We start from the raw sequence: 72089 nt of genomic DNA, 5'->3' as shown, positions 1-72089 counted from the left end.
TAGATTTTACATATAGGAAACATTCCGTTATTAATATTTTTTAATATTTTATTGAAGCTAATAATATACGAGACAATAATGCATATTTCAGTTAAAAAATATTATGTTTATAATTGACATGCGATTTTAATTTTCTTATCAAATTGAAATTCTAAGTTCTTATTGAATATAAGTATTAAAATTAACAATTATGTTTAAACAATTTTTCATTAACACCTAATATATGTGTCAAAAAATTAGAAATAAATAAATAAAATATGAGGGAGAGAGTAATTCATAATTTAGTTATTTCAGTTAATATAAAAATATTATCAATGGTTTTCTTCCTCATATTAAAAATAACATTTTTTAAGAGAATAAATAAATTAAATGATACAATCCTACATAAGGCTTGCCTAAATAATAAAAAATAATATTATAGGTTAATTATAGATTAATTTATTCTTAAAGATGTAAAATGAAAAAATAGATGTTGGATCAGGTGTTTCGCAGAAACAACCGGTAATCGGAGGTTGCCTTTCCTAGCGAGGGTAGGAAGTCGGGTCCCGTGGCTCTCAAGCACATAGATATCCCTATATAAACACAACACATTCTATCAACTGAACTTTGTATTTGTTTTACTACACACACCACAATTATATACATAACCTAGGTTTTCTCAACTGTTTTTGCTTTAAGAAGATAATGAATACGATGATGATCGGAGGCAATAACGAAACGCGAATCAGCAATGAACATCCAGGCAATGCAGTATCTCTAAGTATGTTGGCGAACTTGGCAGTGCAATTGGGGAACAACATATTTGATGACGACAAAGTAGAAGAAATCACAAGAATGAAGAAACACAAAGAAAAGAAAGACAAGAAAAAACAACTTTTGATGGATCAGGAGAAACCTACAAACATATTCCTTGTTATTAACATGAAGAAAAGGGGTGTCACTGAAATTCAAAGATCATCACCCTGCGCCTGCAATTGCAACTTGATCATGTTGATCATAGTCTGTCTTCCGAGAAATAGATGATTCTCGATTTCTGCATTACAATCGATAATCTTTTAGCTATAGAATAGTATCTTTTAGAGTTGCTGTGAAGAATTGCTAGGGTTTTTGTCTCCCGAGAAGAGTGTTATGTATGTAAGTTTAGAGCAGAGGATATAATTTTGCGGCAAGTTAATTTGTTATGTAGTTTTTCACTTGTTTATTGATGTAGTTTTGTTGTTTCTTAATCAGAGCAAAGGATAAGTAAGTGGAGTTTAATCATCGTGTGCTTATATTTTGTTCATTGTTGTACTAAATCAGCCTGGGGCATACTCTTCATGTAATCATAACTTGTTCAATGCTGTTCATTAATGATAAAATCGTCTTTCTTTATATTATTAGATACTTCTGATCTGTCTATTGTTGCATTTATTTTTTGATTAAATCATGGATTTAATTTAGTACTACTATTCATGTTATTGACATAGATTCCCAGGATTCTAAAAAATAGTTGGTTCCTGAAATATTTTCTGCTACAACCGTTCGCAGTACTCTGTAGAACCAAATTCTGCCAACATCTCTGACAACTTGAGTCTCCTGATCTAATAACTAAAATGAATCTGGTTTTTAGTACAAGGGGCAGCAAGTTCAAGCCAAATAATAATGCCTAGCACAACAATTATAACCAAAAGCTACATCATTAAACTGATTAAAAGCGGTATACTCAATCTTAGCATTTGCCTTTTGAATTATGAAAGCATTTGGTCTGCCTCCACTGTAATTGACAAGCCTGTATTTCGTTTTCTCTCCGATTCCCATATCTCACTGATCCAATGAAAGCATTTTCATTTTATTTATTGTTGTTTATTACTGTAGTTTGTTATTTTTTGCTCAGAGGAGGGGATACGAGGATAGTACTGTGCTGCACAAATTGGAGCCAAAATCATCCGTTAATTGTTTTGAATGTAAATTGGTGCTTCTTAATAATCATATAAGTTCTGATAACATTGCAAATTACGACTTTCCAAGTTTCTAGTTATTGATTTTAGTTGTCTCGTTGTGGCATTTGTTTATGCTCTTTACTTTCATGTTCTCATGCTTTGCAGGCCTGGCATATCACTATCACTGAACAAAATTTGGATAGTTGGATTGTGGCTTTTTCTGGTTTTTGAAATTTGTTTGCTTATCTATATGAACATAACTGTTTTCTATCTTCTACTAATATACCATCGAGAAGACATATACTATGACGCTGTTGTTATGGTGCTTTTAAACTGGATGTTTGGTGATATTTATTATTCACAAGCGTGCTGGCTAATAGAAAGATCAGAGCCACCACCTGATAAAGAGGTTTAAGTAGAATCAGATATCCATGGTGACATCTGGTGAACTTAAAGTTATGAAGTTCCTGATAATGTTTATAGTCAGAGATGAATGTTACATTCTTAAATACATTTTAGTTTGATTAGAATATTATAGGTGTTCGATAATATAAGTGGACTAATCTTGTGATTCGAATGTAGTAGGCTATATTAGTGTCTAATTTTATAATTACAAATCGCCAGTTAAGACTTGTGCTTTATAAATTGCTCCCAGGCATGAGTAGAAACTATCTTTCCTGACAATTTACATTATTTAATCTTTATGAAGTTCGGAGTTTCAATTGGAATTCACATTTATGATGTTATGGTAATTTATGCAGTTCCACTTTCAATTGCTAACGAAAAATCGATAAACAAATATCTGTGAATAGGGAGGAATTAGCTATATATAAGTGAGCTGGGAGAAAATTTATCATGATTCTCCATATTAGATCGAGAAGACTACAGAACAAATATGATATGAATGGAAGAGGCTTAATTATGCTAGCTTCATCTGCATAAGAAACAGCTGCTAGCAGAGTACTTCATCAAAGTAAATAGCTCCCAAAATTGTCGTCTTCAGCTAGCAAATCAGCTGATAAGGCATCGACTTGTGCTTCCCAGTAATAATAAACTTGTTCTTGGTAGCACCGTATGAAATAAAAAAGAACCTAATTAACTTTTTTGCAGCGTTCAGATAATGAAAAAGTACAGATATGCATCGACAAAAACTCAGGCTATACGATAATGCCAAAGGCACCTATATTACTGATATCTCACATTTATAAGTGACAGGGCGATTGTAATACCTTGAGTGGTGTGGCCTTTCAATTGGGGGGGGAGCTTTTTTATCTGGAGCCGGATATCAGTTTGTTAATATAGCACTGGTGATTCCCTTGCACGTCCTCGTGCAGACTCATCAATTGTTCTGCCACTTGCTTCAGTTGCATAAGTGCATGTGAGATATATTTGTACTAGTAAAGTTTATTAAAACCGCGGGAAAGGATCAAATCATGACAACCAAATGAATGTTTTTCATACGGCAGCAAGGTCACTTCAAACTACTCTTGTAGCTCGCGACTGTAAGTCTGCAACCAGAAACTTCTAGTAGCTTCTTCAAATATTAACTTGCTTCACAAATTAAAGAATACAACAGAAATTCAACAAGGTATGTACGTCTACTCACAAAATGACTCCATTACCCAGACTCGTCAATTTTGACCGTTAAAGCAGATATTGTGATTGTGCAACCGGCTTCAAACACGAAGGTATTTTATGCACATCTTTAGTTTTATGCAATGTAAACATGTTTTTTTAATAACAACAAAAAGGAGGTATCATAATGGAAGATTATCTATAACAGAAAGAAATCAATAGCCATTTTGTAAATTTAAATTTCCTTAGGCTTTTAAGAAAGAATCTAAATTTCAGGTTTTTTACTAAGAATGAATTGAAAGCTCAAACCCTTGTGAAACAAGGAATTCACATTACAAAAAAGTTCAAGCTTTGTTGTCACACAAGCTCAAATTCTTGTGCAAAGGACTTCAAACTAAGCAAGATTCCAGCTTCCGGACTGAAAAAGCTGAAACCCACGAGAGAAATGCAGCTAATACGATCAAATTAATACTGAATAAACTCAATTCTCTGCAAACTTTTGTTCTCCTCAATTATGTCTTATATTAATTTCCCATATTAAAAATGTGAATTAGCATTTAGACAGTTTTACTTATAATTAGAAAAAAATCCAAGTTAAATTTGATTTTTGAAAAATAAATATAAAGAGAATCCTGAAATATTTATAAATCATATTACATTTAATATCTAATTAAATCAAATTAATTTTGATTTATCAAAAATTAATCTGCTGCAACTTATTAGCTAAGTTCTTTCCTTTACGATGAAAAATTTAACATACCAATTTCATCTACAAGTCTAGTGAAAGTTGTTTCATCCAAAGGTTTAGTGAAATATCAGCTAATTATTTTTCTGTTGGAACAAAAATAAGCTCAATAGTACCATTTGCACCATGTTATCTAATAAAATAGTACCTTATATAATGTGGTTAGTTCTAGAATGATTAACTAGATTATCAACAATAGATATAGCACTAGTAGTCTAATATTGTCACACATGATTGAAATCTTATGTAATACTAGGCCATAATCCATTAGTTGGTCTCTAATCCAAAGCACTTGAGCACAACAACTTTCAGTAACTATGTATTCAGCCTCGGCTGTGGAAGTTAACACAAATTTTTGTTTCTTACTGCACCAAGATACAAGTCTTTGACCAAGAAATTGACAGCTTCCACTTGTACTTTTTATGTCTACCCTGCATCCAGCAAAATCTATATCCATGTATCCAACAGCTTCAAAACCAGTTCTCTTAGGATACCACAATCCCAAGTTTGTTGTTCCCTTCAAATATCTGAAAATTCTCTTGGCCATCAAATGTGATTCTCTAGGATTTGCTTGAAATCTAGCACAGAAACATGTTGCAAATGTGACAGCCCCAAATCTGGGGCCATGATTGGGTGTTACTAAACATCATTAAACAATCTAAACCTGTATATTAATATAAATATACAGATGACCCCTCAATCTCTTGATCGATTACAGGTTATGGTATGAAACAAGAATCTGAACATCTCAATTATTAAAACAACTAACTCAATTCCATACCTCTTTAATCAACGTCCTCATCTTATCCATTCTGATATAACCAACTCCCTGAAGCTGGTATCTCTCCATTAAATTGTCTACTGCGAGCTATCTACAGTTATTCTCAGGTAATATTGAAAGAATAAGAAATAACAAAGCAAGAATGACCCAAAAATGTCCAGCAAGTATCATAAGTTGGTTTTCAGATATCAGTATTAAAAGAATCCACTAGAAATAATATTATTTTTTTCAATAGTTTTATAAACATCATTACTTATTTAGATAATTGAGCGAATAAAACATATCGGCCCTTAATAGCCTTCAATCATAGATCAGAATTCTCTGAAAAAGAACAACGAACAATTCACTGATTCATCTCATGAATCAATTTTTTATTCGGTTTTGTAATCATGAAACTTTCAAAGAAGGAATGTCATTAATGGCGATCAACAATAAATTAGACTGGACACTAGAACCAACATATATACTATACTCTGTTGATCAGTCAGAATATAGTACGGATCTATTCCCATCTGTATAGACCCACCATCATATCGGGTACCCAGGCACACTTGGGCCTAATAAATCATAGGGTTCAGTCCATCCCTGGCCCTTTTCGTCACCATCCAGTCCGTAGAGTATTTTGATGATAAACCATTTTGGTTAAAGTATCATGATTCGGGGTTTACAAATAACCCAGAATAAAAGGTATTTGCTCAAAAAATCATAAACGATAATAAAAGAACAAGAATCAGGGATACTTGCATAATCAAGATTTACACCAGCAAAATGTAAAACACTTAACTATTCTGAATTTAGAATAGGAAAGAAATACTTGCCTCAATTAATCACCCTCCGATCTTTAACCATCTTTCATATGACTTAATTCTGGTATATCTGTATTTCCCAGCAACAACCTATCTAACATTTCCTTGCCAATCACCATTCTATGTTTATCTCATCTCCATATCTACCCATCTCATGTATTACATATAAGCAAGCTGAACTTTTGATTTCTCTGTCAAGCCTTGAATGCCTCAAACTATGTGTATTTATCATAAAAGATACTATTTTAGTCAATCGACAATATATAATTGTCTAATTCATACGTCTATCCTTATCGTCTACCCACCCGATGATAACAGATAAGGATCACGTTTAATTATATAAAATTTAAGAGACGCGTGGAATATAATTCACATAGCACGTAAACATATTATTCACGTATCACATAATTCATATAACACATAACTTAATTCATCAAAACATTTGACTCAATATGTTTAAAATTGAAATCGAGTCCAAATACGACTTTTCGATAAATACGCAACTAAAAAATATTGACAAAATCAACGACCTTTTGATACAAAAGATTTCATGTCTCGAAAGTATTTTTAATAGAAGCGGAATAATTATCTGAGTCTGGACACGTTCTTTACGTATTAAACGGATGAACGGTCTATTTATTACGAATTAAATATGAATAAAATATAAATAATTCAATTAATAATAATATTAATTGAATATTCAATACCTTTTTATATTTTTTTAAAAGTTCAAATTAATTTTAAATCATTTTTCGACTCAATTATAAATAATTACATTTCATTTAACTATTTATATATAAAATTAATTGATTGAATTAATTAATTAATTAATTAATTAATTAAATATTAATAACTAATAAAATAAATTATAAATAATAAAAGAAAATTATGATTTTTGAAAATAATAAAAGAAAATATTTCCCTAAAATTAAAATAATTCATTTAATTATTAAAAAATAATTAACCAAATTATTTTTGAATTAAAAAAACTATTTTTGGAATTAAGTATAGAATTTTGAATTATTTTTTAAAAATAATTCACAGAAACAGAAATCAGTTTGGGGATTAGGGTTTGGCAGATTTAAGGGCGGCCAGGGATGAGAAGATGACCGGAAAATCGGTTGAATGTCACCGGAATCTGGGAATCAAACCCAGAAACCGGCGACTTCGCCGTTTTCTGGTGAGTCACAAACAGGCCCAAAACGCAACCGATTACCTCGGTTTTTGCCTCCTTTTTATTCTAAATCATCTCCCTAATTCCCTTACAACATCAACAACAAGAAACAACACCCAGACCTCCGATTCTGGCCAAATCAATGCAAAATCCGACGACTTGATTGGAAATTTTGACTTTTAACAAAATTGAAACCAAACTCAGAGATTTATATATCAACATGAAGCTTAGATCACCTACAACCTATTCTAGCCAATATAATCATCAACCAATTATCAAATAATCTTAAAAATCGAATTAAAAAAATTAACAAAACCAAGAACTAGACTTAACACTTCTCGTGATCAAAGAACAATGTTTTATACACCAATCAATTCTAATAATCACAGGGAACATGTTCATATCATCAAAACAATCAACAATCACTAAATCAAAACCCCCCCAAATTTTAACATAAACCCTAAACTTTAAAATTAAAATTTACCAATCTGAGGTACTTTTTGATAATAGAATTGGATTGTACTCTTCGAGAGCTTCACAACGACTACAAAGATGACTACTTTTGTTTCCCAGATTACCTCAAAATCATGCTTTGATTACAAGAACAGTTCTTAAAACCCTAATTTCAAAGATTTTTCAAATTTTTAATATATTTTTTTGATTTTTATATAAATAATAATTAAAATTCTATTTATAATTATAAAAATAATATCCCCAAAATTATTTAGGGTCTAATTACAACATTTAATAAAAATAATTAGCCTAAAATTAATAATTAACGGGGAATAATTTTTAAATCCAATAAATATAAAAATTATGCCAAAAATCCCCAAAAATTACAAATAATTCAAAAATGAAAAAATGTTGAATATTTGAAAGTCCCACAATTTTATAAAAATAATAATATAATTTTTGTGGACTTTAACATTCTGGTAGGGGCCCGGTAATATCATTTTTTACGAAACAAAACATTTTCAAAATTAACTAAATGTTCTGAAAACCAATATGGTAAACTCCATATTATGCAAGATCATGCCAAATACCCCACTCACAATATCGGGTATTAAAATTTAATATCGGTAACATAATATTACATATAAACACATTTATCGCGAAATAAAATAGCGGAAAAAACATGAAATCGTACTAAACATATAAAACATACAATTGGTCAAATTTATGACCACATATAATTCACATTGTAATAAAATACATGATACCTTATTTAATACAACATAAAATAGTCGTAATTTTTCGGGTCTTATAGCAAACATGATGTCTGGTATACTAACAGTTAAGTACAGCAAAGATCCAATCATTCCTAACTTGATATGTCTACACATTTTCCTTTTTTATCCTCATCCAACTTGGTAGCTGTAGACATAGGTGTTGATACAAGTGAGCAGTCAACCATTCCAAATTTCTTCAATGGATCTTTGACATACTTGGTTTGACTGATAAAGATGTCATCATTCCTTTGACTAACTTGAAGGCCAAGGAAGTAACTTAGGTCTCCCATCATGCATATCTCTTATTCACTCTACATGAGTCTTGAGAATCTTTGATATAACCTTTTATTGGTAGAACTAAAAATGATATCATCCACATAAAGTTGAATTAGGATAATGTCATCACCATGCTGCTTGTCGAAGAGAGTCTTATCAATTGTCCCTCTAATGAATCCCTCCTAAAGAGTAACGGAGGTGTGCGAAGGTAGGCTCAAGCTAAGATTCTGCTCGTGAGCGTAATGGTATAAGCCTGCCTGACTGTGAGACCGACTGGTCGAACAGAGACGAAAGTCGGCCATAGTGATCCGGGAGTCCCGTGTGGAAGGGCTCTTGCTCAACGGATCAAAGGTACGCCGGGGATAACAGGCTGATGACTCCCAAGAGCTCTTATCGACGAAGTCCATGTTTGAGCATAAATTCTGACAGTATGTCATACCGTGCTCTAGGTGTTTGCTTCAATCCATAAAGATCCTTTAACAGTTTATATACATAGTTTGGAAATTCTAGATCTTCAAAGTCAGATGGTTGTTGCACATAGACTTCTTCTTCCGATTCACCATTTAGGAATGCACTTTTTACATCCATTTGATACACCTTGAAAGTTATTCATCCTAGATCTCTCCCTTATCTTATTGTAGAGATTTTTTGTTCTAGATGGTCATGAAGAGTGAGCAAGAATTTTAGGTTGATCTTCTCAGCTTCATAATACTTGCCATGCAGCTGAAATCATTTATCGGTTTGTTGAACCTTTCAAAAACCTCAGCAATGCCTTCTTTAGGCTTAGCTATGAAACCATCATATTGTGAGACTAGAATCCTTTTTTAGTTTAACCTCACTTCTTCAATGCCTTCACACAGAATCTCTATCTTTTCTCATATATGTTTGGCTGACTTACAGTTGATAATGTTGTTGTACATGACATTATCAAGTGATTCAATGAGAATGAGTTCCAAGCTAATGTTAAGTGAAACTTTCTCCTTTTTTGGTTCAGTAGATGGATCTTTAGGAGCAAAGTGACCAGAAATGACCATATTACCATCAATTGCTTCAAGTACCCTCACCATAGGAATGAAGGTTCCATGCTTGAGAATTTCAAAATATAGTGGATTAGCCATCCTGATGAACAATATCATATTTTTTCCATAGGGTATAGTTCACTTTGTCAAAGACATGAATCTTGATACTGGTAAGTTTCTGTGCACTCATACTTCCAAGATCTAATATGTTTACTTTCAGATTTTGCTGTGATACCACTTGTTAGGTATGAAGTGCAACACATAAAGGGGGTGCATGTGTTTTCTTGATTTCTTGATTTTTACTATCTTGAAAAATCGAGTTATGCTTTGGCTCTGAAACTTAAATAGCTAGATATAAATATGTAGTGATAAATAACTCAATATAAAAGACACAAGCAATTATCAAAACTTACTTGATTTCTATTAAATCAAATTGGTTGTGTTACAAATATGTGTTCTTGAATAAAAGGAACTCGGCTACTTCTCTTGAGAGAATTCAAGATTTCTAGATCTATTTTTGTTACTCCTAAATGAATGATCTGTGACATGTTTTATAGAACAACATGCATAGTTAACAGGAATTGCACTAAAATAGACTAACACATTTTCTAAAGCTAATTTGTTTATTTCTATTTTAAATGCAGCAAATCTGCATATAATCTTTTAGGTTTGTAACACTCCTTTGTCCAGTTCATCTTGACCCTTGATTTTGCACTCCTCGAGCTGCATTTTTAGACTTTCCATTTAAGTGAAAAAATGGTTTATTGATGGATAATCTTGAATCTTCAAGTTGGTTATATTCTGTAAATTTGAGCTGTTATCGAGATCTTAATTACTGTGTAGGGATGTCTCGTGTTGATATGTAGAATGACTTATCGATATCTCTAGTTCTCTATATTCAGTTTGTCTTGTCGATATCTCCACTTCTCTACATGCAGTATTGACTTGTCGACATCTTCACTTTTCTACGTGCAGTTTTGACTTGTCGACATCTCCACTTCTCTATATGTAGTTTTGACTTGTCGACATCTTCACTTCTCTACATGCAATTTTGACTTGTCGACATCTTCACTTCTCTACATGCAGTTTTGACTCGTCGATATGTCTACATCTCTACATGCTTTGGACTTCTCTACAAGTAGAATGACATCTCTATAAGTATAATGACATCTCTACAAGTAGAATGACATGTCTACATGTCAATACATCTTGATCTGTGACTTGTCGATATGTGACTTAGAACATTTTTCCAAAAATAATATTATTCAATTCCAAGCTTCTACCCTTCTCTCTGAGGCATGATCTGGCTTGGTCTTCTTTCAGAGTTTATTCCTTAGCTTGATGGTTGTTCATAGAAAATTTTCCATTCTAATCTCCTTAACATTTTTACAGACTCAAGAGATACAATTACAAAATACAAAAAGATTATCATTGTTGTATAAGACATGCCTGTACTTTAACAAGACTAAGACAATTTGTCAACCCTAAGTAAGTTGTATTGTTATCTTAATTTGTATTTTGTACTTATAATATTTAAAGTCTGTAAAAATACAAAGGTGCAGACTTGAGTCTTTTTCCTGAAACAAGCCTAAGGATTCTATCTGGAAGAAGATCAAGAAGATCATGCCTCAGAAGAATTTTGAAGAAGTTTGAGTTGAATAAATCTGTTTGGATAAAAATACTCCAAGTCAAGATCTCTACAAGTCACATATTTAGTGTTATAGAGAAGTCATTCGAGAACTCCAAATGACTTATCGAGAAGTCAGAAAAGCTACTAGAGAACTCAGAGAGATATCGACAAATCAAGAAGATATGAAGGTTGGAGATATCGACAAGTCATTTCTTCACTAGAGAACTCAGAGTTATCGACAAGTCTACATTCATTAGAGAACTCTAAGTTATCGATAAGTCAAAGTCCACTAGAGAACTCAGATATATCGATAAGTCAAAATTCACTAGAGAACTCTAAGTTGTTGATAAGACGAAGTGAAGACATGATGCTGAGAGATCTCGACAAGCTAAAGATTCATTCGAGAACTCGGAGACCTCTATAAGTCAAATTCACTAGAGCATTAGAGATCTCGATAAGTCATTATACTTATCGAGATGTCAAGATCTCTATATGACTAATTGGTCTCGAGTACAATTCTCAAAGTATAAAATCACATACCAGTTCAATATTCAAGATTAACAATCAACAAACAATCCAAACAGCTGGATTTACAAGTTTACAAAAAAAAGCTTGAAGAATATGCAAGATCAGTGGTGAAGATTAACTAACAGATGAAGATTAAAATTATCACAGGATGCCAAAGATATGCTAAGCCAGAAATGGAAGATCTACTTTTCTATAAATAGAAATGACAAGTGACAGTTTAGAAAAGTTAATAGCATGTCTTATTGTACACTGTGTAAAGCAGCAGTTAACTGGATTATAAAGTTAACATTGATCCTTCACTCAGTTGTAACAATTTAGATCAAATTTCTTGTAACACTCTCAAGGAGAAGCTAAGCTCTTTATCAACAAAGAGCCTAGAAATTTTATAGCAAAACATTCTTAATTTTAATATAAAATTAAGTGAGTTTTGAATATTTATGTTCTTTATTTTCTGCAAGCTTAATTTCTGCATGAACACATTTTACTACAAGATTTAATTTAGTTTGTTCAATCATAAACATTAAAGAAAAGCCCAAAAACAATCAAACACATTCACCCCCCCCCCTCTGTGTTATTCATTTCCTAACAAGTGGTATCAGAGTCAAATCTGAAAGTAAACAGATTCAAGATCTTGGAAGAATGAATACACAGAAAATCAATAGCATCAAAATTCCTACCTTTGACAAAGCTAACTACACTCTTTGGAAAACGAAAATGATGTTGTTTATCAGGATGGCCAATCCACTCTACATTCAGATCCTCAAGAATGGGCCCTTCACTCCTGTGGTTAGAGTTGAAGAATCTACAGATGGAGACATGGTTATCCCGGCTCATTATGCTCCAAAAGATCCTTCTGAGTATACTGAGCCTGAAAAAAGAGAAAGTTTCCCTGGATAGTAGCTTGCAGTTAATCTTAATTGAGTTACTTGACAATGTAATGTATAACAACATTGTCAACTATGACATTGCAAAACAGATTTGGGAAAAGATGGAGATATTGTGTGAGGGAACTGAAGAAGTTAGGTCAAACCAAAGAAGAATACTGATTTCACATTATGAGGGTTTCATGGCCAAGCCAAAGGAAAGTATAACAGATGTGTTTGAAAGGTTTTACAAGCTGATAAATGATTTGAAGTTTCATGACAAATATTATGAAGCTGGAGAAGTGAACCTGAAGTTCTTGCTTACTCTCCCTGATCATTTGGAACAGAAAATCTCAGCAATTAGGGAAGGGATAAACTTGAGTAGAATAACAATGGAAGTTCTGTATGGAATTCTTAAAATATATGAACTTGAAATGATTTAGAGAAAATTATTGAGATCTGGCCAAGGACATGTTGTAGATGGCTCAAGTGCTTTAAATGTCAATAAAAGCCAAACATCTACTGATGAGCCAAGATCTCAAATTCCAGTTGCCTCAACAAGTGAGCAAAGAACAAATGATTCACAGGAACAAGTCATTCTGGAATTGGAAAAAGATGAATTCTACACTCTTGAAGAACTGGATGAGCTAGATCAGTCAATGGCTTATTTGGCTAGAAAATTCTCTAACATTAGAGTAAAGAAGCCAAGATTTTTCAACAGCAAAGAACAGTCTTTCAACAAAGACAACAGCTGGAAAGAAAAAGGGAAATACATATCTGATAGCAAGAATGGCTACAAAACTGGATATATTGACAGATCTGAGATAAGGTGCTTCAATTGTGATGAACCAGGCCACTTTGCTACAGAATGTAGAAAACCCAAGAAAGCATAGAAGGATAAAGCTTATCTTGAACTTGAAGCAAAGTATGAAGCTCTTCTGAAGAAACAACAAAGCAAAGATTATATTGCAGAGGGTAAAAGTTGGGATGACTCTGTAAATGATGAAGATGAAGAATTTGGAAATTATGCATTCATGGCCTTGGAGCAAGGAGAATCATCCTCATCTAAATCACAGATACCAACTCTTACCACCATTGATTTAAATGTGAATCAATGTTGAGTGGCATTTATGACACTTTATAATGCTCTAATAAGCATTGAATTGATGAATTTGTACTCAAGTTGTTAAGTGTTTTAATGTGTTTTCTAGTGTTTTTGCATTTCAGGCATTAATTTGTGAATCAGGTGAATTAGCATTATTTTGGTGCTAATTTGGTGTCAAGGTAGTGTTGGAATAAAAGCTCGTGGAAAGTTGGCTCGAAGCTGCAAGGAAAAAGATGAAATCTGAGTTTTTCACAGAAGGACGGCGCGCCCACGCTGTGAGAGTGCGCGGCCGTGCCAGGATTCCAGAAAGGCAGCGCGCCCGCGCTGTGATAGCGCGCGGTCGCGCCGGTGCGGAAAATATTAATCCTGATTCTAATTCGATTCTAAGTGGGGAGACTTACAGATTGCAAAGGGCTTCTATATATATTCAAATAAGAATATTTTCATAGGAGAGACATACCAGAGCGTAAGGAGAGCCGTAAGAATACTGTTTTTAGCACAATTCAACGAAGGCGAAGAAGATCTTATTTTTACTTGTGAATCTTTTTTTTAAGTTGTATTTGGATGCTACGTTTGTTATACCATGCTTTCATTAGAACCCACGTTGATGATGAGTCCGTCATGGGCTAATCGTTATCGTGGGGTTCTAGCGGATTTATTTAAGGATTTCTTTAGTTAAATTGTTTGATACCTTAGTATGTGGTGATTGATTGATATCCTAGTATTGGTTGTGCGTATTCGTCTTATGAGCGTCGTGAACTTATAAGATAGTGTGTTAATTCTTAAAGAAGCGACAGTGAATTTAAGGATTTATAACTTGCCATGCTAGCATAGGTTCATGTGTTATTGTTATGCATGATTCGTAGGTAATTTTACCCATCTTACTTTCCCTATGTAATCAAGATAGATAACTTGTGCTTAAACCATTATGTTGTCAAATTCTATAGACATATAGGGTCTCAATATAATTGGTGTCTATTCAACTTCTATCTCTTTTGTGGATGTTTGGTAGTATGGTACTCGTGCAACGAAAGTTGGCGTTTATCAGTTTCATGTTGTTTGATTAGTGTCATCACCATTGCATGCTAAGGTTGAGAACAATAAGGCTATTTAATGAAGTATTTAATGAAGTTAGAATCCCATGTTTGTCATATATATTAATTCAGTCAATCTTAATTTCATAGTTATAATAGTTAGCATAATTCTTAGTTATAAACAACCTCAATTTCTTATCATCTTAGCATTGAATACTAACCATACATTGTTTCTTAAGTGTGTGAATTAACTAGTTAACCAATACAGTCTCTGTGGGAATGAACTAGAAAAGATTTTTTACTACTTGCGAACTCATATACTTGCGTGTATTATTAGCGCGTGTTTAGCGACTAACATGTTTTTGGCGCCGCTGCTGAGGACTGCAATGTTAATTTATAGTTTATGTGTTTTCCATCAATGGTCGTTAAAGTTCATTTACTCGAACATTGTTACTTATTTGTTCCTTGTTTTATTTCAGGTACTCTAGCGAGGGTGCATGCATACGTGTTCACGTACTCATAAGAGAACACTGGATAAAGCCAAGGAAGAACTTGTGGTAGTTCGTAAGGAAGTTTTTGAGGAAGAAAAGAAGGTAGAAGAAGAAGAGAAAGTTGAAGAACCATCTTTAGTAGAGATGGGTGATCAAGCGGAAAATCCGAAGGCTTTGATGGACTATTCTCAGCCTAAGATTAATGACATTCAGTCAAGCATCATCAGACCATCCATCAGGGCTAACACTTTTGAGATCAAGTCAAACACGATTCAGCTGATACAGAACTCAGTTCAGTTTGGGGGTTCTCCTACTAAAGACCACAACATGCACATCGGGGATTTCATCGAGATCTGCGACACCTTCAAGTTTAATGATGTGACTGAATATGCTATCAAGCTACGCCTCTTCCCATTCTCTCTAAGGGACAAAGCTAAGTGTTGGTTACACTCTCTACCAGCAGGGTCTATCACCACTTGGGAGGATCTTACGCAAAAGTTTCTCACTAAATTCTTCTCTATGGCAAAGACTGTTGTAATCAGGAATGCTCTTACTCAGTTTGCTTAGCAAACAGGAGAATCTCTGTGTGAGGCTTGGGATCGATATAAGGAGATGCTAAGGAAGTGCCCACACCATGGCATGCCTGATTGGATGATTACCAACTATTTCTACAATGGATTGGGTGCTACTTCTAGACCCATGCTTGATACAGCATCAGGAGGAGCCTTGTGGGCTAAAAGCTACGATGAAGCTTATGAACTTATTGAACTGATGGCTGCTAATGAGTACCAGAATCCTTCCCAGAGGCTGACTCAGGGAAAAGTCCCAGGAATTCTAGAGTTGGACGCAGCAACTACTATCGTTGCCCAACTAAAGTCTTTGATGATGAAGGTGGACACTTTGACTAATTATGGAGTTAATTAAATCGCTAGTGTCTGTGAGCTTTGTGTTGGTGCCCACGAGACTGATCAGTGCGCAATTTCTAGTGAATCAGCTCAGTTTGTGAGCAACTTCCAGCGATCGCAGCAACCAGTTCCAGCCACCTATCATCCCAACAACCGCAATCATCCTAATTTCAGCTGGAGTAACACTCAGAATGCGGTTCAACAGCCTTATCAGCAATATCCAGCTAAGCAGTACAACCCCCCTGGCTTTCAGTAATCGCAATATGCACCAAGACAACAACTCCAGCTGCAACAAGCCAATGAAAAATCTGAATTAAAGGAGTTGAAGCTTATGTGTAAGAGTCAAGCTGTTTCTATCAAGACCTTGGAAAATTAAATTGGGCAAATTGCCAATGTCTTGCTAAATCGTCAGCCTGGTACAATACCTAGTGACACTAAAGTTCCAGGAAAGAGGGAAGCTAACGAGCAGGTAAAGACAATTACTTTAAGGTCTGGAAAGGTTGCGAATCCCGAACAAATTCAAGTGTTGAATGAAGAAGCTGAGGCTGAGAAAGAAGTAGAGCAGCAGGAAGTAGAAGTGGAATTAAGAAAGACTATTGTTGAGCACACTCCTCGTGAAGGTAATATAGGGGAGAAGCAGATCTATCCTCCACCGCCTTTTCCCAAGCGGTTGCAGAAGAAAAAGCTGGACAAGCAATTTGAGAAGTTTCTGGAGGTGTTCAAGAAACTTCATATCAACATACCTTTCGCTGAGGCTCTTGAGCAGATGCCTAGTTATGCAAATTTTATGAAATATATTCTTTCTCAGAAGGTGAAGCTAGATGATTTAGAAACAGTCGCTCTCACAGAGGAATGCAGTGTTGTGCTGTAACAGAAGTTGCCTCCGAAGCTTAAGGATCCATGAAGCTTCACTATTCTGTGTACTATAGGAAAAGTGTCTTTTGACAGATGCTTATGTAACTTGGGAGCTAGCATCAATCTGATGCCTTTGTCAATCTTCAAGCAGTTGGACTTGCCTGATCCAAAATCAACTTATATGACCTTGCAGTTGGCCGACCGTTCTATTACATATCCGCGTGGTATTGTGGAGGATATCTTGGTCAAGGTTGTTAAACTCATCTTCCCTGCTGATTTTATCATTCTTGATTTCGAGGAGGATAAGAAGATTCCCATAATCTTGGGGAGACCTTTCTTGGCGACTGGCCGAACCTTGATAGATGTGCAGAAGGGTGAGCTCACAATGCGAGTTCTGGATCAGGATGTGACTTTTAATGTGTTCAATGATATGAAATTTCCTATTGATAATGAGGAGTTCTTAAAAGTGGAGTTGGTTGATTCGGTGGTCACATCGGAACTTGACCAATTGCTAAGGTCCGATGCCTTAGAAAAAGCCTTGTTGGGGAATTCGGATAGTGAAGATGATGAAGGTGAAGAACAATTGCAGTATTTGAATGCTTCTCCCTGGAAGAGGAAGATAGATATGCCTTTTCAATATCTTAGAATGGAGGAATTGAATATATATCCTAACTGCCTCAAGCAATCTATTGAGGAGGCTCCCACTCTTGAGCTTAAGCCTTTACCTGAGCATTTGAGGTATGCATTTTTAGGTGATGCATCTACTCTGCCTGTTATTATTGCATCTGACCTTTCAGGTATTGATGAGGAAAAGCTTTTGAGGATTTTGAGAGAGTTCAAATCGGCAATTGGATGGACTATAACAGATATCAAGGAAATTAGCCCTTCTTAGTGCATCCATAAAATTCTGCTAGAGGAAGGTAGCAAGCCTACGGTCGAGCAGCAAAGAAGACTCAATCCAATCATGAAGGAGGTAGTGAAGAAGGAAATTCTTAAGTGGCTAGATGCAGGGATCATCTACCCTATTTCTGACAGTTCATGGGTAAGCCCGGTCTAATGTGTGCCAAAGAAAGTTGGTATTACTGTGGTAGAAAATGAGAAGAATGAGCTTATTCCTACTAGAACAGTCACGGGGTGGAGAGTTTGCATGGACTACAGGAAACTGAACAAAGCCACTAGAAAGGATCACTTCCCTTTGCCCTTCATTGATCAGATGCTTGACATGTTAGCCGGTCATGAGTACTATTGTCTTCTGGATGGTTATTCAGGTTACAATCAGATTTGTATCACTCCAGAAGATCAGGAGAAAACTACCTTCACTTGTCTATTTGGTACTTTCGCCTTCAGATGAGTTTCTTTTGGTCTGTGTGGTGCACCAACCACATTTCAGAGATGCATGATGGCCATCTTTTCTGATATAATTGGCTAGAATGTGGAGGTGTTCATGGATGACTTCTCAGTCTTTGGCGATTCTTTTGATGAATGCTTGCAAAATCTTAGACACGTTCTCAAGAGGTATGTTGAGACCAATCTGGTTCTCAATTGGGAGAAATGTCACTTTATGGTGCGTCATGGCATTATTCTCGGGCAGAAGGTTTCTACTAAAGGTCTAGAGGTGGACAAGGCCAAGGTGGGGGTCATTGAGAATCTTCCTCCACCCATTTATGTTAAGGGAATTCGCAGTTTTCTTGGTCATGCGGGTTTCTAAAGGCGTTTCATCAAAGACTTCTCAAAAATTTCAAAGCCATTGTGCAGTTTGCTAGAGAAAGATGTTCCTTTCAATTTTGATGACGAGTGCCTTGCAGCTTTTGAGATATTGAAGAAGAGTTTAATCATGGCACCAGTCATAACTACACTTGATTGGAATGAACCTTTTGAGATGATGTGTGATACAAGTGACTATGCAGTTGGAGCAGTTCTTGGGCAGAGGGAGAACAAATATTTCATGTGGTCTACTACGCTAGTAAGACCCTAAATGGTGCTCAACTGAATTATACTACTACGGAGAAAGAACTTTTGGCTATTGTCTATGGTTTTGAGAAATTTTGATCTTATCTACTTGGGACTAAGGTGACGGTTTTTACTAATCACGCTGCAATTTGATATCTAGTCTCAAAGAAGGACTCGAAGCCTAGATTGATTAGATGGGTACTTTTGCTTCAAGAATTTGAACTAGAGATCAAGGACAGAAAGGGGACTGAAAATCAAACCGCTGATCATCTCTCGCGTTTAGAGAGTCCTAATGTTACTTCATTGGATAAGACATTGATAAATGAATCTTTTCCCGACGAGCGGCTATTTGGAGTGCAAGAAGAAGAACCGTGGTTCGCAGACATTGTGAACTATCTTGTAAGTAATATCATGCCTCCCGACTTATCTTATGCTCAAAGGAAGAAGTTTCTACATGAAGTGAAGTGGTATATGTGGGATGAGCCGTTTCTTTTTCATCAAGGAGCTGACCAAATCATCAGGAGATGTATTCCTTATAGCGAAACGGGGGGGATCTTGCGAGGTTGCCACTCAACGGCTTATGGAGGACATTATGGTAGAGAAAATACAACAGCTCGTGTTCTTCAAGCAGGTTTCTTTTGGCCGACATTATTTAAAGATGCTCACCAATTCTTTTTGAAATGTGATCGATGTCAACATGTGGGTAATATGTCTAAGAGGGATGAGATGCCTCTTAATGTGCTTCTCGAGGTTGAGGTCTTCGATGTTTGGGGAATTGACTTCATGGGATCATTTATCTCATCTTGTAACAATCAGTATATCTTGTTGGCAGTTGATTATGTGTCAAAATAGGTTGAAGTTAAGATGTTGCCAATGAACGATGCGGAAGTGGTGCTTAATTTTCTTCACAAGCAGATATTCACAAGGTTTGGAACTCCAAGAGTCATAATCAGTGATGAGGGGTCGCATTTTTGCAATCGCAAGTTCACTGCTTTGATGAAAAGGTATAATGTGAATCATCGCATTGCTACGGCTTATCATCCTCAGACGAATGGTCAAGCTGAGGTATCTAACAGAGAGATCAAACACATTTTAGAGAAGGTTGTGTGTCCATAAAGGAAAGATTGGTCTTTGAAGCTTGATGAAGCTATTTGGGCTTATAGAACATCATATAAGACTCCATTGGGAATGTCGTCGTTTCAGTTGGTTTATGGTAAGGGGTGTCATTTGCCTGTGGAGCTCGAGCATAAGGCATATTGGGCTTTAAAGAAGTTCAATCTGGACTTGGATGCGGCTGGAAAGAATAGGATGCTTTAATTGAATGAACTCGACGAGTTTCGACTTCAAGCTTATGAGAACAACAAAATGTATAAGGAGACAGACAAGAGGTGGCACGATCAGGGTTTAGTGCTCAAATCATTTGTGCCAGGGCAAAAAATTCTTTTGTTCAACTCTCGTCTTCCGTCTTTTTCCCGGAAAGTTGAAGTCAAGATGGTCAGGGCCGTTTATTGTTCAAAATTGTGTTTCCACATGGAGCGGTGGAAATTTTTGAGAATGATCCGGGTCGGGCATTCAAGGTAAATAGTTAGAGGTTGAAACATTACAATGGTGACATGCCAAACCGCGAGGTGGTTAGTGTTGTTCTATTGTCCGTTTGATCTCGAGATTCTACGTGGAGCTAGCGACGTAAAAAAAGCGCTTCTTGGGAGGCAACCCAAGTTTGTTGTACATTAGTAAGTAGAGGAAGCAAGAAGAAAGGAGAAAATCACAAAAAAATCAGAAAAAAATAAATTCAGGGCTCACTTCAGATGCTTGGCGCGTCTGCGCTGTCCTAGTGCGCGGCCGCGCTGATTTCACAGAAACATGGCGCGCCCGCGCTGTTACAGCGTGCGGCCGTGCCGATTTGGCAGAAGTAGCGTGCGCCCGCGCTGTCTCAGAGGACTTTGATCTAGATCTTATTGTTGCTATTATGTGCCAGACCGATACTCACTGGAAGATCAAGAGGGGCACGACCAAGTATTCTACGTTCTCGGCTTCCAGAATAAACAGGTTTTCCCGTGTATGGAACGCTTTTATATGTGCTAACATCATGCCATCTTCGCATGTGCATGAGATTACTGTGGAGCGTGCACGGTTGTTATAGGGTATTCTTCAGGGCGATTATATAAATTTGGGGAAGGTGATTTATCAAGGGATTTTGAAGTTCTTGAGGGGAGTACTACGGGGTCTATTCCATATGCATCTGTGGTGACGAAGCTGTGTGTGGCAGTTGGTGTTCATTGGCCCGCACACGAGCAGTTGCAGATCCCGAGTGCTCCTATTGATAGCACTACTTTGGCTACGATGCAAGAATGGGATGGAGGCAAGCCCGATATGAAGGGGCTTGGTTATACTTTTGACCACCTACCTGGTGGGAGGCCAGCTGCTGGGGCCACTCAGGAGAGCAGGACTGCATGGAGATCTCAGAGCAGGACTGCATGGAGATCTCAGCTAGGAGATGAGGCAGAGCCATCGCAGCAGGCGCATGAGGAGGAGGAAGGAGCTGATATGGGAGCTGGCATGAGCATGACGCAGTACAGGCGTCTAGAACGGAGGATGGATGCGATGCATGACATTCACAGCAGGTTCGCACGTGATCTCACCCAGGCACTTGGGACAGCTTTCAGAGCCATCGGAGTTGATATCCAGTGGCCAGTTTTTGGTGAGGATTCCATGTATCCAGCTCTGGACACACCCGACACTCCACCCGCTGAGGGTGAGGATTCTGATTTTGATTAGGTATGCCTGATTCCTTACCATTACCTTCACTGAGGACAGTGAATATTTTAAGTTTGGGGGTAGTAGTTGAAGGAATATGTTTTTGTGAGAGTCTCATATAGTTTGCATATTCATGATAGTTTAGTTCATATAGTTTTCATATTTTGCCATATAGTTTTTTTTATTTTGATAGTTTTATGTTATATTGTTCATATAGTTTTCATGCAGCATTATAACATGATCCCTGAGATGATTTCCTGATTGACTTGTGATATTGATGTTAGTGTAGTGATGTCGTGTTTAGAGATGTTAAGTCATATTAAGTTGATTTGCATGCTAGAGACACTTGTATTTCACTAAGTCTTATAGGTTGCTAGAGTGCTAGATCATAGTCATGGTTTGTTGTTTTGTCAAGGTTTAATCGCTTGTTTATATTTATAATTTAGGATATTCTCTTAATAATAAAAGACATGGATATTTAAAAATTGGAGGAAATTGGAGTTCATTGCTAGTTGTGTGGCTAGGTGTCAAATGGCTAGTAGTCGGCTCATATTTATATGAGTAGTCTAGAGTTGGATGAGATGGAGCGAAACGCACTCATTCAGAAATTTGTAGAAAAAAATATAGAAAAAAAGAAGAAAAAGAAAAAAAAGAATAAGTGTTATGTATAATTGATCACGAGTGGGCTCTTTAGTACTCGAGTTATTAAGTTCTTAGGGGACTTTGTGCCTAATGACCTAAGGCTTTTATAGTCTGGGATCCGCTAACCTAACGCTCGCTACATGGGTACTATTGTATAAGTCTTTTGTGGACCTCACTCATTACACGATCAAATAAGCATACTTCTGTTGTTTTATTGTGAATAAAAGCATTAATCCATGTTAAACTCCGATATAGAATTGAAGGTGTTATAAGTTATTTTGAGTCTAGCTTTTATTCTGTTTATAAACTTGTGATTGTCTTAATAAGTAGTGAGTCATGATTGTCGATCTAGTTGTGATGGTATATATGTAAGCATCTGCACACACGCACGTCTATAGTTTGTAAGTTGATTTGTATGATTTAACTGATCTTTATGCTGAGTAACTGCATTTGTTGATATGTTGCTTGTCGATTGGTTTAGTTATTCTATTGGGATCAATGCATTCATATTAGTTGTATTCATGCATTTTTATTCTCTTGTTCTTTGAGTCTGTTTATGCTTGAGGACAAGCATCGATTCAAGTTTGGGGGTATGTTGAGTGGCATTTATGACACTTTATAATGCTCTAATAAGATTTGAATTGATGCATTGTACTAAAGTTGTTAAGTGTTTTAATGTATTTTCTAGTGTTTTTATATTTCAGGCATTAATCTGTGAATCAGATGAATTAACATTATTTTGGTGCTAATTTGGTGTCAAGGTGGTGTTGGAATAAAAGCTCGTGGAAAGCCGGCTCGAAGTAGCAAGGAAAAAGATTAAATATGAGTTTTTCCCAGAAGGACGGCGCGTCCGCGCTGTGATAGCGCGTGGACGCGCCAGGATTCCAGAAAGGTAGTGCGCCTGCGCTTCGATAGCGCGCGCCCGCGCCGGTGCGGAAAATATGAATCCTGATTCTAATTCGATTCTAAGTGGGGAGACTTCCAGATTGCAAAGGGTTGCTATATATATTCAAATAAGAATGTTTTCATAAGAGAGACATACCAGAGCGCAAGGAGAGCCGTAAGAAGATCGTTTTTAGCCCAATTTAATGAATGCGAAAAAGATCTTATTTTTACTTGTGAATCTTTGTTTTAAGTTGTATTTGGATGCTAGTTTTCTTACTTGTGAACCTTTACTCTTGTTTGTACTTGGTTTTATTTATTCGTTATAAAGACTACATTTGTTATACCATGCTTTCATCGGAACCCACGTTGATGATGAGTCCGATCATGGGCTAATCGTTATCGTGGGGTTCTAACGGATTTATTTATGGATTTCTTTAGTTAAATTATTTTGATACCTTAGTATGTGGTGATTGATTGAAATGCTAGTATTGGTTGTGCGTATTCATCTTATGAGCATCGCGAACTTATAAGATAGTGTGTTAATTCTTAATGAAGCGATAGTGAATTTAAGGATTTAGAACTTGCCATGCTAGCATAGGTTCATGTGTTATTGTTATGCATGATTCGTAGGTAATTTTACCCATCTTACTTGCCCTTTATAATCAAGATAGATAACTTGTGCTTAAACCGTTATGTTGTCAAATTCTATAGATACCCTGGTCTCAATATAATTGGTGTCTATTCAGCTTCTATCTCTTTTATGGATGTCTAGTAGTATGGTACTCGTGCAACGAAAGTTGGCGTTTATCAGTTTCGTGTTGTCTAATTAGTGTCATCACCATTGCATGCTAAGGTTGAGAACAATAAGGCTATTGAATGAAGTATTTAATGAAGTTAGAATCCCATGTTTGTCATATATATTAATTCAGTCAACCTTAATTTCGTAGTTATAATAGTTAGCGTAATTCTTAGTTATAAACAACCTCAATTTATTATCGTCTTAGCATTGAATAATAATCATACATTGTTGCTTAAGTGCGTGAATTAATTAGTTAACCAATACAGTCTCTATGGGAACGAACTAGAAAAATTCTATACTACTTATGAACTCGTATACTTGCGTGTAATATTAGCGCGTGTTTAGCGACTAACAATCAATATAAGGAAACTGTTGAACAGATGAGCACATTAATGTTTCACATCCACACAAGCATGATTGCTGCTAATGAAGAAGTTAACAGATTAACAAAGATAAATGAGAAGCTTGAAAGTGAGAAGAAAGAAACTGAATTGTTGTTGGTGGAGCTTGAAGCTTTAAAACAAGAAAATGCATATCTAAAGAACAAGCTCAAGTGTGCAAATAGAATTGAAGCAGTACTAAGGGAGAAGCTGGAAAAGAATGAAGTAAAGATGAAATCTTTCAGAAATGCATCTGAACTGGTCGGACAATACCATGAGAAAAATAAGCCATGTGCAAATATTTCTATTGTCCTTGACTATGATGCTATGAATGACAAAAAGAAGACTGTAGAAGACAAAGGGAAAGCAAAGAATGCTCCAAACTTTTTAAAAGAGGTTAATGCACCTATATTCAAAGCATGTGAAGTCAACTTCAATGAAGAAGAATTGATTATCAAGCAAGAAATTGCTGATGAGGACAAAGAGAAGAAAACTGAAGAATCAACTCAGCCTTCCAATACTAAAGAGAGGCTCATGGACAAACAAAGTTCCAAGACACCTGTTAAAGAAACCAAAACTGAAGATGCAAGAAAGAAAAAGAAAAATAGAAATGGTAAAATAGGGATAAACAAAAGCAACAATTTTGCTTATGTTACAGATGTTCCAAGAAAGAAATATGAAAAATGTGGCTCTATGAATCACCTAACTCACCTTTATAAAAAAGCATTTAGCAAGCCAACTGAAGGAGCCTGCAAATACAATGAAGCAAATGCAAGTGATCCCTACTCCTTCTGTGACAAGTTTGACTGCATTCTTTGCAACTTAAAAGTGATGAAAAGTTGTCATAAATTGAGAATAGACCTCAAAGAAATAAAAATTGGGTCTACAATAGAAAGGAAAACTGATCAACAGTCAATGAATTCTATTTTATCTGAAACTACTCATTCAACTTCTGCTAAATCAGTTAACAAGAAGAAAGTACCCAACACTGCTTGGGTTGCTCAACACACTTAAAACTCATTATGTGCAGGGCAAAGTGAAGAAAGTCATCTGGATCATAGATAATGGATGGTCCAGGCATATGACAGGTGATAAAGTCATGTTATCACGGTTTGAGGAGAAAGCTGGCCCTTTGGTGACCTTTGGAGACAACAGCAAAGGATTCACAATGGGGTATGGCAAGATTGTTTCTGAAAATGTTGTCATTTATGACGTAGAACTGGTAGTTGGTCTTAAAGTGAATCTTCTCAGTATTAGCCAATTTGCAGACAAAGGCTTTAAAGTTTTATTCAACAAAGAAGAATGCACTTTTATCAGCAAGAAAACTGGTGAAGTTGCTCTGAAAGGAGCAAGGAAAGGGAACTTGTTTGTTGCAGATTTTGACTCAACAAATAAGGATGGTGTTTGTTGCTTCTACACCAAGGCATCAGAAGAAAAAAGCAACCTCTGGCATAAAAAGTTGTCTCACTTGAATTTCAAGGCAATTAACACCTTGGTCAAAAAAGAGTTGATAAGAGACATGCCTAAACTGGAGTTTGCTAAAGTTGAGGTTTGTGATGCTTGTCAGAAAGGAAAAATGAAAAGATCAAGTCATAAATCAAAAACTGTGAATTCTATAAGTACTTTCTTGCAACTAATTTATATGGACTTGTTTGGGCCAGTAAATGTCTTATCAATTTCAAGAAAAAAATATGCACTTGTGATGGTGGATGATTTCTCAAGATATACTTGGGTAGAGTTTATGCACTTTAAAGATTAAAACTCCACATATCATAATTGAGCACATCAAGAAGATATAAAAATAGGCTGAAGATTACAACTGTGTAAAAAGATTGAGAAGTGATAATGGAACAGAATTCAGAAATGCAACCTTGAGTGAATTCTGCAAAGGCAAAGGCATTGTTCAAGAATGACAAAGGAGATGTTTGTGATATATAGCGATGCTTCACATAAAGGATTACATTGTGTGCTAATGCAACACAATAAGGTGATTGCATATGCATCAAGACAGCTTAAACCTCATGAACTGAATTATCCTACGCACGATTTGGAGTTAGCAGCCATTGTATTCGCGCTCAAAATATGGAGACTCTATCTAAATGGAGAAAGATGTGAAATTTACACAGACCGTAAGAGCCTGAAGTATAAATTTACGCAAAAAGAACTCAATATGAGGCAACGGAGATGGTTAGAGCTGATTAAAGATTCCGATTGCTCGATACATTATCACCCGGGAAAAGCAAATAGAGTAGCTGATTCTTTGAGTAGAAAGGAGAAGTTGAATATAATGACAATGTCAAGAGAATTTTTCAAGGAGATTGAGGAATTTCAATAGGAACTTTGTATTAACGGAGGAATGGAAGAGATGTGTCAAGCTATTACCTTCCAGCCAGAATTATTGGAGAAGATAAGAAGATGTCAGGAAGAGGTATTGAACAAGGAGAATAATCAACTGACATGAAAGGAATTATACACGCAAAAAGATGACCAAGGTGTATTTTGGTTTTCATCAAGAATCTGGATTCCTCAGGTGACCAAACTAAAGAACGAGATATTATAAGAGGCGCACAACTCAAGATTTTCAATTCATCCAGGAAGCACGAAGATGTACCAAGATTTAAAAAAAAGTTCTGGTGACCAAATATGAAAAGGGAAATTGCAGAGTGGGTCACCAAGTGTTACACTTGTCAAAGGGTGAAAGCGGAACATTAGGAACCTAGTGGTTTCATTCAACCTTTAAAGATTTCAAATGGAAGTGGGAGAATATTTCCATGGATTTCATAGTAGGATTACCTCGAACAAGATCCGGACACGATGCTATATGGGTTATATTTGATCGCCTTACGAAGTCAGCGCATTTTCTTCCCATCAATGAGAAGTCTTCGTTAGATAAGCTAGTTCACTTGTACGTGCACGAAATTGTATTACGTCACGGCGTACCTGTATCGATAGTTTCAGATCGAGACCCGTGATTTAATTCGAGATTTTGGATACAATTTCAAGAAAGTCTTAGCACAAGGCTGAATTTGAGCACGGCGTATCATCCACAAATGGACAATCAAAGCGAGCGGACTATTCAGACAGTCAAAGACATGTTGCGTAGTTGTGCAATCAACGTTGCAGGAAGTTCGAACGATCATCTACCACTTGTAGAATTCTCTTACAACAATAGTCATCACTCCAGTATTGGTATGCCGCCATATGAAGCTCTATACGGAAGGAAGTGCAGATCGCCAACAAGTTGGGACGAAGTCGGAGAAGGAAAGATTCTCGGCCCTGAAATTTTTCAACTGATGAAAGAGACGGTCAAATTGATCCAGAAGAGATTGCTTGTTGCTCAAGACAGGCAACGGAAGTACGCAAACCCTGCTCAAAAGGTTGTGAATTTCCAAGCAGGCGAACCCGTATTTCTAAAATTATCACTATGGAATTGATCAGATTTGGGAAGGAAAATTAGCACTGCGATACATCGGCCCCTTTGAAATTTTGAGTCAAGTGGGAAAAGTTGCTTACGAGCTAGCTTTGCCGCCACAATATCAGCATGTTCAAAATGTATTTTATGTGTCATTACTCAAGAACTATAACCCAGATGTCAAGCATGTTATAGAGTTTAAGCCAATAGATATTCAGGTAGATTTGTCATATGTAAAGTAACCTGTCAAGATACTAGACTGGCAAGAAAAGAGTCTTCGAAATAAATCAGTGAGATTAGTAAAAGTACTTTAGAGGAATCCCAAGGTTGAAGAGTCAACGTGGGAGTTAGAGTCTGATATACGAGTGCAATATCCTCACTTGTTATCCTAGATTCTGAAGTTAGAATCCTTTAAGGGGGAGAGGATATTACGAGCGGTATTTGATTACTTGTAACTGAGTTTTATTTAAATATTCGATTATAAATTATTAAAGACATGCATGAATATGTGTCAATTAAATGTTTATGTGACCGAGTACAGTAGAATATTATAAATCGATAAGCGAAGTATTTTATCTGGAATTTTGTGTAAAATTTTAAAGATATTAGTTGTTGATGATAATTACTTTCCAAAATATATTTTCTTTTAAAATTATGAAAGTGATCTCATAAATTTTCTAAAATTCCAAGCTATTTTATGGTACAATTCTTGTAATTTATGGAATTACATTTTTATTTATAAAAGTCATTCTGTAAAATGATATATAGAAATATGAATAAAAAATATTGTGGATTACTAAATTGCCCATGCATGCATTTGATCATCCAAAAGGAGAGGGGGACACTAATGTCATTTCCAACCCCACTAACATCTTTTCTACTAGCCAAATTACTAGACTAGCTTTGAATGCATAGTTTGGTTAGTATAGTGGAAGGGTAACCTAGTACTTTCCAACCCCACTATATAAATTAGCACATAAAAACTCACCAAGCTATTAAATGAAATCATTTGTGATCACTCCACTCAACCAACTCACTTTCTTTTCTCTTCATCCCCTATTTTCTCTCCCTCTCGGTTGAACACACACACACACACACCATCCCCTCCATTTTTCATTCAATTCCTCAAGATTCTTATGTAATCCAACTCTCTAATCCTTGTCCAACCCATTCATATATGTTTAAGTGTTTTTATCTTTAGTTATATTTTCGGGCTGTGACACATGTCCTTGACTTACTTTTAATAACTTTCTCTACATTATCTCCGGCTCATAGGTTTTAAAAATGCCATATAAAACCTCCAAAGTTATTCTCCCTAGATTTCTCCCTTCTCTTATTATAGAGATATTTTATTCTAGATGGTCAGGAAGAGTGAGCAAGAATTTTAGGTTGACATCATCAGCTTCATAATACTTGTCATGCAGCTGAAATTATTTATCAGTTTGTTCAACCTTTCAAAAACCTCAGTAATGCCTTCCTTAGGTTTATCCATGAAACCCTCATATTTGAGACTATAATCCTTCTTTGGTTTGACCTCACTTCTTCAGTACCTTTACACATAATCTTTATCTTTTCCCATATCTGATTGGCTGACTTACAGTTGATAATGTTGTTGTACATGACATTATCAAGAGATTCAATGAGAATGAGTTGCAAGCTAATGTCAGGTGAAACTTTCCCCTTTTCAGGTTCAGTATATGTATATGGATCTTTAGAAGAAAAGTGACCAGAAATGACCATATCACCATCAATTGTTTCAGGTCCCCTCACCATAGGAATGATGGGTCCATGCTTGAGAATTTCAAAATATAGTGGATTAGCCATCCTGATGAACAACAACATCTTTTTCTTCCATAGGGTATAGTTCGATTTGTCAAACACATGAATCTTGATACTGCTAAGTTTCCGTGCACTCATACTTCCAAGATCTAATATGTTTACTTTTATATTTTGTTGTGATACCACTTATTAGGTATGAAGTGCAACACATAGGGGGTGAATATGTTTTCTTGATTTTCTTGATTTTTACTATCTTGAAAAATCGAGTTGTGCTTTGTCTCTGAAGCTTAAATAGCTAGATATAAATTTGTAGTGATAAATAACTCAATATAAAAGACACAAGCAAATATCAAAACTCACTTTATTTCTATTAAATCAAATTAGTTGTGCTACAAATATGTATTCTTGAATAACAAGAACCCGACTACTTCTCTTGAGAGAATCCAAGATTTCTAGATCTGTTTTTGTTACTCCTAAACAAAGAACCCGTGACATGTTTTATAGAACAACATGCACAATTTACAGGAATTGCACTAAAATAGACTAACATATTTTTTAAAGCTAATTTGTTTATTTTTATTTTAATTACAGAAAATCTGCATATAATCTTTTAGGTATGTGACTCTCCTTTGTCCAGTTCATCTTGGCCTTTGATTTTGCACTCCTCAAGCTACATTTTTAGACTTTCCATTTTAGTGATAAAACGGTTCGTTGATGGATAATCTTGAATCTTCAAGTTGGTTATATTCTGTAAATTTGAGCTGTTATTGAGATTTTCATTAATGTGTAGGGATGTCTCATGTCGATATGTAGAATGACTTATCGATATCTCTAGTTCTCTGTATGACGTTTGTCTTGTCGATATCTCCACTTATCTACATGCAGTTTTGACTTCCCAGTACGAGACATTTAAACAACCATCAATATATCACTTTATAAAGTTACTATATGTAAAACAGATATTTTGTGCATTATAAATAAATTCTATACATGAAGAAACATTGGAATAAAATCACTCTATAAAGTTACTTCATGTAAAACAGATATTTTGTGAATTGGACTTTTCAAGCTTTTTCCGAATCGGATCCGATCAGATTTCGGGTTTCGGATTTTTTGAACATCTCTGGTCTGGACACGTTCGTTACGTATTAAACGAATGAACACTCTATTTATTATGAATACAATATGAATAATTCAATTAATAACAATATTAATTGAATATTCAATACCCTTTTATATATTTTAAAGCTCAAAACAATTTTAAATCATTATTCGACTCAATTATAAATAATTACATTTTATTTAACTATTTATAGATAAAATTAATTGACTAAATAAATTAATCAATTAATTAAATAATTAATCAAAATAAATTATAAATAATTAAATTAAATTATGATTTTTGAAAATAATAAAAGAAAATATTTTTTTTGGAATTAAAATAATTCAATTAATTATTTAAAAATAATTAACCAAATTATTTTAGAATTAAAAAAAAACTATTTTTGAAATTAAGTATAGAATTTTGAATTATTTTTTAAAAATAATTCACAAAAACGAAAATCGGTTTGGGGGATTAGGGTTTGGCAGATTTAAGGGCGGTCAGGGATGGGAAGATGATCGGAAAACCAGTTGAATGTCACCGGAATCTGGGAATCAAACCCGGAAACCGGCGACTTCACCGTTTTCAAGTGAGTCACAAACAGGCCCAAAACGTGACCGATTACCTCGGTTTTTTGCCTCCTTTTATTCTAAATCATCTCCTTAATTCCCTTACAATATCAACAACAAGAAACGACGCCAAGACCTCTGATTCCGACCAAATCGATGCAAAATCCGACGACTTGGTCGGAAATTTTGACTTTTAACAAAATCGAAACCAAACTTAGAGATTTATATATCAACATGAAGCTTAGATTACCTACAACCTATTCCAGCCAATATAATCATCAACCAATCATCACATAATCTCAAAAATCGAATTAAAATTTAACAAAACTAAGAACTCGACTTAACACTTCTCGTAATTAAAGAACGATGTTTTATACACCAATAAAATTTAATAATCACAGGAAATATGTTCATATCATCAAAAACAATCAACAATCACTTAATCAAAAAACCCCAAATTTCAACATAAACCTCAAATTCGAAATTAAAATTTACCAATATGAGGTATTTTTTAATGATAGAAATGGATTGTACTCTTCGAGAGCTTCACAATGACTACAAACATGACTACTTTTGTTTTCCAGATCACCTCAAAATCATGATTTGATTCCAAGAACAGTTGTTGAAACCCTAACCCTCATTTTCAAAGATTTTTCAGATAATTAGTATATTTTTTTAATTTTTATACAAATAAATAATAATTAAAATTCTATTTATAATAACAAAAATAATATCCCCAAAATTATTTAGGGCCTAATTACATTATTTAATAGAAATAATTAGCCTAAAATTAATAATTAACGGGAAATAATTTTTTAAATCCAACAAATATAAAAATTATGCCAAAATTCCTCAAAAATACAAATAATTCAAAAATGCAAGAATATTGAATATTTGAAAGTCCCACTATTTTATAAAAATTTAAATACATTTTTTGTGGGCTTTAACGTTCCAGTAGGGGGCTTGGTAATATCATTTTTCACGAAATGAAATATTTTCAAAATTAACTAAATGTTCCAAAAACCAATATGGTAAACTCCATATTATGCAAGATAATGTCAAATACCCCACTCGCAATATCGAGTATTAAAATTTAATCTCGATAACATAATATTATATATAAACACATTTATCGCGAAATAAAATAGCGGAAAAATACCTGAAATCATACTAAACATTTAAAACACACAATAGGTCAAATTTATGATCACATATAATTCACATTGTAATAAAACATAAAATACCTTATTTAATACAACATAAAATAGTCGTAATTTCCCGGATTTTATAACAAACATGATGTCTGGTCTACTAGCAGTTAAGTACAGCAAACATCCAATCATTCCTCTATAACCTGATATGTCTACAGTTTTTCCTTTCTTATCCTCATCCAACTTGGTAGTTGTAGACATAGATATTAATGCAGGTGAGCAGTCAACCATTCAAAATTTCTTCACCGGATCTTTGACATACTTGGTTTGACTGATAAAGATGCCATCACTCCTTTGTCTAACTTGCATGCCAAGGAAGTAATTTAGCTCTCCCATCATGCATATCTTTTATTCACTCTACATGAGTCTTGAGAATCTTTGATATAGCTTTTCATTTGTAGACTTAAAAATAATATCATCCACATAAATTTGAACTAGGATAATGTCATCACCATGCTGCTTGTAGAATAGAGTCTTATCAGTTGTCCCTCTAGTGAATCCATGTTTGAGTAAAAATTCTGACAGTGTGTCATACCATACTCTAGGTGTTTTCTTCAATCCATAAAGAGCCTTTAACAGTTTATACACGTAGTTTAGAAATTCTAGATCTTCAAATTCAGGTGGTTCTTGCACATAAACTTCTTCTTCCAATTTACCATTAAGAAATGCACTTTTCACATCCATTTGATAAACCTTGAAAGTTATTCATTCTAGATATCTCTCTTATCTTATTGTAGTGATTTTTTGTTCTAGATTGTGAGGAAGAGTGAGCAAGAATTTTAGGTTGATCTCCTCAGCTTCATAATACTTGTCATGCAGTTGAAATCATTTATCGGTTTGTTGAACCTTTCAAAAACCTCAGTAATGCCTTCTTTAGGTTTAGCCTTGAAACCCTCATATAGTGAGACTAGAATCCTTTTTTGGTTTGACCTCACTTCTTCAGTACCTTTACACATAATTTTTATCTTTTTCCATATCTGCTTGGCTGACTTACAGTTGATAATGTTGTTGTACATTATATTATCAAGAGATTCAATGAGAATGAGTTGCAAGCTATTGTCAAGTGAAACTTTCTATTTTTCTGGTTAGTATATGCAGATGAATTTTTAGGAGCAAAGTGACCAGAAATGACCATATCACCATCAATTGCTTCAGGTACCCTCACCATAGGAATGAAGGGTCAATGCTTGAGAATTTCAAAATATAGTGGAATAGTCATCCTGATGAACAACATCATCTTTTTCTTTCATAGGGTATAGTTCGCTTTGTCAAAGACATGAATCTTGATATTGTTAAGTTTCTGTGCACTCATACTTCCAAGATCTAATATGTTTGCTTACAGATTTTGCTGTGATACCACTTGTTAGGTATGAAGTGCAACACATAGGGGGTGAATGTGTTTTCTTGATTTTCTTAATTTTTACTATCTTGAAAAATCGAGTTGTGCTTTGGCTCTGAAACTTAAATAGCTAGATATAAATTTATAGTGATAAATAACACGATGTAAAAGACACAAGCAATTATCAAAACTCCCTTGATTTCTATTAAATCAAATTGGTTGTGCTACAAAAATTTGTTCTTGAATAACAAGAACTCGGCTACTTCTCTTGAGAGAATCGAAGATTCTGGATCTATTTTTGTTACTCCTAAACAAAGGAAATGTTTTATAGAACAACATGCATAATTTACAGGAATTGCACTAAAATAGACTAACACATTTTCTAAAGCTAATTTGTTTATTTATATTTTAATTACAGTAAATCTGCATATAATCTTTTAGGTATGTGACCCTCCTTTGTCCAGTTTATCCTGGTCCTTTATTTTGCACTCCTCAAGCTGCATTTTTATACTTTCCATTTTAGCGATAAAATGGTTTGTTGATGGATAATCTTGAATCTTCAAGTTGGTTATATTCTGTAATTTTGAGCTGTTATCGAGATCTTCATTACTGTGTAGGGATGTCTCATGTCGATATGTAGAATGACTTTCGATATCTCTAGTTCTCTATATGCAGTTTATCTTGTCGATTTCTCTACTTCTCTACATGCAGTTTTGACTTGTTGATATCTTCACTCCTCTACGTGCAGTTTTGACTTGTCGACATCTCCACATCTCTACATGCAGTTTTGACTTTTCGACATCTCCCATTCTCTACATGCAATTTGACTTGTCGACATTCACTTCTCTACATGCAGTTTTGACTTGTCGATATGTCTACATCTCTACATGCCTTGGACTTCTCTACAAGTAGAATGACATCTCTACTTTACATTATTTATTTAACACCGTTTTTTTTTAATTTTCGTAGTTTAGCTTATATTATAGCTCCTTCTATATAATAAAAGAGGATTAGGGATAAATTAAGACATTTTAATAGCGGTAAAATTACAATATTGCCCTTTTATGTTGGAAAATTATAAAAATGCTATTACTCACACAATTTTTATTAAAAATAGGTATATTGTTATATCTACTAAACCCCAAATCTCCTACTCAAAATACCATTGTGTTATATATATTCTTGAGTTTACATTAAAAAAATTATTAGATGAGCTACGTCCTTTTTTTAACAAATTTTTTTTTATTATTTTAATTTTTGAGTAAATAAAATATTAGTTTATATTATTATTTACGTGTCTCCTTTTTATTTAATTTTTGTAGTTTTATTATAAAATTTTAAAAATATCATCACTTCATATTTGTTTTCACTCACTTCACATTTAAAAATTCTCTTAGTCAACCCCGATAATTTTTTATATATTTTTATATATTTTTTTTTAAATAATTTTTTATAAAATGAGTATTTAAAAACTTATAATAATTTTAAAATAATCTATAATTTTATTGATCAACTTTTTTACATTATGATATAATATATATTTTTAATTTGTCATTCATTTACATTACAAATAAATTTTAATATGATTTGATATTAAAAATATGAGATATAATTAATGTTTTTATATATAACGAATTAGTAGACTGTTTTTTATTTAAAAAATATACTAAAAATATAAAATTGTTTTTTTAATTATTCCCTGCATTTTATGCATTCACGCGAGAATCCCCGTTCCGGCGGGGATCGGTGATAAAAAAAATTCCATTCAATGAAAAGTTAAAAAAATCATTTATCGTATTCAAAAAATATTTTTGTATAGATGCAAATTCGTTTGAAATAATATATCAATATATATACAGCCTCGGCACAGGCTATTAAGCTAATTTATTCTTAAAGATGTAAAAATAAAAAATTAGATGTTGGCTCAGGTGTTTCGCAGAAACAACCTGTACTCATAGGTTGCCTTTCCTAGCGAGGGTAGGAAGTCGGGTCCCGTGGCTCTCAAGCACATAGATATCCCTATATAAACACAACACATTCTATCAACTGAACTTTGTATTTGTATACATAACCTAGGTTTTCTCAACTGTTTTTGCTTCAAGAAGATAATGAATACGATGATGATCGGAGGCAATAACGAAACGCGAATCAGCAATGAACATCCAGGCAATGCAGCATCTCTAAGTATGTTGGCGGACTTGGCAGTGCAGCTGGGGAACAACATATTTGATGACGACAAAGTAGAAGAAATCACAAGGATGAAGAAACACAAAGAAAAGAAAGACAAGAAAAAACAACTTTTGATGGATCAGGAGAAACCTACAAACATAGTCCTTGTTATTAACATGAAGAAAGGGGTGTCACTGAAATTCAAAGATCATCACCCTGCGCCTGCAATTGCAACTTTATCATGGTGATCATAGTCTGTCTTCCGAGAAATAGATGATTCTCGATTTCTGCATTATAATCGATAATCTTTTAGCTATAGAATAGTATCTTTTAGAGTTGCTGCGAAGAATTGCTAGGGTTTTTGTCTCCTGAGAAGAGAGTTATGTATGTAAGTTTAGAGCAGAGGATATAATTTTGCGGCAAGTTAATTTGTTATGTAGTTTTTCACTTGTTTATTGATGTAGTTTTGTTGTTTCTTAATCAGAGCAAAGGATAAGTAAGTGGAGTTTAATCATCGTGTGCTTATATTTTGTTCATTGTTGTACTAAATCAGCCTGGGGCATACTCTTCATGTAATCATAACTTGTTCAATGCTGTTCATTAATGATAAAATCGTCTTTCTTTATATTATTAGATACTTCTGATCTGTCTATTGTTGCATTTATTTTTTGATTAAATCATGGATTTAATTTAGTACTACTATTCATGTTATTGACATAGATTCCCAGGATTCTAAAAAATAGTTGGTTCCTGAAATATTTTCTGCTACAACCGTTCGCCAGTACTCTGTAGAACCAAATTCTGCCAACATCTCTGACAACTTGAGTCTCCTGATCTAATAACTAAAATGAATCTGGTTTTTAGTACAAGGGGCAGCAAGTTCAAGCCAAATAATAATGCCTAGCACAACAATTATAACCAAAAGCTACATCATTAAACTGATTAAAAGCGGTATACTCAATCTTAGCATTTGCCTTTTGAATTATGAAAGCATTTGGTCTGCCTCCACTGTAATTGACAAGCCTGTATTTCGTTTTCTCTCCGATTCCCATATCTCACTGATCCAATGAAAGCATTTTCATTTTATTTATTGTTGTTTATTACTGTAGTTTGTTATTTTTTGCTCAGAGGAGGGGATACGAGGATAGTACTGTGCTGCACAAATTGGAGCCAAAATCATCCGTTAATTGTTTTGAATGTAAATTGGTGCTTCTTAATAATCATATAAGTTCTGATAACATTGCAAATTACGACTTTCCAAGTTTCTAGTTATTGATTTTAGTTGTCTCGTTATGGCATTTGTTTATGCTCTTTACTTTCATGTTCTCATGCTTTGCAGGCCTGGCATATCACTATCACTGAACAAAATTTGGATAGTTGGATTGTGGCTTTTTCTGGTTTTTGAAATTTGTTTGCTTATCTATATGAACATAACTGTTTTCTATCTTCTACTAATATACCATCGAGAAGACATATACTATGACGCTGTTGTTATGGTGCTTTTAAACTGGATGTTTGGTGATATTTATTATTCACAAGCGTGCTGGCTAATAGAAAGATCAGAGCCACCACCTGATAAAGAGGTTTAAGTAGAATCAGATATCCATGGTGACATCTGGTGAACTTAAAGTTATGAAGTTCCTGATAATGTTTATAGTCAGAGATGAATGTTACATTCTTAAATACATTTTAGTTTGATTAGAATATTATAGGTGTTCGATAATATAAGTGGACTAATCTTGTGATTCGAATGTAGTAGGCTATATTAGTGTCTAATTTTATAATTACAAATCGCCAGTTAAGACTTGTGCTTTATAAATTGCTCCCAGGCATGAGTAGAAACTATCTTTCCTGACAATTTACATTCTTTAATCTTTATGAAGTTCGGAGTTTCAATTGGAATTCACATTTATGATGTTATGGTAATTTATGCAGTTCCACTTTCAATTGCTAACGAAAAATCGATAAACAAATGTCTGTGAATAGGGGGGAATTAGCTATATATAAGTGAGCTGGGAGAAAATTTATCATGATTCTCCATATTAGATCGAGAAGACTACAGAACAAATATGATATGAATGGAAGAGGCTTAATTATGCTAGCTTCATCTGCATAAGAAACAGCTGCTAGCAGAGTACTTCATCAAAGTAAATAGCTCCCAAAATTGTCGTCTTCAGCTAGCAAATCAGCTGATAAGGCATCGACTTGTGCTTCCCAGTAATAATAAACTTGTTCTTGGTAGCACCGTATGAAATAAAAAAGAACCTAATTAACTTTTTTGCAGCGTTCAGATAATGAAAAAGTACAGATATGCATCGACAAAAACTCATGCTATACGATAATGCCAAAGGCACCTATATAACTGATATCTCACATTTATAAGTAAGTGACAGGGCGATTGTAATACCTTGAGTGGTGTGGCCTTTCAATTGGGGGGGGGCTTATCTGGAGCCGAATATCAGTTTGTTAATATAGCACTGGTGATTCCCTTGCACGTCCTCGTGCAGACTCATCAACTGTTCTGCCACCTGCTTCAGTTGCAGAAGTGCATGTGAGAAATATTTGTACTAGTAAAGTTTATTAAAACCGCGGGAAAGGATCAAATCATGACAACCAAATGAATGTTTTTCATACGGCAGCAAGGTCACTTCAAACTACTCTTGTAGCTCGCGACTGCAACCAGAAACCTCTGGTAGCTTCTTCAAATATTAACTTGCCATAAATTAAAGAATACCGTAGAAATTCAACAAGGTATGTACGTCTATTCACAAAATGACTCCACTACCCAGACTCATCAATTTTGACCGTTAAAGCAGATATTGTGATTGTGCAACCCGCTTCAAACACGAAGGTATTTTATGCACATCTCTAGTTTTATGCATTGTAAACATGTTTTGTTAATAACAACAAAAAGGAGGTATCATAATGGAAGATTGTCTATAACAGAAAGAAATCAATAGCCATTTTGTAAATTTAAATTTCCTTAGGCTTTTAAGAAAGAATCTAAATATCGGGTTTTTTACTAAGAATGAATTGAAAGCTCAAACCCTTGTGAAACAAGGAATTCACATTGCAAAAAAGTTCAAGCTTTGTTGTCACAAAAGCTCAAGTTCTTATGCAAAGGACTTCAAACTAAGCAGAGATTCCAGCTTCTGCAATAAAAAGCTGAAACCCAGCGAGAGAAACGCAGATAATACGATCAAATTAATACTGAATAAATAAGGCCTATTAGCCAAATGACACCCACAATGTTTATTCCGTAAAGGAGAAAGTCGAGAACCAGACACATTAGGCAAATAATAAAAATAAAATTATACCTCTTCAATGCTTCCATCTTCAATCTCTGTGTTGAAAGTCAGTAACAAGCTCTCATGTAACAAACTCTCTAAATCTTCAACCGATTGAGGTTCTGCTGATCACAAACCAACAAAAACACTGCACCTTTTTGTTATTATTCACTTACAAAAACCACAAAAATATCTCAACCCCCTTAATTTGAAATATAAAACTAGCATATAATAAATATCAATAGTAAGAACAGACTTATAAAGTTATGAAATTTTAAAAATGCTAAATTCCATGTACAACCAAATCTATCATGTGAATTGGATGGATGGTAAAGAAAATTACCAAGAAAATGAAAGAATGCATATCGAAAAATTGTACCTTTCGATTTTGAAAACCAAGATTCGATATCAGAAGCAAGTTGGTGGGATTTGTCAAGAGAATCTGAGCCTCCCCATTTGTTCTCCACTGCCATCTGAAGGGCATTCCATTTGGACAATATGTTCCATATTCCTTTTCTTAATGCAAACACCGGAGACGGATTTTGCTGATGGGCTGTTGGTGGCAACACGGCAGAGACACCATTTCTGCCCATAGCTTCCATCTTCTTTATTACATGGAGAAATGATGGCGCCAAAAGATGGAGAACACCTGAGAAAATAGGAAAATAATCCTTTTCTATTTTATTGTAATTGTAGTATCTGTCCTTTATTATTGGAAAATATTATAATTTGCATATCAAGAAAAATAGAAAGGAACTAGACATTTATTTAAAATAAATACGCATGGTATCATAAATAAATTCCTAGGCTATAGTTCATTGCAATAAAACTGTATAAGTTTGTGGTTGTAGAAAACATGATTCAATAGCTACTGAATTATGTAATTACATGTTTGCATGGTAATGATCCTAGGAACAATATTTAATGACTCTGTTATAGTAGGATGGCTCATCCATCAGCGCCCGAAGAAAACGAGGTTGTGAGAGTTGTCTGATCCTATTGCAACAAGGCTGTCCAATAGAATTACGGCTACGGAAAGAACACAGTTGGTCTTGTTGTGGACTGGTGGAGGTGGAGAGAATTTTTTGGGTGATGGTGGAGAATGATAAAGAGGTTGAAGCTGGAGAATAATAAAAAGGTGGAGGGTGTGCTGGAGAATGATAAAGAGGTGGAGAGTGTGCTGGAAAATGATGAACCGGCAGTGTGTGTGATGGAGAATGATGAACCGGTGGTGGGGCATTAGGAGGGAATGGGTAAAAAGGACTGCAAAACCATAACCATGGCCATATCCAACCGCGATCTTGTACATCTTCTTGGTGATGGTTTTGTGGAGTGCTTGCTTCACTCAGATTACGAAATGCACCTGCACTCACAGCCATGCAAAGAAACAATAAAAAAGAAGTGTTACGGGTGCTATTCATTGTTTTCCTCTAGACTCTAGTCAGAGTGGTTTTCAGGAAAATAACACCTGATAATTCTGAATGATTTGATTTGGTAGTTGGTGATAGCTCTGGCTTGGTGTTCTAATTCACTAGGTAACTAACGAAGGTAGCATCATAGATTCATAGTATCCCCTCTAAAATTATGTAAGTGGTATTTCAGAAATCAGCTTAACTGTTCTGTAACCAAACTAATCCAAGAACAATTTCAGCTCTGGTCATTTTAATCCTCACGCTTTTCAGTTTAACAATACTTAAGCCAAGCCCCCACTGGCCAGCACGTAAACATTACATCGCAAAACCTCCACTTGCAACCTTCAACTATTCTGAAAGGAATTTGCAAAAAAACTGACTAGCAAAATTCAAATAATTGCACTTCCTCTAAGTAATGATGTTTTCAGCCACTAAGTTTATAAAACCCGTATAAGGGGATTGAAATATTGGACAGGGCAATCATACATCTAAAATCCTTGAAGCAAATTAATATAGTAACAAAATCCTATTACAGACCACAGGGTCTGTATGACTAGGTTGAACAAATACCATAAAGACATTACATATGAACAAGACTAGTTCTGTTCAGCTGCACCTGCTGGACCAACAAGGACTCCTTGTGCAGAGCCTTCCTTCTTGCTGCCATCATCTTTCACTTCATCACCTTTTTTTATCCTAATCTTGTATTTAGCCTCGAAGTCAGCAATTTCCTTCTTTTTCTTTTCCAAGGCCTCGTTAAGCCGAGCTATCACCATCTCAAGCCCCTCTTTGTTGTGTTGCACAGCTGGCAAGACTTCTTTGATGGTTCTCTCAACCAGCACACCACCAATCATGCGGTAACACCGGCGAGATTGATCGAGAGGCTTTATGGCATTGATTACCAATGAATGTTCACTCACCTCCATCTCTAGTTCAGTAATCTTTGAGTACACTTGGTTGATGTCAGCCCTCATGTTGCCATATATGGTGGCAACTGCTTGCTCATTAACAGGTTCAGCACCTTTACTAGCCATGAAACTGTTTCAGTGAAGACAGGATACCAGCTTAAAATTGTTTCATGTGAATAACACACATGCTACGAATTAATTATGTAACAATAATCATGCCAAGTATCAACAGGTAAAAGATGCATTTCTGATTAAGTTACAAACACATATGTAATGATGGCTAACAGTATAGAATTAACTACATAAAAGCCTCAGATCAGACTCTCAATTTTTTATGCAGTTTATAAAGACCATGTAAAGTTTCCTGCCACAATGGCATACTTCACAGTACGAGATATTTAAACGACCATAAATAAATCACTTTATAAAGTTTATGTAAAACATATATTTTGTGCATTATAAATAAATCCTATACATGAAGAAACATTAAACATATACATTAAGATATAGTACATGTTAAGATTTTTATAGTGCCCCCCGATTTTCAGAGTCTAGTACATGTCACAATAAATCAAATACACTGCAACATACAAGAACATGTACATACCGCATATATTTGTCTCTCATAGTCAAGGATTCAAAAATGAAACACTAGACAAAAGCAGACCTTAATGCTAACAGTGGTAACACCCTTGAAAACCCAAATCATTCTTTCAGACCAAACAGGACCCCTCTGATAACTACAGAAGACAAGGAGTGCTATGTGCCCTTCTTGAATTTATCTTCCTAGCGTAAACATCTTCGCTTTTTGCACAAAATTCATTCTGGTGAACTAATAGAAATGAAGCAGTACTAAATTGAAAGTCCAATGTCGGAGAAGGAATATTTGCTAAGTTAGGACAAGCACAATAAACTAAACCATAGTACCATACCATCTTCTTAGTAATTCTAAACACAAAAAACTCACTGCAGTAACCTTTAACTTACCAATGCATTATACACGAAACATCTATGATTAATCAGGTAATAGATTGCAGGCAGAAGAAAGACAATAGAATTTCACATAACCACCAACATATCGATGCACAAAGAATTACCGTCTTCCTGTTTTATAGGTAAGATACTTTCATTTCTAGTTTATATAAATCCACCAACCACGGAATTATACCTACATACCCCTTAAGACCAGGAATAACCTTGATAAAATAGATAGAATAAGCACGAGTATGCTTGTAGACATTTGAAAAACCAAACAACATGAAGTATAAGGGTAAAATAAAATACGGAGATAACTACAGTGTATGAAGCACATTAAGTAATTAAAAGCTATGGCTTTGGGTGCTTCGCATTTGAAGTCATAACAAGTGTAATTATGCCATCTAGATTCAAGAACTACACGATCCGCACAATTTCAAGAATAATGTTAAAAACGACAATTTGTTCCACCCTAAAAAAAAGCTAAAGTAATCCTCCCAAGCCTAAGAAGTTATTCTCACAACTATTTTATTCTCTTACAATCAAATTTTCAATCAACTATAAATCTTTAAAAGTAAAACCCAACATAAAAAACAGATCAAAAACTCAAAAAGAACATAATAACATTGTCTGAAAAGATAATCTTGGTTCATTTGTTAAAATATATATGAATTATAGCATGCCCAAATCAAGAATCTAGGCAAAACAGAAACACCATCAATTGAATATATGTATATATATATATATGGAGGAGCTAAAAGCAATGATATCAGAGAATAAAGATTGAACCTTTGTGGGGTTAGTGTACTTGTTGAAAAATCTTAGCTTTGAGAGACTGAAAGGTAAAACCTCCCCAGAAATCGAATTTTGTGTGTGTATTGTATGTATATTTATGACTTTATGTTTGCCAAAATCAGGGTGTTTGGGAAAAAATTCTGAAATATATTTGTCTATTCATTTTAACATGGGATTTTCTCTGTGCTCTTGTCCACACATTAGTCACATCTCCTGCATTCATATCAATTTCACCAATAAAAAAAGATCATTTTTATGGGAGTTAGTGACTAATATGTGTTCAAGAGCACACATTAAAGACCGTTTTAACATATTTCATGGCAGTTGTAATATTAAAATGTTAAAAACATCAATTTCGTTGTAACACGGAAAGAGACACAAGGGCATGTCTGTCCAGCAGATTAGTCTTAGCTTCGCTTATAAATCCGTAATGACTTATGTCCTACGTTTGCTAACTCAAATTTTGAATTTACATAAAATATTTTTTCTCGACTTATTTTAAATTTTTTCTTTTATATTAACTTCAGTTTCAATTTATATATTTTAAAATATTATTTTAATTTAATATTCATGAATTAAGAAAATTATATTTAAATATATTTATTTTTGTTCAACTAGATAAAAAAAATTCCGATTTTTTCCAAATACTTATATTACTTATAAGTAATTATCTATTTATCGCTTATAAATCACTTATTTATTTTAAATTATAAATTAGTTATTTTAATATTTCTCAAACGAAACTCGTAAATACTTACTTAAATAATTTCGTTGAGTAAAAAGGCTTGTAAATGTGAATATATGCAAGGTATATTTGTAATGAGTGAAAAATCAAAATACCCATAATTTGGGGAGAAATTCATCCGCGTATTTTGGGAGATTGAAATTTAAAAGTTATGTATTTTGCACATTCTTTCATTTGTAATTAAATATTTAAATTAAAATATATTAAATTTATCATAAAAATATACTATATACTCGTATAACTCAGCTAAATACATACTTAGGAATATATTTTTCCTATAAAAATGAACACATTTGTGACTTTGATGTAAGACATATTTTAAATCAAAAAATATATTAATATTTTAATAACAGGTTAGGGGCATTTTTTTCATAAAGAAATGATTAAGGTCACAAAAGAAAAATAATAAACAACCTCAATCGCATACTCCTCAGGAAAAGTATATTAATTCTCGAATAAGATCAACATTTAACTTATTCGACAATTTCAGAGCATCATCAACGGCTTAATAACATCATTTTTCTAAATTTATTTCTCAAGAGTCCAACTTTAAGCAGTGCAGCTCGGGATACTATCCCATACATCAGTCATTTTGATTCATGAACGGGGAACAAGTACTCTAATAAACATCCCAAATTACAACAAAACTTTAACCAAGTTCAACCAAAACATTGTACTTGTGAAATTAAAACTTTCCCATTATGCAGCAATAGAGAAAAATCCGGTCCACTCCCAGTCCAGCAATCACATTATGGCTCAAAGGTCATGGTCTCCGCCTCTCGTCTGACTGATTCAAATAGCACAGATGAGAGATATCGCTCCCCAAAACTCGGTAAAATAACCTGCAAAGTTGTTGATAGTTAGTTTGTCATTTTAACAAAGGCACTGCAGCTCAGCATAAAAAGGATAATGTAGTCGCTGAAATTTCAAATTGCTTGTGTATTTACTAATTTAGAATCTCATTAGATGTTCATGTGCACGCGTTAAAGACACAATAATATATTTCATACTATATCTCTCTTAAGAAAAGAACACAAGAACGAGCATCAGCTAATGCCAACATTGGACATCTGGTGTACATTCCCCCAAGTTATCATTATAAAAGAAAAAAAACAGTTTGTGTGTCAAATCCTGACACTAAAGAGGATTTTTAAATTTTAGATTAAAACAATTTTTATTATTATGGTTCTGAAGGACTATTATGCACCGTCTGGTCAATGTTTTATTTAAATGTTGCACACTTTTCTTTTGCACTTGGGGGAAAGGATATTGCCAGGTTAACCTTACAAATGTACAATCCTTCTACCTCTAACGACATGGCCGACAGAGATAAAAGTCACCAGATCTCGCATAAAAGGCATGACCACATAACATTTAAAGAGTATCTACAAAGAAATAAACTTACAACAATTAGTTTTCCTGCACTTTCTGGCCGCCTTGCAATTTTAATAGCAGCTGCAGCTGCAGCACCTGACGATATCCCCACCTGAAAATGTAATGTATTATATAACTTGGCATACATTTCCAAAAACTTTAATCAAGCAGCACATAATTATCTGAGACTACCCAACACTGATAAAATGGAAATATAGTATGGCTGTTAGTAGTGAAACTTACAAATAATCCTTCTTTTACAGCGAGAAGCTTTGCAGTTTCTATAGCTTCATCACTTGAAATCTGGAGAATGGACAAAAGATCATATTATACTAATATAAAACCGGACATTTGTGTTAAATGTTAAAACTATCTAAAAAAGCTACCAAAACTTTGTTAAGAACACCTGAGACTGTTCTGTAGAAGTACAGATGAAAGAGTAACTGATTCAATTAAAGTAACATGATCTGTATCTATTTATATGATATAATAATCTTCTGCTCTTACTTGGATAACTTCATCAATAAGATCAACGTCCAAAACACCGGGAACGAAACCAGCTCCAATCCCTTGGATCTTATGCGGACCTTGGGCATCATAAATACATATCGATAAGAATCATTTGACAAACAAAATGAAAGAGGTTGAAGAACAGTCACGAGTACACCATAGAGTCTTCGCTACTGCATGTTTCATCTTAGTTGAATCTCATGTATACATAAATTGTTCAATTTTGTGGATGTACATTATCAAAACATGGAACTGGAACCAACAGGCCAAGATTAATTTCTATCTTCAGTTTAAAACAATTCATATCCAAATCTCTAGGGAAAGAAGCAGACAACAAAAAAGAAAGTTCCACAAAGAAAGTGCCATATGCTAAAGATAACTTACCTGGTTTTCCACCAGAAAGAATAGGACTCTCGACGGGTTCAACGCCATACAGCTGTTACAGAAGAAAGAAAGATTTTATACGAATACAGGAAGTTCCATCAAGTACTCTAATAAACTATAGAGTACATATTGGAAAACAACTAAACACTAAAGTCAAGCCACGAAATTGTGCATAGTTATATCTGTTGAAAAGTTGAATTGGCAAGGTAACCTTGACATCAGGGTTCTGCTCCTTGAGGAACTTTCCAGCACCAGTTATTGTTCCTCCTGTGCCGATTCCGGAAACAAAGGCATCAATTTTCCCACCAGTGCCTTTCCAAATCTCGGGTCCAGTGGTTTCATAATGGATCTTCATTTATAATTTGAAAACAGAATAAGTCAAATATAATTGCTTTCATGTCTCAACAGATTCAATCAAAAAAGTATAATGTTAAACCTTTGGATTTGCAGGGTTTTCAAACTGCTGGAGAATGTAAGCATTAGGGGTTTTAGCCAAAATCTCTTCAGCCTTCTGAACAGCACCTTTCATTCCCTTGGCAGGATCTGTCAAGACTAACTCAGCACCAAACCCACGGAGTATAATTCTTCTCTCAAGACTCATTGAAGCGGGCATGGTGATTATAAGCTTGTATCCCTTCGCTGCTGCCATGAAGGCTAATCCTATTCCAGTGTTTCCACTGGTAGGTTCAATGAGGACACTCTAGACAGAAGAAGAAAGAAGATGAGGAAAAAAAAAATTGTCATGTCAAGTAAAAAATTCCGATGACAACACAGAGGGGGGACTTTGGACAGTACTAATTATTGCATGAATATAATAGATCCAAAACCAATTTTTCTGTTACTATATTTGAAAATTGGAGTTATCAACAGTAAATTGAGGTAACCAATAGCATTTTTATACCCAAATGGGAGGGGGCTGAAACCAAAATGAATTAATTTGGTTGTAGAAAAATTCTTTACTGAAGAAAACTCTAGTAGACAGTTTCAGTCAGCCTCTTAAGATTAAGATCATATTTTAAATCCCATCACTACCTTATGATAAACAATTTAAATCTAATACACATATAAGAGATTTAGAATGAAATTCTACAAACTCAAAGCATATCATTTTACTCGACAAACTTCATAATATGAATCAACCAATACTTACTTGAATATACTTTTCGAAAATGCAAAGGAAAGCAAGCATTAAAACTTTCTTATACACATATAGGTTGTATCCTCTACTTAAAAAATTTTTACCACAAAACATAAAACTAACCTCCCCTGGTGTAATAAGACCCTTCTCCTCAGCATCTTTAATCATGCTATAACCAATCCTGCAAACCAAAAACATGGCAAAAATCATTATACACTCCCAAATCATAACCATACAGCTATCAAGTCTCGATACAATATCTTGCCCTGCAAACCATTTTAATTTACAAACTCCAGAAATTTACCAAAAAGATTTACACAACTCACAAAAAACATAAATAAAATTATCTGAAAATATAGTTTCTAATTGTCAAACACAAGATTAACTAGAAATACATATAGCATTCGCTAATTTCAGAAACAAATGGTTTGTACCCTCTATCTAAACAAAGATAAGGTCTATAATAAGTGTTGTATGAATATGAAGAAAATGGTACCTGTCTTTAACACTAGAGCAAGGCTCCATCATCTCTAATTTAGCAGCAACACGACCAACGCAACCCTCGACAACATTGTTAAGAAACACTAATGGGGTTTTACCAATCAACTGTTCCAAAAACATCCAGAATTCAATCACAAACAACAGAATACATACAAACTATGAACAGAGAGAGAGATACAGAGAGAGAGGGAGGGAGGGAGAGAGATACACAGAGAGAGGGAGAGGGAGAGAGGGAGGGAGAGAGAGAGAGAGAGCGAGAGATACAGAGAGAGAGAGAGGGACAGAGAGAGAGGGAGAGAGAGAGAGAGAGAGAGAGAGAGAGAGAGAGCGAGAGGGAGGGAGCGAGAGAGAGAGAGAGAGAGAGACCTCAGTAACATCCTTAGCAATTCCAACCTTTTCCAAATCCATGTTTGTACTGCAACTCACAAACAAAGAAATCAATCAAGTGTGAGAGTGTATGAAATGAGTGATGATTATTATAAACCTTACAAACCACTATAAAGGATTATATTACTACAGAACACCTGGGACTTTACCTTATCAAAATAAAGAAAAGTCTGCGAGTAGAGCCGTGTGTCTGTGATGTGTCTATGTACTCAGTATATACAAATAAATTTAACCTTAAAGAAAAAAAAAGGAAAAGATAGCTTGAAAAAGAAAGAAAGGATATAATACTTTATAATTAAATTACAGTATCTATTTTTATTGAAATGAATTGATGGTTGGAGTAGAAAAATGAAGATCGTGAACCTGACAGTATATGCAGCCAAATACAGTACAGATATGCTCATGAGTCACATGGCTGTAGTAATGTGATTTTGCCGGCTTCTTCTTTTTTTTTTTGGAAATTTTGATGGCAATTCCACCCCCCTCTTGCAATTTTAAAGCAGTGGCGTAAATCAGGAAAATAGTTTGTCGTAAAAATTTAGAATTTAATTGAATAATAATCGAATCAAATTTGAGCTATTTAAATCCTTTACTGAACCGAGTTTAAACTTTAAAATTATTAACAGGTTCACGACTTTTATCGAGTCTCTAATATTTTTAATTTCATTTATTACAAATATATTTTATATTAAATTTGATATTTTGGTTATTTTTATATAATTAATTGAGCTCGAACCAAACCGATAATATTTTGAGTTTTTATTAATATTTGATGAAATCAATCTGAGTTTTCGAGCCAAACTCGAGACTTTCAAATTTTTAATGAGCCAAAATTTCAAATTTGAAATTAAAATTTTGCTCAAAGTCGAGTTTAAACGGTGTCTGAAAATATTTGAATTATCTCAATTACACCCCTCTAAATGCATCCGCAATAGCTAATAATTAAATTTAGCAAAAAAAATAATTAATAATTAATCAATAACGGCGTTAAGCAAGTACATTCTTTTTCTTATAAAATAAGTTTTAATATTCGTACACACGTCAGAGAACTATCTTTTATTTACATTTCATAAGGTTTACCTGCACTCAAACGTAGCGGCTGCGGGTTATCTACTATTAAAAAAATATTTAGGATTTTTAAAAATTATTCATGTTCAAAAATATATTTTCAAATATTTTCAGAAAACAGTAAAATATAAAAAATATAAAAATTACTATTTTTGATAATTTTTCTGAAAATAATGAAAAATTTTGAAGTAGATAATATTTTGGAAATATCAAAAATGTTTTTAAAAAAAATTGGCTTACCCATCCATATTCTGTCCATAAAGTTATCTAATTTAGAATCGATGCACAATTCTAATTTTATGGACAAATGACATGCATCATAAAATTGTAGTAACCTTTTATGTTAAACTTAAAATTAACGAATTTTTGCAATAATTGAATTAAACCTTGTTTTATGTTTTCACGAAATACTATTAAACAACAGAACCTTATCCTCTCAAAACAACAATAGTGTCAACAGACACTCCTGTCCTCATTTTTTCAACCCCCATGGCAACCCTCCACTTCACAACCTCTCCTTCATTCACTTTCACATCATCTAAACAACAATCCTCCTTCCTTCCTCCATTGCACCTGAACCACCATGCACAGCCACGCTTTCGCGGCGGCAACAGGAGCATTAGTACCATCAAGTCTTACAAGGTGACAATAGAGCATGAGGGGAAGACTACTGAGCTTCAAGTTGAGCCTGATGAGACAATCCTAACAAAGGCATTGGATGAAGGCATGTCGGTGCCTTATGATTGCAACCTCGGTGTTTGCATGACTTGTCCTGCTCAACTTATCAGCGGGAAAGTTGATCAGAGTGAAGGAATGCTTAGTGATGATGTTGTTGAACGTGGATTTGCTTTGTTATGTGCAGCGTATCCTCGCTCGGATTGTCATATTAAGACTATACCAGAGGAAGAGCTGCTGGCAATGCAGTTGGCTACTGCAAATGACTGAGTTTTTAGTGCTTAGGTCTTTTGTTTAACAGTTTCTTGTTTTGCAGATCAATTTAGTGGTGAAGTGTATAATAATGTAAACTTCTATTGGATTCTTTAAGGAAAGATATGAATACTGTTTAATGCTCTTTGTGACCCTATTAGTTTATCATTACTTGATTGATGAATGCTGATGTAGTTGATATACTGGCTTACTACACTTTGTTTTGGGTTTTGATTGCAAATGGTGAAATGGTCTAAGACAGTGATAAATTCAGACCAGTAATTGCAAGTTTCCTGGATCTACAGGCTTCACAAGGTGAATAGTACAGGCAAGGTTGCACAAATGTTTCTATTTTTCTTGAAGTTGTTTCTGTTCAACATTCTCTAAATTGTTTATGAATCTGATCTCTGTAATCAGTTTCTTTATCAAGACTTGTTCGCTTCTTCTCAATCATAAGTTTTGCTCTGCATTATTACTTCCTAGTTTATTCATCAGCTCATATGTAATTCATGTTTTGTCTTCATCAAATAGATAGAATATGCGAAGTCAGAATATGATTCCAAACAAAGCGTCAGGAAATTAATAGGATTAGGGGCACAACGCACAATGACAATTTTGCTATTGCAGTAGGCATAATCTCAAGCACTAATACAGATAGAATCACGACACAGTGTAACAAGGGTTCCAGCTCTTAAATCTGGAGCCTCTTCATCAATAAGAAAGAGGTGAAACAATTATAGTGCTGATCTTTTGATGCCAGAGATAGTGTCAAATTGTCAATAAGAAAGGTAACTGTCATGGCAAGACAGACTGTTCAATATCATCAACCAGAAAGAGGAATATTCTTTTGGCAGAAAAATTCTAAAGAGGAGACTTCAGACGAACTTCTGAACTCATTCCACATAAAGGCATTTAGCATTTTAGACTATAGAGGAGAAGTCAAGAATCTGATTTATAAATTTTTTACAGAAAGGAATGTCATACACTGCTATCAGTTAATTTTGCATAAGCTCGAATTCGATTTTTGCAAAAGCTCGCATTCGATTTTTGCAAAGAAAGATTTTACATCACATACCAAAAAAGAAACTTTTTTCATTGCATACACACATATATCCACAATTCAAACTTGAAGATACATATAACATAATGCTCACTAGTAGAAATTATACTGAACAAAAGGTGTCCAGCAGTTGCTGTGACAAAATATCAACACTCAGGTCAATGCTTAAAATGTGAGCACGCGACACACACCATGTGACAAAGAATGGTCAGTTATTATGGATGGTTGCTTGGTTGAAACAAAGAACAAGAAAGCAATACTGAAGAAATAGTACACTTTTTTCTCCTTTTAATTTGGCTTGGAATTAATAATCTTTAGGAAAGATAGGTGATTGTATCCTTAAACTAGGTACACAACAAGCTTAGTTCCTCCATTTCAGGCCCTTTTATAAAGAATATTCCAACTGACAAACTTGCATGTATCTTCATTGTGGAATAACTACATCAACCAGTAAGGTGATCAAGCACTAACTTTAGTTGAAGAATATTTGATGGGATACTGAACCAGTGTTGAAGTTCCTAGCAGCAGGTGCAACGCCAGATTTCTTGAACTTTCTTTGCTTTATTTTGACCTTAACATTAACTCCATTCTTAATAACAGACTCAAGTACAACTAGAAGCTTACCTTCCAACTTCTCTCCTCTCCTTGGTGTATAGACCGCATTGTGGATATCATCGGCCAAGGCTCTTTGAGCTAACACTTTTCCTACAGCAGCACACGCAGTTGCATTCCTTGTTGACCCCAAGTCAAATTTCATGTCCTTGGATATTGAATGTGCGACAGCAACAACCTTGCTAGTGGCTCGGTGCACAATGCAGGCACGTACAGAAGCCTTGGATATATATATGTCCAAGCAAAATGGTTCATGATAAGCAGCTGTAAGTTGATTAAACGTGGGAGTCCTTACCTTTTTTTCGTCTCGAACCCCATGAATTTGATCGAGGGAGGACGCCAGATTATAATTCTCATTGACGTTATGTAGTTTCGCCCTTCCAACAGAATAGCCAATCACTTTCTCCTTCATTTTGCTCTCCTTTTGCCCATCTTTGTTTTTTGAAGGACCGTCAGCTATAGGATCACTACTCCGCTTCTCCTTCTTTGTTTCGTTCTGATCACCCTTATTCTTTGACGATTTTTTCTTAAGAAACTCATGATTATACTCCTCATACTCTTTAGAATCCTTATCAAGCTTGGAAAAAAGAGTCCCGCGTATCCTCATATCCTCAATCTCATCTAAATCCAAACCACTATCATTTAAAGGCACATAAGCATCAAACTCATCAACCACATGATTTCTCAAACCATTCATCTCTCTATCACCTCTCCAAGCATCTTTCAAACCAGTGGATACCCCCCAAGTCTGATTATCAACGAGCTCGATCTTGTAATCCTTCACATTGTCCCTACTGTCCGATAACAACGAAAAAGGATGAATGCTGCTACTAACATTCCCAACACCCCTCTTATATTCAACTGATGAAGACGGGGTTGCTTCATTTACAAACCTAAAAGGCCTTGATGCCTTGGATGACAAACTACATGACGGGCGATAAAGATACGACAACTGAATCAACTGTCTACCTCTTTTCGAAAACAAAATCATCATTAGGTACAATGCAGGGGTGTATATATGGAGAAAGGGGGTGCAAGTTTTAGGGTGTTATTTAGTTACAACTTTCTAATCCTGACAACAATTATGAACGGAAAATCATGTTATTAAGTTCACTGGGGCATTTTATCAAACAGGTGGAGTGTAAGCACTGATTTTATGATATAAACAGTATACACTCTCGTGAAAGTTGAAACAATACATTGAATCGATAAGCTATCAAAGTAGTTGGTGGAGACAGGTTGGAATTATAAGATGATATGAAATGAAGATGAAAATCATACACTCATGCAGTCCTGCTCTGTATCATTAAAAAGATTACAGGGTATTCAAGATTTTAATAAAAAGATTTCTGCCCAATAGGAGTACATTTTTTTTACGATTTTAAAATTATTTTATTTAAAATAATTCTTTAGAAAATTGAATAAAGAAATGTTTTTTAAAAAAAATAACATTAACTTTACCTCAAAAAGATAAATTAAATTTTTGTAGGTGGGTAAACATTTGATGTCGAAAAAATGAGCCTCAATTGGACAGCCATGCTTTCCCTTGGTGAGTAAGGATTGATGTACTGGTTTATGAAAACTAAAATTTAGAAAATTATAGTCTCAAAATATTACTTGCAGATAGGCCGGAAATGAGTCGATATATTTACGAAAAGTTCGGGGTTTGCTTTGAGAAAAGTTCAGCTCGAGCTCGGTTCAATTTATAAACGAGTTGAACATGAACATAATTTTAATATTCGACTTTTAAATTAGTCGAATTTGAGCATAATATAGTTCGACTCGAAAGTTCGGAAACAATTTTGATTGGGTTAAATATCAAGTAGGTCACTCATTGGGGCCAAATGTTTCAAGTAGGTCACTGACTGCAAATCTGACTCGATGTAATCACCGATTAACTCTAATTGTGCATTCTGTCAGAGTCAACAGAAATTAGTAACGGTCAACTGTGTGACATGGATATGCAGCCACTGAGTGGATGACATGGTGCTTACGTGGTTGTGCAACGGCTCTAATATTATGGGTCTATATATACAGACTAAAATCAGACCTTAGAGAACTAGGGTTCTTAACTAAAAATTATTGAATCTTTTCAATCCCATTTTATTCATCTAATTCGTTCTAGGACAAACTTCAATTCAACCTTAAGTTCAAAAGGCCTATGGCGTCAAGTTCCGCAAGGTCGTCCCAAGTTTCGACCAATGAACAACTTTGTTATTGCGGAAAAAGGGCCAAGATGTATACATCTTGGTCACTCAACAATCCCGGGAGAAGATTCTACACATGTTTTCAACCCCAAGTAAGCCTTTTTATTGAAATATTTCTGCAATTAAGTTAGGTTTTTGGAACTTCATAATTTATTAAAAATTGCAGGGTAGATGCAATTATTTTCGATGGTACGATCCTCAAACTTTAGGCAGACACGGTGATATTATCACCCACTTGAATAACAGAAGAATTTTTCAAGATGAAAAAATGGCACTTCTTGAAGAACAGATAGCAATGCTTGAGGAGAAACTTGCAAGTAATGAAGAAAAGAAGAGAGCTTTGGAGAAGAAAAATGGTTATTATCGGAAGATCTACTTCATTGTGATAGTTCTGTTAGTGATTTTAGCGAAGTTGATATAGTGTATTTGTGTTATTGTTAGTGGGTTAGGAAATTTGATGTAATGTATCTTGTTTTAACTAAATTATGTTCTCACTGCTTGTTTTTGAAGATATGTAGTATATTAATGTTTTAACAATTATGTTAGTGTTTGTGATTGTGATATTTCTGCTAATGTTATTGATCATAAGAAAAAACTGTTGGCATAAATAATAGAAAGATAATTTCATAAACACAATAGAAATAGTCATTACATTGATCATTGTTGAACATTATAACTACTTATCAAGTTCCCAAAGGTTCATCAAATTCTTCCCAAAATACATAGCCAAAAGATTATCAAGTTCATCCAATTAACACCTAGTTAGGTGTTAATTATACCAACTGGAGTCTAGGTTAACTGATAATGCATAAATGAAAGCAAACTAAATTAGTCATCATCTAGGTTAACTGGAGTCTCTGCTGTATTCTTGAACTTGGTTTTCCATTGTAGTCTGGTGCTCCTCCTAACTGCTGGTGGACCTTCTTCTTCATACTCATCTTCACTCTCAGGCTCAACATCAATTTTCTCTTCCTCTGCATCTGCAACTTGGTCCTTAGCGGTGCTTGACTGTGATTTCTGGATTGGTGGAGTGTTTGCGGATGGAGTCCCAGTAGGTACATGATTGGCCTTAGTCAAACCAGGTGTTGGCATGAAAAGTTTGCCAAAACCTAGGCCAATTAGCTTTTCTTTGAAGTTGAGAATTGGTTCTACATTCATCCAATGTGGCTTATATCCCACTTCATCATTCTCATTCTCAAAATACAAACTTTTCTTACCAGAAAGAGATTTTGTCTTCTCCTTTTCATTATTTGCACCAGACTGCTCACACTCAGCTCCAAATTTGTCAATTTTTTTCTTGTTCAATTTTTGCATCCAAAAAGGTCTTTCTTTTCTCTTGTTGTGGAACAGTTTCTCCTTCCCCTTCTTACTTGCATCTACATCAACAACTGCAGATTGTTGAGTTCCAACTTGGTTATCTGGTTCTCTAGTCACAATACCTGGCATGCTCTTCCTTCTGACAGGTAACTTGATACTTTTCTCCTTTCCAGCTTTGTCATCCTTCTCAGTTATCACACTTCCCCCCTGCTCATGAACAGCTTCAATTTTAGTTTGCACTTGCAACTCAGGACACTTGGGTTTTTTATGCCCAGTATGCCTACAGTGAGAGCAATGCATCTTTTTACCAGATGTCATTTTCTGGAGCCCTTGTACAACATCTTTGGACTTGCTCGTGTTGGAACTAGCATCTTCCCATGCCTCCCTTCTTCTGAGTTTTTTAGGCCTGCCTCTTAATTTCTTTGGCATGTCAGGTGGTAGCATAGGAGCCTTATCAGTTACTTCCCAGAAATCTTCTCCTCTAAGAGCAGCCAAAGGAAAACTGTAGGCCTTCATATACATCTCCTTTGAGTAGTATTGTGACACATAAGATGTTGGTTGATGTCTCCTATCATGTATAGCAGCCACAGCATGTGGGCATGGTATTCCTGTCAACTCCCATGCCCTGCAGTCACATGTTTTCTCTTCTAAATTCACAGTGACTGATCGTGTACCTTGCCTAACCATGTATTTTGTGTCTCCATCCCAAGTTGCTTGCCATTTTCTAGATGCATTAATAGCTGCATCAAGTTTATGCTTTATCCTAGGGCATATGGGAAGATCCCTGTAAGCCATTGAATCCCTATTAATCCTTATTCTCCTCATGATTTTGAAGTGTATTTCTTGAATCATATTCAAGAGTGGCATGTACCTACACAACAACACATCAAACTCAATTAAATATTGAATACATTCTTACAACACATCAAACTCAATTAAATGTTGAATAGACAATTGAATATGTTGCAAGTATATTACCTTTCATTAATTATCCAGTTATTGAAACACTCAGACATGTTGTTCTCGACATTATCTGCAAATGAATGTCTGTCGAAAAATGCCTTAGACCAACTCTTTGGTTCCAACCTGCTCAACTCATCATAAGCATTTTTTGAAACTCTCTGTAAAAGCTTCATTGCCTTGTGATACAGAGCTGGATAAGTGGCACAAGCAGCAGTCCAGAAGCAATGCTTTACAGTGCCTTGAGGAAACCTGGATATAAATGCAAAATAAAAATGCAAAATATAAATGTAAACAAAAAAAATGCAAAATATAAATGCAAAAACATAAATGTAAAAATATAAATGCAAAATATAAATGCAAAAATATAAATGTAAAAACATAAATGTAAAAATATAAATGTAAAATATAAATGCAAAATATAAATGCAAAAACACAGTTTTTTTTACCTCTTCTTGAAATTGTTATACAAATGCCTTGTGCACAACCTGTGCTCAGCCCTTGGCAATAACTCTTTCATAGCAGCTATCAAACCCTAAAAATAATCAAATAAACATGCTTTAACAGCTGTCAATGTAATGACAATGTAAGTACAAGGGAAGATTGTTACCTTCTGTTGATCACTGATGAATGTGAAGGCATGACCATTCCCTAGTGATAGATCATCTTTTAAGAGCTGAAGGAACCATCTCCGGCTGTCTGTGCTCTCAGTCTCCACCACAGCAATTGCAACTGGATACATGTTGTTGTTAGCATCCCTACCAACAGCACTGAGTAGCTGACCACCACACACATTTTTCAGAAAACATCCATCTATACCCAGTATTGGTCTGCATCCTAACTTCCAACCTTGTTTCAAAGCTTCATAGCAAATGTATATCTTCTTAAATGTGTTCACACTGTCATCTGTCACCATGTTAGTCATTATCTTACATGTGTTCTTTGGGTTATTTTTGATCAACTTAAAACCAAAATCTCAAACCCTTGAGTAGTGACCCTTCATACTTTCTAAAACTCCAGCAAGAGCAGCCTGTCTTACCCTAGAACACTTGATTCTAGGTACATCAATTTCCAACTCCTGCCTAATGGTTTCTTGCATCTCCTTCACCTTCCACTGTGGGTTTTTTCTGATTTTTTCACCATACATCTCTGTTAAGTATTTCACAGATACAAGCCTATTGTGGTATGGTTTGGTGCATAGATGATCAGGCTGACATGTTTTAATTTGGACAGCCTCACACCCTTCCAATCTACTGCACCACAAATAAAATGTGCACCCTTTTTCACATCCAACCTGTGCTCTTTTAGCATCATTTATGATGAAATGCAGGGCTCTCCTCTCAGATATTCCATAATCTCTAACAGCTTTTCTGAACTCAGCCATGGAGGAAAATTTAAGCCCAACTTCAAACTTAAGCCTACCCAACTTTTCAGGATTATAAACTGCTGGTTTCTTCTTCCTTTTATTACCAGGAGGAATTGCAACATACCCCTTCTTAATGTTTTCATCTTCACTGGAAGAATCCTCGGACCTCAACTCATCACTAGCATAGTCACTCTCATCATACTCACTCTCATCACTAGCATCGGGGTTTTGTTGTCTAAGTTGCCTAGAAGCTACAAGCTCTTCATCAGATTCTCCCTCTTTAGGGTCATAGTTAGGGTCACTATCATTACCATCACTAGACCAGTCATCACCAAGATCAAGATCATTATTAAACACTTCATCAATATCAAACCCTACGTCAAGTCCACTGAACTCATCATATTTCTCTACCAAATCAGTACACTGCCCTGTTTTCTTATGATCCACAAATATATGTAACTTTTTAAACGGCAAGGACACCTCAATCAAATCCCTAAATGACTGATCATCATATAACACTCTAATACCATTCTTAAAGGTATGACCATCACATTGAAAATAAAGTATATCACTCTTACTATACTCAAATTTCAGTGGATAATCATCCATTTCAAGAATCGAAAATTTGTCCGTGTCAATATCTTCGATGATATCTATCCTTCCCCCAACATAATCAGCATTACCTCTAAAAGATTCAGGACTAAATATCCCATGATGGTGTAAGTAAATAGAAACCCTCGTAGACATTTCTAAAAAACGAAGTAAATATAGAATGAATTAAAATAATTTCTTCAAGCAAACGAATCAAAGATAACAAGATCTATAAAAATTACATAATTTTTATAAAAATATGATCAAAAAACAAGAACTTATCATGCAAGACCTAAAACCCTAGGGATAAGTTCGAAACATACCTTAATAAGATTAAGATGATTCTCAGATGCTTGTTAGTGTGTAATCTTGAACAATACGGCCAAGAACGACTTCAATTCAACGATTCAAGGAGCGGGTAATTAGGGTTTGCAGTTTCCCCCTTTCATCTTCCCGCGCTGTCTTGTCGATTATGTCTATAGTTTCTTCTTTTTTTTGTTATATATTGCAGCACATTACACGTAACAGTTACAGTCAGCGCCACGGGGCAGGAAGACGTCCACATGTCACACACTAACGGAATACTTAACGGTTCCCGTCTAAATTGACTATAAACCCGGTTGACTCTGACGGAATGCACAATTAGAGTTAATCGGTGATTACATCGAGTCAGATTTGCAGTCAGTGACCTACTTGAAACATTTGGCCCCAATGAGTGACCTACTTGATATTTAACCCAATTTTGATTACAATGTTTCTGAACAAATATATAAATCACTACTTATATATACTCATAAACATATTATAAACACATACTTATAACACAATATTTAATGAATAATTGTTTATATATTTATCTAAAAAAATAGAAATTTATTTAATCCTATTGTTATTTACTATTAAATTTATAAATTTATCATGTATAGAGGATCTAAATTGTATTACATACTAAATTGAAAATATTTAACTATTTTATTTAAAATTTGTTCATATATTTAGTTAGTAACATAAATAACTTAATTTAATCAATATCAGAATGCTAAACATTCAAATTTATATGTTTGGTTTGTAAGGCTATCAAATTTTTTATTTTATAATTAATCATTAATTTATTTTAAAATAAGAAACAAGTGAAACACAATCAAAAAATAGGGAATTGTGTTTTGTTAAAAAAGAAACATTGAAATTGTGAGAACCAATTCGTAAACTGAGTCACCGGTGATTAAGAGTTCGTGAACAACGTTCATGAGTTATTCGTTAAATCGTAGCTCGCGATTTGTTCGTGAACAATTTTTTCTTAATGGATCGAAATACGAATAAAATTTTTGATTCGCTAAAAGTTCGGACTCGAATTCGATATATTTTTAGGATATAATGACAAAAATAACATTTTTTTGGGATTAAGTGACAAAAATACATATTTTCAATACTTTGGCCATTTTTACCAATTAAATACCCATTCTTAGATTGGGTATCTCAACAAAATTATTTTCTTATTTTTTTGTGTAAAAATACATTTTTCAAAAAAAAAAAAAAGATTGAAATACTCAGTTTGAAAATGGGTATTCGGGCATATACCCAATCTGAGAAAATATATTCAATATACCCAGTTTTAAAAAGAGTGTTTCAATTTAAAAAAAAAATAAAAACATCGGTTGAAATAACCAGTCTGAAAATGGGTATTCGCGCATATACCAATCTGAGAAGGTGTATTTCAAATACTCAATATGAGAAAACGTATTTCATAGATATTTTTTGCCGCATTTCTCAAATTTGGTATTTTGGTCACCAATTTCTCAAAATATAGTATTTTTGACCATCATCCTATTTTTAATGAGGTGAATCATATACGGAAGAACACTGGAGTTAGGCTAGGTTCTGCTCATTTACGACCCAACCATCATCATTCAGAGTTGAGACAGTAATCACTGGAATAAACATGTTAACATGCAACAACTGTTTGTTTTTGCTTAGAGATGTGTATGGTTTGATTCTACAAATCCACATTCTGGAAAACAGTCATCCTTTGCGGCTTTGCATTTGATTTCTTTTGGCTGTATTGTAGTATATGTTTAATATCGAGTTACTCAGCTCTGTGGTTGAGGTTGAAGCCTTCTTAAATTACTCAATGACTTATGACCATATCCATGCAAATCGCCTTTGGTTTATACGGGGACTAGTGGTAATATAACTCTTGTATTTCGAGTTCATAAGAATTGATTGATTATATTAGGCTCTTCTTGTTCATAAGAATCCAGAAGGTAAGCTGTCTAATTCACATATGACAATCAAGCTTTAGCACATGCCGGAAACTCTTTTAATGATTGATTAGACTGTTCGATCAATCCTGTAGATTGATTGATTTGGAATTGTAGTTAATATAGAACCGCAATCATTCTAATCTCAACTGCAACCGCGCATATGTTGCACAGCTAGTATAATCTCGAGAAAGAAATGAGTTCATTTTAGCAGATAGCGCGCACAGTGCTCTGGAATTTATTAAGGTACTAACGTTACAGTTAGGTAATTTTGGAGCTTTGATGGTAAAGATAATCTTACTTGAACTTTAGTAGAATGCACATAAAGCACACATAATTATTGCAACAACGTACTTATAGCCTGAGTAATTTTCTTCAGATGTGAGTTTGAAGACATTTTACCGACAAACTACAAGAGATGGATAGGGATTGTAGGCTAGAAGGTGCAGTTGTAATGAATGTTTAAATATAAGATCTGAAAAGGGTCATTCTCTAACACCCTGAGGTTTTAGAATAACTGATTGTCATTCTCTAACATTGAAGTTAAAGTACTTGTTAAGGCGTACAAAAAATTGAAGGAAGAAGATGACATACAAAAATGACATATCATGAGGGTGATCCACTTGTTTTAAAGAAGATTTTGATTGATATCAGAATTCAAACAGTATTGAGACACCCCAATAGTATGAGCTAAAGTTACAGTATCAGTTCTGTTTTTACTTGGCTTTCGAGTTTCAACCCCTTATCATAGTCACACAGTTCGTATCTGGTACTGTCTGCCGACTAGCCAAGTATTTCAAATATTTGTTTGTCAAAATGCACATCAAAAAAGTAACTTGAAGCACCGAGCTAGCCAAGGTTCTTGCCTTCAGTTCTTATTATCACTCTCATAATTTATCATCGATCAACCAAGAGGGTATAGAACCTGGCTCCACGACGAATGGGCTAAAAAAGAAAGCAGTAGGTAGCTTAGAAAAGTTTTGGCCCATGTGTTGCAACATTTTCACATCATGAATAGTTTTAAACTGGTAGCATCTGATGATTTGGCTTGATGATTAAACACTAAATCCTTGTTTTTAGTTAAATCTAATACTCTAAGTCTAATCCATGTTGGTTTTATATGAAAAAGAGTTCCCACAGTCTGTCCTATAATATCAAATTGGACTCTATTATGCATTCTAAAAGATGAGTGAATCTAAGCACCTGTAACAGAAATCTAATAATTTAAGCGTGAAATACCACCAGAAACTTGTATATGGGTCACTTGGCCACCCTCCAGACCAGTTGTGTACTATGTACAGACCTCGTCAATAATGTGCCTTTGCGCATATGTTACTATAACAGTAAGAAGACTGTGGCTGCTGGGTCATAATGCTGGGGAAGCTAAAGAACAAGACAAATTGATCCGAGTCTTACTTCTTAACTTCCGCAAATGGAAGCAATTGGACATCAAGTGTGAACAAAGTAACAGATGCAGAGTTTCACAATTAATGTTATATTGCATGGCTAGCCATGTAGCACGGTGAGCCACAACTAGAAATGAGTGGCCCTTGCCAGTTTACCTGAAAGAAAATTGGCACATATCATGTGTATGCCTAGTTACCTTGCTCTAGGTAACTGACATATTGTCACTTTGGACGTGACCTGTATTTTAGAACTGACCCTCAAATTGTTGTCCTCAGCCTAGCAATATGTTTTAGGATTATAGCTTAAACCTCGTTTACTGATTGATGTCGATAAAAGATAATAACAAAAAACTGTGGGGCATCTCATGTTAAAGAGTTACATGTCACAAGTGCAGGTTTTACATATTCTTACTTCAACCTCTCCTGTAATCTCCTGCATTTACAACATAATCTCCTTTGATTCAATGAAAAAATCACCCTGCATTTGAAAACAAATGTCTAGCAAACTCTATGGTCTTTGATTGCTCACCTCGAAAACTCTACATCACTTGTGCTATTCTTATTTTTTAAAGGTGCGGTGCAGTACAGCAGAGCGCATCGCATCTCAAATATGCGCGAATGCACCACATCTCAACTGCTGTTATTAATGCAAACACATAACCATAACAACTGGGCCAACCTTCTTTATCTCAAAGTACTACTCCTCATCTCTACTTATAGAAGATCTCCATAAGCCTAACTATAGAATTATCACCCTCCTCAACAACTTTCTCCATATAGCTGCCTCTTGTACCACCTACAGAAATCTCCATGGCTATAGTTTCTTCAAAAACCTTGTCATTTGAGAGTATCAGCAACCATCGTGATGCCTCCTTTTCCTCTTACTTGCATGGTGATGAGGGAATTTTAGCACTTTGTTCACATGAGCTAATTTACGCTTCCCCCAAAAAAATTGAAGACAAAGAAATCGGAGTCTTTTCTGCAGAGAAATACTTCAAGGGAGACATGGACGATGATGCAGATCCAAAGAGTACAGACACTAGCTCTAAGAGCTACCATCATGAGAAAGATATACCGGTGAACTTAGACCTTGTGAAACTTAAAGTGCAGCCTAGAACTCCAAGTGTCCACTCCTCATCGAGCTACAATAGCCAAACTGTGCTATTGCCGACAAATCATCAGAGCAGAAACATGACGAAAGCCTTTTGCAAAAGTTTCTTATCAAGTCTTAGTTGCAAGTACTGCTCGTGCAGTGAAAAGAATTCGGTTGTGATTGATGACCATGTTGTAGAAAGCAAAAAACAAAGCAAAGCACTTGTTGAACAAACTAACAAAACTGCTGAATCAGATCAAAAGAACAAGACACCAGCCAGAAAATGGTCTGAGCAAGAGAAGGTACCCTACAAGAAGTTCGATGAGATGGAATTTCAGAGTAGGAGAGAAGATTGTTTTAACTTCCCAGTCTTGGACCCCATTAAAGGAAGTTTGGCAGCTACAATGGAGTCACCAGGAGAAGATAATACCATAAGAAAATCACTGGAGGTGTTTGGCTCTCCAAGGACTCCAATAACGAATCAAGTAAATAAAACTTTAAGTTTTGGAAGAAAATCAACCATGTTTACATGGGATCTGGTCAATCCACAAACCGACGAAACTGGGATTCCCAAAAATCAAGATCTAACGAGCGATGACTACGAAAGTGATGCAAGTTCTGAGTTGTTTGAAATAGAAAGCTTCTCCACAAAAACCAACTCAGTTTTAGAAAGGCAAACATCGGAGAGAGATTCTAGTCTTACTCCCACCACTTGCTATGCCCCAAGCGAAGCAAGCATAGAATGGAGTGTTGTCACAGCCAGTGCAGCTGAGTTTTCTATCATGTCAGACTCAGAAGATCTCAGAACAGCCAACACAAAAAACCAATACAAAATGACCAGGTTTGCCAAAAATGCTCCAGAGAAAGAACTGCACAAGAGGCTTCCTAACATTCTTTCAGGGTGCAAGAGTCAGAAAGCTGTTAGAGTTGCAGGTGACGCGTACAAAGCAAGTGACAAGGCCATCCCAATATCTCAAGCGCACCACAGGTTGGATCCTACCAAACCAGTGGCAAAATTTCAGGCAGAGACTAAGCTAACAGGATTTAATTCAAGGCTCGGGAACAATGCATTCAATACACGTGTGGTATCTCCAGCAAACGGATCACATCTCTTGTATATTAAGTAATAAGAACATATACTTTGTTGTTGCATGTAATGTTACTGCTATTAAGCATCAATATGTTTGAGTCCTAAAAGCATAAGAGAATATTTAACTGTATTAGCCTATAAACCTAGTCCTTGGTCAGGTATCAGAAATGTAATCTAAGAAGATAAAGAATATTATGTTTTAAGCAGTTGGGTGTATGACAAACAACATGGTTCCAACAAACCAAGTACAATTAAACACTTATATTTACTTTCTGCCTTTTATTTTGCAACATTACTAAAAGCTCCAAATAAGTTGTTTAGTTTCTCCTTGTTTTTGTTGTGTAAAGGCTACATATTCTCCCACCATATAATCTTACTAAATGTTGCTAATACTATTTTACTCATCAGTCCATTAAGGTACAAGTTAGCAACCATCCATCGAGGTACAAGTGGGCAGCCAGCAGAGCTGGGCAGCGACGGGAGGGTGAAGGACAAATTTAAACTATTTTTACACAAAATTAATAAAAATGATCAATTTTTGAAAAGTTGGTCAACTTTAGCCGATGGGATACCCAATTGTCATTGGAGTAACTTTACATGAGATACCCAACTGTCATTGGAGTATCCCATATATGAAATACCCAACTACCAGTGGAGTATCTTATATAAATTGGGTTATCTAACTGAGAGTGGAGTATTCAATCAGCTAAAATTGTCACTTTTTTCAGAATAACTATTGTGGTTAAATTTTTTCAAAAATCGGTATTTTTGTTATTTTTTCGCGACCGGAAAATAAAATCACTAGAGAGGAAGCAATTTTATATTCGGTTGAGAGTACGCTCAGTATATTTTCTTGATATCAAAATTTTAATCATAAGATCAGCTTAATATCATACATACGTCGACCATAAACTAAATATCAAATAACACTTGTTTGACAGTGAAAGCCAAACTGTGTCCTGGTAGTTAAGAGTGACAATTTTGGTCTTGAGATTGTGTTCGTATTTGTAAATGTGTTAATTTCGTGCCAGTCATAAAACTTATTAATTTTCTTAAAATTAACTGTCGCGTCTGGCATTATTTTTATTCCCTTTCATAAAAAAGATGTCTATAACAGAATGCAAATGTTATTTTGGGGGTCTACTGGGTACTGCTATGCTCCAAATCATCAGTGATTTCCAGAATTTACCCAGTTTTTACTTATGTCCCCTGTTCACTTTCTACTTTGAGATTGAATGTCACTACCTCTACAGGCTCTCAACCCCATCAAAAGCTATTAGTCCCCACTGATGTAGCCATTGGCCTCTCATTCATCCCCCACCTGACCCAGAACTTAAATGTCTAAAAAATTTCATAATAAATGATTTCAACTTATCCGGAAACTAGCTACTCTGCTTGACAAGACAAGGATGTCATTTCACGGGTTTCTTTGTGTGACTGTGGTGTAACTCCATCCTCACCCTTATTTGCAACACTTAATTTGACGGATACCTCCCTTTTTGTTAACGACATATGTGCGTGAGTATTTAAATTTAAGTTAATCCCCGGACCAAGAAGGTTTGGCATGTGATATCATAAATATTCAAGATTTTCCCAAGCACATGTCAATCAAGTACAGCTGAAATGTCTACATTAAACCTATACTAAAATGTATTATTGTTGAAAGTAGAGAATAGAGTACAAGGGTGATTGGACCATAATTTAACTATAATTATACAACTAAGGAATGTCAAGTATAGTGACACGTTACACTTGTTATAATCACATCTCCTAAGTCTTAACAAGGATAAGCTCACTGTCTAATCTTATATATCTAGATAACCCAATTAATCCCCACACATACATGATGTTGAACTTTTCAGGGCGCAATTTAGAAGAAAAATGCTAAAATTAGTATTTCTAAAACAATTTGGTTTATTTTAACACAAGAGCCACGCAATTAAAATTTGCAGTACTATAAGATCTTACAGCTGAAACGCATATAATGTATGTGTAAACGAACGAAATGCATCCCCTGATTGCCTTTGAAGTCTGAAACGCAACCGATAACTACGTTAAACTTGTTCTGTATTATCTAAAATGAACACACATTTTAGCCTCAAGTAATATTCTTACTTCTGCAATGTTCCTAAAGTTGAATGCGTTGTTCACCTTCGTCAGACACCAGTGCTTTCACATCCATTTGCAGTGCTAGAGTTTATATAAATCAAGACATATAAATCATTTCAACTTGCCACCATTTGCAGTGCTGGAGTTGATAGTAGAGAGTTAAGCGGTCTGCATTTAAATCACCGGATATATGTGCTGAAATCAACAGGCCCAGATGTGACTTAAAAAACAAAACTTCCAATATTAAGTACCAAAGGTCAAGAAGCAGTTGGCCTAATCACTAATGCAGTGTCTGTTTCTTATAAAATCAACTGGACCAACAATATCAAGTCACTTAGATATAAATCTATAATGCAAGCTTGCAACAAGCGAATGCATCTTTGTCACGGACCACAACTGCAAGGAATGATGCTTTTTAGTGAGTTTTCAAGTAGGGTTTATCTGACAAACCTTCTTAAAGAGCTATGGATATCTTTTCGATACTTATACATAACTGGAAACTTTATTAGTTTCAAGAATGATCACTATCTCAGCCAACCAACTTTATCAGGAAAATTACAATGAAGGTATATTGGTTCTTCAAAGAATAATGAGGTGTCAAGTGGTCCTTAATGAAGCCTAAATAATTGACAATTTTAAATGCTAAAAGCGAAAGGATATTCGCACCAAAGTTTCCAGCCTGATTGTATGCAACATAAATTTCTGATAATGCTTAAGCACGTCTCGTTTTGTTACCTGAGTTGGCAAGTAGTTTACATTTTAGGGTCCCCATTGCTCCCGTTTTTCTAAGAACTGTTTTTGTGCATAACTTTTGGACTCTAAAACCCACTGCTAAGAACTAACCACTGCCATGCTTAGATAGTTTATGATTTAAGTTTCGTTTTCATATGTGGTTCGCTTTGATCCGATTTACTGTTTAAGAGAAACGACCGTTTTAAATAACGGCATTTCGCGAACGAACCCCTACCCCTCGAGTAACTTTGAGACCATGTTTAAGGCCCCTAAAAGACTTATTGAAACACGAAACATTTATGTAAAGTTGATCAATTGAATGTAAATCACGAACTGAACAAATTACTTAAGAACTGATTGACAAAAATGAAAATTTGCTAACACTACCGGCTCCTTCAACTGATTGCAAGTTGGAGAGAAAAGCAGCTCAAAGTTACTCCACAAAACAGCTGTTGAACTTGCCAACTCACTTTTAATTAGAAAAATGGCTTACTGACAGACTTATGTACAAACCTAGTGACAAACTAACAAGCTAAACATGAATCTGGTTGTTCTTTAATGTAGGATGACTATGTTTTTTGTTAGGGATCCGTGAAGTTGTGAATGCTGAGCTGAAATTAGTGTTGTAAAGGAACCAGAGCAGACAAAGTTCGTGAAACTTGTGAGTTAGGATCTCCTTTATTTGAACACTCCACATCCCGCTAGTGATGGGCTTGCTTACCTCTAGCTTACATTACATATGAGATAATCTATGCGACGGAAGAACTTTTATTTACTTATGGTATCAGAAAACTGGAATTTTCTAGGGAGGTAGGATAACAAAATTGAACCTTTGGTAATTTATTGACACATGTTTCGACCTTGCATAGAAGGCATAATTTTCAGCAATGTGCAAGGCAGATCGGCTGTCAAGGTGTGGAGTGACGGGAGGTGGATCATATATTCTCAATAATGTGTGCAATCTTATTAGTCGTGTGATTTCTGAAGTAGCTGCTGCCATAACCCTGAATTCTTCTTAAGATAGACATAAAAATAATTGATTGGCTATTGGATTTCCAGCTTATAGTGGGATAATTTCTGCTACTGAAACAAGATGCCTCGCATATCTTCTGCTTTTGGGACAATATGGCCAGGCTAAACTGGAAATTTCTTGTAAACTAAGTTAATCAGCAGCCATGAGAAAGATAAAGACACGTAGTGAAGTGTACGTGTCATTATCAAGGCTTCATATTGAGAAACTAGAAAAATTTGCAGAAAATGACTCCAAGTTTTTCTTCAGTAAGCCATGTCTGGCTAGGTGTGCATGGGAAAATCAAGTTTAACAAGCAAACACGTATACAAATCAGGATCACTGACAAATTGATAAAAGTGTTCTGTATTACTCAATCATACAATTTCTCTCCCTCATAATGTATTTGAGGTTATTTATATATACCTCAATATTACAATATTATAATTTCATAATAAACATCTAAAATAATATATATATATATATATATTTAATATATTTTCCTAATATCCCCCTCAAGTTGGAGAATGTAGACCAGATATTCCCAACTTACTAAAATAAAAATCAAACTGTCTCTTTCCAAGAGCCTTTGTAAAGATGTCCACCAATTGCTCAGTTGTATGCGCATAAAACGGAGAGATAATATCATCTTGAATTGCATCTTGTACAAAATGACAATCTACCTCAATATGCTTTCTTCTCTCATGAAAAACGGGATTTTTGGCAATGTTTAGTGCCGACTGACTATGACAAAATAAAGGAATAACTTTCTTGTGATGTATACCAAGACTTGGTAAAAAAGCTTTCAACCATTTTAACTCAAAAGTGATAGGTGCCATTGAACGATATTCGGCTTCAGCTGAAGAACGAGATACTGTATGTTGCTTTTTAGTCTTCCAAGATATTGGTGACTGCCCAAGAAATACCAACCAACCAGTAAGAGATCTCCGAGTAAGAGGACATGCTGCCCAATCTGAGTCGCACCAACCAGTCAAAGATAATTCACTATCAGAACGAACTAAAATTCCTTGCCCTGGAGCTCCCTTCAAATAACGAACTGTATGTAATGCTGCATCCCAATGCTCTTGTCGAGGATTTTGTAAAAATTGAGAAAGAATATGAACCGTATATGACAAATCTGGGCGTGTAACTGCCAAATAAATAAGGCGCCCAACAAGTCTACGATATTTTTCAGGATTCACAAGATATGCACCGGTAGCATGACCAAGTTTATGATTTTGTTCAATTCGTAGAATTGCAGGCTTAGCACCCAACAAACCTGCTTCAGAAATAATATCAAGAGCATACTTTCGTTGACATAGAAATAATCCTTGAGAACTACGAGCCACCCCAATACCCAAAAAATATTTCAACACCCCAAGATCTTTCATGGGAAACAAGAGCAAAGATAATCTTTAAACATCTTTAATGCATGAGAGTCACTTCCAGAAATAATCAAGTCGTCAACATAGACAAGCACATTTATTTGCACACCACCCTTTGTATACGTAAAAAGTGAATAATCAGAATAAGATTGCATGAATCCATACTCTTTTAATGCTGCAATAAGTTTATCAGACCAACAACGAGGTGACTGTCTTAACCCATATATTGACTTACGAAAACGACACACCATACCTGGATTTGAAGATTTAAAACCAGGCGGAAGTTTTATATATACTTCCTCTTCTAGATCACCATGTAAAAAGACATTCTGAACATCCATTTGATGTAATTCCCAATTTTTTGATGCAGCAATGGCTAAGAAGGCCCGAACAGTCACCATCTTTGCCACATGAGCAAAGGTTTCATTATAATCAATATCTTCCACCTGATGATTTTCAAAAACAACCAGTCTAGCCTTTAATCTTTCAACTGTGCCATCTGAGTTATACTTAATTTTGTACACTCATTTACTGCCAAGAGCTTTCTTTCTGGGAGGAAGATACTCCATAGTCCATGTGTCATTATCTTCTAAAGCTTGAATTTCTTTTTGCATAGCACTACACCATCCCGGGTCCTTCACAACCTCCTTAAAAGACTGTGGCTCCACACCTGCAGTAATAGCTGCAAGAAAATTTCGGTGTTTAACAGAAAATTTATCACAACTTACATAATGTGCTATCGGAAAATGTGTACTCGAAGGAGAATCATGAGTAGAGGAAACATTCGATGGAATCTTCGGTAATACTGTATGTGTTACAAAGTCTTTTAGTCTGGTCGATGGGAATTTTGTTCTCATTCCACGACCCAATGTATCATCCAAAGCAACATTAGGTACTTGCTCGTCCATTCTAGTGCTCTCACATACTTGCATATCACTGATTTCTGGATCAATAATTACCGTAGTTGGTGGTATGATACTATGATTAGGAGTATCTGAGTTTGAGGTTTTTTCATGTACCTCTGTTGTTTTCTTTGTTGCACCATAATGCTCAAAAATTTCTGAATCATCTATGTACACTTCATTTTCCATCGGAGGAGGCAATTTAGCAACAGAATCATTCTCCATGCAAGAAAAATTATTCTCATAAAATTTCACATCACGAGACACAAAAAATTCCTTATCCTCCAAATCATATAACTTCCATCCCTTTTTACCATTAGGATAACCTACAAAAACACACTTTCTGCTATGACTTGCAAATTTATCACCCTTTGCTCGTTGATTATAAGCAAAACACAAACATCCAAATACACGCAAATCATCATATGAGGGCGGGGAATCAAACAAAATTTCATACGGGGTTTTGTTTTGTAAAACGCTAGAAGGTGTTCGATTAATCAAATAAGCTGCAGCCAAGATACATTCTCCCCAAAACATGATAGGCAGATTCCCTTGAAATCTTAAAGCACGTCCAACATTTAAAATATGACGATGTTTTCTCTCTACTCGTCCATTCTGCTGAGGAGTACCCTCACAACTTGTTTGAAATAATATACCATTCTTCAAAAAATATTTTTTCAGACTATTAAATTCTGTACCATTGTCACTGCGTACAATTTTTATTTTTTGAGAGAACTGGCGGTCAACCATAGCAATGAACCACATAAAGAATTTAAGGACCTCGGTTTTATCAATCAGTAAAAATACTCATACAGCACGAGAAAAATCATCCACCAATTTTAGAAAATAACGAGCTCCACAAGATGAAGGTGTGTTATAAGGACCCCATAAATCACAATATACTAACTCAAAAATTCGTGTCGATTTATCATCACTTATAGAAAAAGTTTCCCTATGTTGTTTTGCACGATGACATACTTCACATGTTTTATCCAAATGCTCCCTCGAATTACAAAGTTGAGGTATTAATTTTATAACCTTTTCAGAAGGATGTCCCATCCGTTTATGCCACAATTCCATGGAAGAACTTACTGTTGCAAAAGTAGAGACATCCGAGACACACCGAAAATAATAAATTCCATCTTGTCTTTTACCTATCCCAATAACTTCACTTGAATGAAGATCTTGTATAACACACGTGTCAGACGAAAATTGAACAAAACAATTATGATCATCACTAAGTTGTGAAACAAAAACTAGATTGCAAGTTAATTTCGGAACATAAAGGTCCCCATTAAGACAGATTTTGTCTGAAAGTTGCATTGTTCCTTCTTTGATTGCTGCAACTTTCTCACAATTTGGCAAACCATCTGTACATGGGATCACATCTTTAAGATTCTTCAAATAAGATAAATTTCCCGTAACATGATATGAAGCGCCGGAATCAGTTATCCATCCTTTATCGCAACTTTCACTTTTTAATTGATATGTTGTATTTTTAGTGTTACCAAAAGCTGTAATTAATGATTGTCATTGTTTTTTCGAAAATCCGGATAATACATATTCTGTATATTGATTTGTATTTGCGGAAGTAAGGGTTATTTAACCTGGCTCTGATACCATGACAAATTGATAAAAGTGTTCTGTATTAC

General features: G+C 34.9%; 6 protein-coding genes and 1 non-coding gene across 10 annotated transcripts; 2 read left to right on the top strand and 5 right to left on the bottom strand.

Annotated features, from left to right (window-relative positions):
• Nucleotides 1–15709: 15709 nt before the first annotated feature.
• On the bottom strand, nt 15710–15816 carry LOC141663255 (small nucleolar RNA R71). Its single transcript, XR_012551333.1, has one exon. It is a non-coding gene; the product is annotated as a small nucleolar RNA R71 (small nucleolar RNA).
• A 22013-nt stretch (nt 15817–37829) lies between these two features.
• LOC141659247 (uncharacterized) lies at nt 37830–40680 on the bottom strand. Of its 3 annotated transcripts, none has more exons than XM_074466040.1 (5): nt 40105–40680; nt 39596–39865; nt 39247–39341; nt 38337–38457; nt 37830–38194 (listed from the first exon to the last, which is right to left on the bottom strand). In XM_074466040.1, exons 1-4 carry the CDS (start codon nt 40166–40168, stop codon nt 38371–38373), a joined length of 516 nt encoding a protein of 171 aa, XP_074322141.1. In that variant the 5' UTR covers nt 40169–40680; the 3' UTR covers nt 37830–38194; nt 38337–38370. The 3 variants fall into 3 exon arrangements, with proteins under 3 accessions (XP_074322141.1, XP_074322140.1, XP_074322142.1); XM_074466039.1 differs by having other exon boundaries at nt 37833–38163; nt 40105–40676; XM_074466041.1 differs by having other exon boundaries at nt 37836–38163; nt 39247–39338; nt 40105–40666.
• A 336-nt stretch (nt 40681–41016) lies between these two features.
• Nucleotides 41017–43459, bottom strand: LOC141659248 (prefoldin subunit 2-like). Of its 2 annotated transcripts, none has more exons than XM_074466043.1 (2): nt 43301–43459; nt 41017–41666 (listed from the first exon to the last, which is right to left on the bottom strand). In XM_074466043.1, the coding sequence occupies exon 2, from the start codon at nt 41660–41662 to the stop codon at nt 41225–41227; it is 438 nt and encodes a 145-aa protein (XP_074322144.1). In that variant the 5' UTR covers nt 41663–41666; nt 43301–43459; the 3' UTR covers nt 41017–41224. The 2 variants fall into 2 exon arrangements, with proteins under 2 accessions (XP_074322144.1, XP_074322143.1); XM_074466042.1 differs by lacking the exon at nt 43301–43459 and adding an exon at nt 42144–43182.
• Nucleotides 43460–44556: 1097 nt separating this feature from the next.
• LOC141659245 (cysteine synthase-like) lies at nt 44557–48764 on the bottom strand. The gene is made up of 12 exons (XM_074466037.1): nt 48709–48764; nt 48495–48578; nt 48325–48373; nt 47954–48063; nt 47581–47638; nt 46756–47019; nt 46531–46668; nt 46320–46371; nt 45933–46012; nt 45669–45728; nt 45457–45537; nt 44557–44893 (listed from the first exon to the last, which is right to left on the bottom strand). Exons 1-12 carry the CDS (start codon nt 48747–48749, stop codon nt 44801–44803), a joined length of 1110 nt encoding a protein of 369 aa, XP_074322138.1. The 5' UTR covers nt 48750–48764; the 3' UTR covers nt 44557–44800.
• Nucleotides 48765–49841: 1077 nt separating this feature from the next.
• LOC141659244 (ferredoxin C 1, chloroplastic) lies at nt 49842–50485 on the top strand. The gene has a single exon (XM_074466036.1). The coding sequence runs from the start codon at nt 49903–49905 to the stop codon at nt 50356–50358; it is 456 nt and encodes a 151-aa protein (XP_074322137.1). The 5' UTR covers nt 49842–49902; the 3' UTR covers nt 50359–50485.
• An 846-nt stretch (nt 50486–51331) lies between these two features.
• LOC141659243 (uncharacterized) lies at nt 51332–53569 on the bottom strand. Its single transcript, XM_074466034.1, has one exon. The coding sequence runs from the start codon at nt 53004–53006 to the stop codon at nt 51873–51875; it is 1134 nt and encodes a 377-aa protein (XP_074322135.1). The 5' UTR covers nt 53007–53569; the 3' UTR covers nt 51332–51872.
• Nucleotides 53570–62580: 9011 nt separating this feature from the next.
• LOC141659242 (protein PHYTOCHROME KINASE SUBSTRATE 2-like) lies at nt 62581–64566 on the top strand. Its single transcript, XM_074466033.1, has one exon. It carries the CDS (start codon nt 62928–62930, stop codon nt 64335–64337), a length of 1410 nt encoding a protein of 469 aa, XP_074322134.1. The 5' UTR covers nt 62581–62927; the 3' UTR covers nt 64338–64566.
• The last annotated feature ends 7523 nt before the right edge of the window (nt 64567–72089 follow it).

Source organism: Apium graveolens, chromosome 5 (assembly GCF_009905375.1).
Source record: "Apium graveolens cultivar Ventura chromosome 5, ASM990537v1, whole genome shotgun sequence".
Taxonomy (NCBI): domain Eukaryota; kingdom Viridiplantae; phylum Streptophyta; class Magnoliopsida; order Apiales; family Apiaceae; genus Apium; species Apium graveolens.
Note: the sequence above shows the minus strand (reverse complement) of the source record. Positions and strands in the feature narration are given on the sequence as shown.

Excerpts from the sequence above, each read along its gene's own strand:
- LOC141659247 (XM_074466040.1), bottom strand. The coding sequence starts at position 40,168 with ATGAGCCATCCTACTATAACAGAGTCATTAAATATTGTTCCTAGGATC. Across the intron at positions 39,866-40,104 it reads GATCATTACCATGCAAACAT|GTGTTCTCCATCTTTTGGCG; the intron begins GTAATTACATAA and ends CTATTTTCTCAG. Across the intron at positions 38,458-39,246 it reads AAGATGGAAGCATTGAAGAG|GTGGCAGAACAGTTGATGAG; the intron begins GTATAATTTTAT and ends CAACTGAAGCAG.
- LOC141659248 (XM_074466042.1), bottom strand. The coding sequence starts at position 42,163 with ATGAGAGACAAATATATGCG. Across the intron at positions 41,667-42,143 it reads ATGAGAGACAAATATATGCG|TTTCATGGCTAGTAAAGGTG; the intron begins GTATGTACATGT and ends TCACTGAAACAG.
- LOC141659245 (XM_074466037.1), bottom strand. The coding sequence starts at position 48,749 with ATGAGCATATCTGTACTGTATTTGGCTGCATATACTGTCAG. Across the intron at positions 46,013-46,319 it reads TCTTTCTGGTGGAAAACCAG|GTCCGCATAAGATCCAAGGG; the intron begins GTAAGTTATCTT and ends ATGATGCCCAAG. Across the intron at positions 44,894-45,456 it reads GTGCAGGAAAACTAATTGTT|GTTATTTTACCGAGTTTTGG; the intron begins GTAAGTTTATTT and ends ACAACTTTGCAG.
- LOC141659244 (XM_074466036.1), top strand. The coding sequence starts at position 49,903 with ATGGCAACCCTCCACTTCACAACCTCTCCTTCATTCACTTTCACATCA.
- LOC141659243 (XM_074466034.1), bottom strand. The coding sequence starts at position 53,006 with ATGATGATTTTGTTTTCGAAAAGAGGTAGACAGTTGATTCAGTTGTCG.
- LOC141659242 (XM_074466033.1), top strand. The coding sequence starts at position 62,928 with ATGGCTATAGTTTCTTCAAAAACCTTGTCATTTGAGAGTATCAGCAAC.